The following is a 72,089-nucleotide window of genomic DNA, read 5'->3' as shown; positions in this document are numbered from 1 at the left end:
CCTGCAAGGTAAGAAAATATTCGGTGTTGTAACTACACATGGTGTAAGTGTAGTTAAGGCATTGTCTCCATAAAGAAATATGGAGAGACCACCATTTTCGACCAATGGTCACCTAGAAAGGGAGCAGGTGAACAAGGAACCACCTAATTTATATCATTAATGAAATTATCTCATTAGATTGTCTCTAATTATGTTCATGAATTAATATTGGAGGACGGTCCGAAGTATAATGATTTCAGAGGACATCGAAATCCAATGGATTATGAGAACATGCACGAGTCAATGGAAAGATCATGCGAGCATATTGATGATTATTGCATATACAGTTTCTCAAATAAATGAGAATGATGAGATCGAACCGCGCTCCTTATTTCTTAATATCAACAAAGAGCATACTTCTCATATAAAATCCAGGTAGAACTTGATTCCTTGAAAAATATACAGGTATTTGGTGCAGTGATGTCAACCGACCAAGTGTAAAACTTGTATGACATACATGATTGTTTGTCACAAAGTGTAGTTAGAAGAAAGAAATCTTGAAGTATAAAAACTCGCCTTGTGACGTGAGGTTTCTCAGAAAAACCTAAATTTTTATACTTTCTTATAATGAACGTTATATCGTTCTGCTACTTACTTAGCTTTGTAGACTCAGAAGGACTTGAAACGCAAGATTTTTATGTGGTTATTATATATCTCTGTAAGTACTAAGGGACAAAGATGTTTACAAAAGTGTTGTAAATCATAATTCTGATGGTTTGAACGCTATCCACGCCATAATCCCAAATCTTCAGCATCATATGTCTTTGTGGATTAGGTCTAAATATGCTTGGGATATCTAAGAAACCGTATTCGAAGGAGATACCTCAGAGAAAGAAGATAGGCTTCAAAACCTAAATTTTGTATGGGAAAATCTTCGTATGTATGATGAAGAATCATTTTATGAGTTTAACTAAAAAGTGTCTGGAATTGTTAATGCATGTTTTGTATTAGGGAAGACCACTCCCCAAAAGGACATTGTGATGAAAATTCTTCAATCCTTACTAGCAAGATACGAGTCTAAGAAATATGCCATCATGGAAGGAAACAACCTTCAAACTATTTCCTGAAATACTCTAGTTGGAAAGTTAAATATATTTGATCATGAACTGCAATCCAAAGACGGAAAGGATATTGCGTTCAAGGCATTGAAAAACACTGAAACTCTTAAAAGTGAAAGTATTGATAACTCTGTGAACAATCTTGTTGATCCTGATTTTTCAGATGAAAATCTTGATAAATCAGTTTCATTCATCACAAGACAGTTTAGAGAACTTCTTAGGAAGAAAAACAAACGGTTCATTAGAGAAAATCCTCATAAGTCAGCTAGGCCACATAATCGTATTTCTGTCAGAAACAGAGATTCTAACGATACTGACAATGAGGATATGCCATAGTGCTTCAAGTGTAAAGGGTTCAGTCACTTTTCTAATGAGTGTCAAAATCGTAAGAAATACACTGGCAACAAGAATCTTGATGCAACACTTGATGAAGCATCTGATCATTATGATTCCGAAGAGGATGATGGATCAAGTGTAGCACTCTTGGGAGAAATGATCTATTTTGATGAATGTAGCAATACTCATATCAATCTTGATAATTTGATTGATGACTCTTCATCAAAATCATTGGAGGATGATATGGATTTTTCATATACTAATAAAAATTTTGTTAATGTTTCAGGTACCCTGTGTTTAGCTGCTAACGATGTTCCTGAATCAATCTACAAACCAATATGTCCTTATTGTACCATTGAGGGTCACGAACTCACACAATGTTTCAAGTACAAACAAAAAAGTAAGGTATGTCAACAAACTGCAACGGAGGGCTAATCGTTTAGAAAATGTGCTTAAACTTGTTCAAAATTCCAATCCCGGGGTTACGCAAAGTTAACTCTTCTTCTTCTAAAATATTGATTGATTCTAAGGTTAAGGTAAAATCTCAAACGAAGAGAAGAGTCCAGACTAAATGTCTCGTAAAGAAGGATATTACAAATTCTGTGCAGAAATCTAGTGGTGAGCAATCTAATGATCACCTTAACACAATTTAATTGTGTCAAAACGTGCATCTTGTCTCATGTTCCCTTAAAAGAGACAAGAACTGTGCACAAGAGGGCTTTTGATCAAATTTGAATATTATTACTTGGATGTCCATCTTTTATTTGTTCATCTTAATCTATGTCTTAAGTAATGGTATTGAAAATTTCGATCTATGTGAAAATTTAAAGAAGGATAAAAGTGACATTTCATTATTCTTAGGTTTTATGTATCTTTTATAGTACTGAACTTTTAATGTTCCAAAACCCTGCATGGTAAATATGTTCTACCTCAATACTCATATCTCTTTCACAAGAACTCATGCTTGTTGAGCAATATATTTATGTTTCATAAATCCATTTTATTCCTACGAATTAGGGAGACTCCAAGCACAACACCTTCTCGTGAAATCTATGCTCCAATGGTTGTTGATACCCATACAACTAGAAAGGAACAAGAGATGTCCTATCCTTTTGACTCATATCTTAAGAGGAAAATGAAGAATAAGAAGACACCTAGAGCGGATCGCTCCAATCTGAAAAGGTTTGAAACTCTTCTTGAAGAACTTAAGAAAACCAAGAAGGAGGTGTAGGGACTGAAGACGATTCTACAAAAATCTCTTAAACTACAAGAAGCACTTGTCAATCAACAACCTACCAGGTTTGCAGGAATTAACTCTTTCATTCATGAACCGTATATTCCTATGTCTGTCATTGATAAGGAGTTTGGAGATGATAAAGAATTTTTCAAATATTTTAAATACTAGGAAACTTCTTCTGAGAATTTATTCTTGCATTTGAGAAGGATAACTAGGGTTGGGTATAGCATAAATTGTGATTATACAAGCTATTTCCAGCGATTTTCATCTTGCATATTCTTAGATTTATTTATTTAAATTCTAGAGTTTTTGGAAGATGAACTTGCAGTATGTAATCACTAGTGGTTTAATATATTGCGAAGTCTTATGAGATATATATGTGTTTTACTTTGTAAATTGAACTGGTATCTCATATATGCTCAGAAGTTAAATCTATTGTGTTTTTTATAAACTAAAAATAGAACAAACTCTTTGGGAATTTTCTCGCAGTATCGATCTACTTGTGATCACACCTTTGTGTTATTACTGCACTATACACTCCTTAAAATTTTCTTATGTTGAGTCATACTGATTAAAATTATCTCCTTGTCCGTAAGCGACGTTGAGATTAATCTAAGTCGATGTTCAAGATACAAATCCATGTGATTTGTTAATGTTCGAAAAAATCCTTCTTTTTACAAAAGTAGGGTTACTTATATTGTTCTCTTAGGAATGGCATCAAATGGGGGAGAGTTCTTAAATGAACTTGTGCTTAATTGTTATATCTTTGTAGGGTGTGTAGCTGTGGAATTTACAGGGGATGCTTGTATCTTAATTTAAATCTCCCAGATAAGCGCTAAGTATTTCATACTATGTGATATCATCTAAATAAAGTTGATATGTAATTCTCTCTAAATCCCGAAGTATCTTTTGGTTGAATACATTACGATCCCATAGTTTTCGTACCTTTGCCAATTTTTATTGACAAAAAAGGGGAAAATTATTTAGTAGTTTCACACTACATACATATGGTTTACAAATAATTATGTAAGGGTAAGTGAATCAATACATACATGTTTCATTGTGAAAAATATGTAAGTATTGATTAAGGGGGAGAAACATATCACCGTAGTATTACCTCAAAGTTGTGATACAATTGAACTTTGAAGAAGATAATAATACTTTTTTTTTCTGTATAACGACGATTAAGAATTTTTTTCTTCAAAGTTGTTATTGCTACGGATCTTCAACAACAACGATGTTGAGTTGAACACGTTCAAAATCATTGAAACTTGAAGTAACGAATAATTCAAGGAGTTGAAGAAACCAAGGAAATCAGGCATGATGGATTCAAGGAGTTTTTGAAGCTTTAATTTTTATCCATATGTATTGATAGTTTTGTCACTAAAATTTATAAGGGGGGGACTGTTAGAGCATTGCTCGGTCGAACTCACAAGTGTTGCTATCTCAAGCTTGTTGTCAAATTTAGTTTCCAAAACTATATATTGATTTCTAGTCTACAATTAGTTGACTCTCATATTAGGATAGAAGGCTAGTTGAGAAACGAACATCACTTTAGTCATCATTGCATTCTACCGTTTGAAGGCGAAGATAAACCTAATCTTTTGGAGAACTTCTTCAGCAAAAGGTAAGTGAAGACTGAACCACCTATTTCTCAAGTTATGTTCATCTTTATATCTATGAAATTTTGTCGCATAAATAATTAGACTATCGTAAGCAAGTGTTGTTATCTCAAGCTTGTTGTCAAATTTAGTTTTCAAAAACTATATCTTGATTTCTAATCTACAATTAGTTCACTCTTATATTAGGATAGAAGGATAGTTGAGAAACGAACATCACTTCAGTCATCATTGCATTCTATCGTTTGAAGGCGAAGATCAACCTAAGCTTTTGGAGAACTTCTTCAACAAAAGGTAAGTGAAGACTGAACCACCTATTTCTCAAGTTATCTTCATCTTTATATATATGAAATTTTGTCGCATAACTAATTAGACTATCGTAAGCATATCAAGAATTTCGAGTCAAGTTTATCTTGGTAATTTGTTCTCGAAATATATATGACCAAGCTTAATGAAAATTTGTTCATACTTGATGAATTTCGTAAGAAAAATTTATTGTTTGTAATCTAAATTATGATTCAAGATTATCATTCGAATATATCCTGGGACAGTGATATGTGTCATTGATGTTATTTGGGAATGTTTCGAAACGATCTAAAGAGAAATATAAAACTACTGAAAATATGGATACATGACAATATGCATACCAGTTTCACAAATTGGGGAAAAATATTATAGGTCTGGAGCCATAGTACATGTACCCAGTATACGTATCGTCTATAGTTCGATGGAAAGACGAGCGATCGTAAGAAATTTCACCTTATTAAGATACTTTCCTCTCCGAATAGACGGCTCCACCAGAAACAACAAGAATCAAGTTTTCCTGGCTCTTAGAATAGTCTGCTAGAAATGCAAACTTAGGTATTTATAGACTAAGGATGTTTGGAAACCAAGGAATTTCCAAAACCAAAAGTATTCTCAAGATATGCAATGAATAGAAAAATTCGGTTTCCCGAATTCCAATAAATGCTTGTCCAAAGTTTCCGAAATCTCTCGATAGAAAATCTCCAATTAGTAAATGCACATTACTAATTTTTATTCTCTAGAGATATGCATTTAATTGCTGGTAATTAAAGCATATAAAACCAAAAACCTTAATTAAAAGATTCCCAATTTATTTCGGCACAAGATCTCCTTGAGTACTAAGGATTATCTTTGAACAATAAGTGATAAGAGTTATTATACGTGTTCAAAGTATGTTGACATCTCTTCACTGTAAGTCCTTATTCATATTTACATGGATTTACATTCTTGGAATCAGTTATACCACAGTTCCAAACAAGTTTATAATTGGTTGACCTGTATTCCAAGATAATTATGTGATTGATAAAATCAAATCACATACATGGGTTCAATCGGTTATACCAATCACTAGAATCGGTTATACCTCAATATGGAAATATATATTTGTGATCGGTCACACAAGTTACCAGGTCCTGTTACATAAGTTACCATATTCCATGGTATCGCTTGTGATTGATCACACCAGTTACCAGGATCGGTTACACCAATTACCAGTACCAGTTACCAATTACATGGATTGATTAAACAATACTTTGTGATCATCACACCAGTTATTAGGATCGGTCACACCAATTACAAATATCGATCATACCTTCTCATGGTGATTACTTAGGATCGGTTACACTAATTAATAAAAACTAGTCATACCAAATCATAAGTCAGGCACTGTGATTAGTTATACCAAGATACATAATAAAGTTACGATCGGCTCTACCATCTCACGCATATTTGTAATCCAAATATTTCCAATGAATAGCCGTACCAATAAGCCTAACGATTTCCCTTTCAATTCATAAAAAAAATTCATGAATGTACTTGCTTTAAACAAATGTAAAACATTGTTTCCTAGGATGAAATCTTAACCATAACCCATTCACATAATCATAACAGTATATATAAGATTATGTCAATGTCATATCTACGAAGTTCAAAAGATAAGCGTTATACTTCGTAGTCTAATTCCCTAATACTATAATCATACAAATATGAACATGTCACATCACTAGAGTATCATACAATATGTAAAGTATATACAACTTCGCAGTTATGTTTTCAATATAGCACGACTTGAAAGATACGTTAGGAATGAAACAGTTCAAGTCAAAATTGATAACCTCAAGAGGAAGGATGATGTCGTCGTTGTAGTTCGCTTCTTCTTCACATTCTTCAGGTCTTCAGAGTAATACTTGTATGTTTCAACATTCCTAGACTTTCTAGTCTAACCAAAACGAAGTTGACTCTAGTATATAATCAAGTGCCTTTAGATGATTTTTGACACACTAAAATATGACAAACAAACTTAACATACCAACGCTTGGTGAGTTCAGCCGAGCTATGCTCTAATACCCATTATCCATACCACAAAAAGTCTAGATGTGAACTCGTGAACTTGGAATGGTATGCAATATGCATACCGAAAAATAACTGTTGGTTTTGTAATCGGTGTGGTATCCGTACCCAGTACGCAAATCGAAAAAGTTTTGTATGTTCCAGAAATTATATTTGTATTAAGGGTACACATATCCGGTACATGTACCATGACAAATATAGTCACGAATAAGGCTGAAGTACACGCACTTGCCCTGTCGAATATTTTCAGATGCACGTAAAATTATTTCTGTGAGAAAAATTAGTATTTGAATAGTTCTCTAAGAACACTGTATAAACATGATTGATTACATTGTAACTTATGGTTATGATTCAAACTTAAAAGTCTTAAGTGTTTATGAAAATGATTAAACTTTTGGTTCAATCAGCTAGCTTCAGCTAACCGTTCATGAACAATGTCTTTGTACACGGTTCGGTTACGGTTCATCCTAACCAGAGTGTATATATTGATATGTGAATTACATTTCAAAGATTCATCTAAAGGTGGATATTGTTTGCTTGGTTCCAAAGCTATCTTAGCTTAAACCTAAAGCAACCTATGCCTTGAAATTCTATAAAAGGGGAACCTCAAACAACTGGGATCTTTGAATCTTGACACTATCTTTATGTGTCCTAGTTGTAAACTAGAGTCGTCCTCTTCCTAAAACCCTTTTAGGGTTTAGCGACTAAAAAGACTTCATAGGGATTCGTGAAGCCAAGACCAGCTATCTTTTATCTTGATAGTTCGATTATCCTGATCTTGTTTGATTGTTGAATTTGCTCTATCAATCAAGATATATAGAAATCACAAAGTTCTCTTCATCTCAGACTTTGTTGATTCCACAAGTTTAATATTTGTGAGGTAAATAATAATCTATGCTGCTCTTCGGGAAGCATAAGTCCGGATTTTGAGGTTATCTAGACTTTGTTTATTGCTATTGATTTCCAGTCTCACCTTGATCTACGATCAAAAAGGAAATCACGTATATAGGCTTATCCGTGGGTGGCAGATTGATTTAAAGTCTTCAATTGAGTTAGAGCAACTCTTAGGATGTAAAGGACGTCAGCTAAGGAATCAATTGCACAGAGTTCTTCTAGGATTCAAGAGGCGTAAGGCACCACTGTAACTGAATTGCTGTAAGGGTTTAATTCGGTCTCAACTATATTCCAGTCTGAAGTTAATTGGTAGTAGGGTCTATAACGGCTTAATACAGTTTGGTGTTCAATCTGGACTAGGTCCCGGGGTTTTTATGTATTTGCGGTTTCCTCGTTAACAAAATTTCTGGTGTATGTGTTATTTATTTTTCCGCATTATATTGTTTATCTTTATAATTGAAATATTACAGGTTGTTGTTTATGGGTGAAAACTGTTTCTGCTGGTTTTGGTAAATTTGGGTGTGTGTTGATGAGAAACGAATCTAAACCCTAAACAAATACACTTCACGAGAGTGTTTTTGATTCGAGAGATCAATCTATACAATTATGGACTAAACCAAGAAATGGTCGTCCCAGACTTGCTTCGGTCACAAAGTAAAGGAGATGGGGTTGATCTTAGGGAGGGAAGCGAAGAAGGTGTTTTGATTGTGAAGGTGTTGGTTGTTTATGACTTGTATCAGAATGTTGAACTGGCTTGATGTAAGCTATCAATTATGTGTGTTTTCTGGATACTGATGACAACATTTGTTTTTTGTGTGTCTGTCTGTGATGTTTGGAAATAGGAGAAAGACCTATTTATACAAGTTATTGAGCGCAAACCCTCATCTCGTAGGAAGTGGAGGAAGTTGAGTGATGGATTAGTGGGGTCGTGTAGGTGATTACACGATCACGTCTTAGCCCACTTCCCTCATCATCTTAACCGCCCATGCCTTCTGACACGTTCTTATATATGGGCGCGTTGCATGCCGCACGCTGTAAACCGCCAGACCAATACCCCAGTAAGTATCCCCATTTTGTGACATGTTTGATGTCTCGAGTAAGTGGGCCGAGCTGTGGGACCCCCAGGAAATAGCACGTGATGCTATTAGGTTAAATAACTAAGTTATTTAAGAAATCGATATTCATAAAATATCGTGTATATTCTATGCATGTAATGCATCGAATACGATCAATATGTATGAAGCATCGTTGTTTTAAAGCTTAATAGAGTAAGTCGCGGATTAAGCGTCTTAAAATAGCAGCATGTTCAAACATCTTCAAGGGATCGTTTGAAGGCCGCATGCGCGGGCCATCCCATGGACGATCACTCCCTGTGGTAGAGTGACAGACGGTGATCACCAAGGTGCCTCATTGGTTGTTTAACTCTTAGCCTAGGCTATCTGACCAAGCTGGCAAAGTTGGACGGCCGAGATGATCGGCGGCACATGTTTGCGACCGTTGATGGATTTTAGGGTTTTAAAGAGGTGCGCAAGCATCACTCTTTAGCTTGACCGAAATCAAGCATGGAAAAAGTTTTTGGTGGGACCGACCGGGCATGCGTGTAGACGTCTTGCCGGTGTACAAGTCCATGCCACTCTGTCTCGTGGAGGTGCGATCTAGGCCACTCAATTTTTCTGGCAAAGGTGAGTGGTCGTGATCGATTTGCGATAGAAATCCTTTGCCGCAAAGGATTTTAGGGGGGCACGACATGCCATCTTTGGGCGCGTGTTTCGAGGTGACCGGTTACATGCGCATGTGGGCCGGCGGTGATCATGTTGATGCTCTCCGGACCTCCTTAGTTTATATCTATACCCTCCATCCGAGCTAGCGAAGATGGATGGTCATGATCAAACTGCGACATATGTGTAATGCCACAAACCCTAATTAGGGTTTTGGATCAGTCACGCGTGCACAATTTTGGCCAAACGGTTTGGCAGGCTATGCTTCTCCTTTGAAGAGACCTATCATGCGGGGCCCATGGGGCCGATGGTGAACTTATGTGTTCATGCCCGATGGTCCTAGGCGTGATCTAAGCCATCCAAACTTGCTGGCGAAGTTGGATGGTTGTGATCGATTTAAGACGCTAGTGGGATTTACGCGACCCTTTAAGCATCACGTCAGCCATACTTCGAGAAAGCGTTCATTGCTCTAGGGCTAGGTCGTGAGAAAACCGATCAGGTGGGTGGGGAGTGAGCCCGCGAATGTGTGCATTAGCGCTTCACTGATCAATCGTGGGATGATCTAATCCGTCCAACCAGGCTGGTGAAGTTGGACGATCATGATGATTTTAAGACTGCATTGAGCGGTCTTGCTCGTTTGAGCCTTCCCCAAAGCAACACGGCCATCCCTCTTTGGGGACGGCGTTTGACAGGCGTTAGGGGTATAACATGGTGTTCGACCGGCTAGGGCATAGGCGGGCCCGCCGGTGAACATCACAGTGATTTCCTGCTCTTGTTAGGGTTTTTCTAGGCTAGTTAAATTATGTGGTCAACTTGCGTGGTCGTGCTCGTTTCTGAAACTGATACGGACAGTCCAGATTTCCCTTAGGAAATGAAATATGCTCGATCGGGCTAACCAAAACCGCTGATATGAGATTCTCTTTGTTAGAGAATGATGTAGCCTGTACGGGTATTTCGTGCACATATCGATATTGACACTTGGAGATTCATGTTACTCTGCTGAGAGTAAACACTCAGTCGTCAATAATGAGAGTTCTGCTGAGAACAGCACAGGAAATACTAGGAAAATCATGCATGTAGCGCCCCTAAGCTAGCAGCTGACTAATCCAAGAGATTAGCTAAATAAAGAGGCAATACGAATCTAATTCAAATACTTAAACATTCAATTAAGAAATCTGCAATCCAATTCCTCTTAACTCAGACTAATACTACATCTTCAACCCAACAACACAGTCAACCCCTAATAGCATCCCCATTTCCCTTCAAGCGCAACTCAACTCCCTTAACCACCCAACACAACTCCCTCAATTCAACCTCAAGTCAATATCACCACCAAGAACTCAGCCACAGTATAACATCCTTCAACTCTGTCTCAATCCTATTTCATACATATAAGCTTCAACTGGGATAACATTGTCCAACTGTAATATCTACATTTACCCACTCATTCCACATCTGCTCAAATAGCACATACAGGACTGAAATCTCATAATATGTAACCATCTATCCCTGCACCAGTAACCACCAACACTTACAGTTCCATCTTTGTGCAACAACACCATCAATACAAACATTTTCTTCACCAAAGGCCAATAAACATTCTTCCCTGTGAATCATCTCAAAACAAAATCAACAGATAAACAATTTCATCTCCATCACATACCCCATTTATCTAACTCAACTATAAATCCAATCCAAATATCATCATTTCATCCTCAATTCATGAAAACAGATTGAAATAACAGAACCCTTAATTTCTTCTGAAATCAAAATTAAACTTCACAGAACATCTCAACCTCATACTTGATTAAAACCCATCTTTAATTAATCATTTAATTAATCAAATTCAAACAAATCAATCCATCTTCAAATTAAGGTAACCCTAATTTACCTTTTCTTCTGAGTATCTGAACCAGCCGCTCGAACTAAGACCACCACCAAATGAGTCTGATATTACTCTTCTTCTATCGATTTCAGTCTCATAATCATCTTCATCACCTTCTCAAGAACACAACCAAAACCCTAATTCAATTCTCTGTAATCCCATTTCATGTTGAGTCTGATTAAAAAACATAGCAATCTTCACCACCAGATACACTTCATGGATCGAACCCTTATTAATTCATCTTCTAAAACCCTCACGATTTAGTTCTCTCAAAAATCAGAAACCGAAGAGAAGAGAACGAGGAGAAGGAAAATAGAAGAATAAGAAAAAAGAAGAGAGAAGATGAAGAAGAGAAAATGACTTTCTCTATCAAATGGTTTAGAGATAAGACCAACGAAGATTACTACTACTACTCACTTGATTTACTAAGGGGAGTCCAGGACGGCTAATTGACAATAGACTATTTTTCCCTTCACACCTATATGATGATATCTTCTTCGTCCGATATCCGAATGACACGTTCGAGTAGTCCATTCTGCATAACTTTTTGATTTCTAACTAACGATACTAGTTTCATGTCTATATCGTTGTTAGATTAATTCCTGTTAATTAACGTTCGTGTTAAACTAATCGAGTTATTATCGGCTAATTCGTCACTTGACCGGTCTAATAGCATTGACGAGCTTGAGGGTCCTTACATTCTCCCCGCCTTATACATTTTCGTCCTCGAAAATCAAACCATTTTCTTGTTCTTAGAAAACTCCCCACCTTATAGAGATAATACTATTTCAGGTCTAAGCGTAAAACAACACGATAACAAAAGCACAAACCTATATGGCTTTCTACAACTAAAATTTGCGGCTCTAGGTTAAACTACACTGATTTAAATTCTATCAAATAAGAAAGTCTAAGTTTCTTACACTAATTTCTATTTTATAAGATATATGTCTCTATCTTCAAGGAAGAATCCTATGAATCTTTCTAAGCGAAATTATATCTACCGGTTTCTTAAAGAATTATACTAAATTTCTATGATCGGTCATCTCTGAATGTAGTTGCCGTGTCAAGGTTGGCCAAGCCCAACAATGCCTTCCTACGAACAGAGAAAACACAACCTTCGCTATTCCCCAGTGCTGGATTAATTAAATGCTAACTTATTATGACTAACTAATTTCTAAATTTTATTATAACTGATTTAACTTATATTTTACTTCATAAATTATATACATAATTCACAGCATTTTAATAAATTTAATCATCGAAATTTATCTTATCATATTTTTTTTGATTATGATTCAGATTATTGTTATTATTATTATCGTTTATTTATTTTATCAATATACGTAATCCAAATTTGATTTCATGTCAATTTATAATATGTGATAGTTTAACTTTACTAAAATACCGTATATAAATCTTATAAATATAATCTACTATTAATTTCTTACTAGCCTAATTATTCGAATACTATTATCAACTGTATTATTGTTCTCATTATTCTTAAGTTAATAGTCAAGTTGGTATACTAAGCTTTAATCTGCTAAATATAACTCTGGATTCACGTAAAGATTGATACCAAAGATTTTATTTATTCATATTGAATATGTATACTATATCTTGTTAAATATTGACGTTGGTAATTTAATATGATTTAGATTTGAGTCTGCACAAAATTATAATATATCCTAATAGTCTCTAGATTTTGCTATTACTGTAAAGTATCATATTAATATATGAATTTATTTTCTTTTAATTCTACTATTACACTAAACATCCGAGTACTATTATTACTACTTCATGTGTATTTGTTTCGTTATAAAGATTTACTGGATCATTTTGTTAGACTAACAAGTGTCTAATTCAAACAAGTGTCTTTTTATTTTATACATGTTAAGTATTATCTTAACCGTCTAGTTCAAATACAAAACAGCTATTCCTAATTTGTCATTAGTTTAATTTATAAAACTTGACCATATGTAAGTGTTAACAATTTTCCGTAGCGATTTAATCATAATCATTATTTTTCTTTATCATTAAATACCCCCATTGACATTCTAGTTAAGTTAAACTCAATATGATATTAATTGATAAATGCTAGATACTTAATAAAATTATTATTACTTTAGTTATCATCTGTAAATACCATTATAATATTTTCTTATTAACATGGATAGTCGAACTATTATTCTAACTACTCTTACAAATATTATTGAGTCCCAAAAGTATTATTAACATTTGTGTGATTATAAATTATTGACCCTGCGTACAAGTCAAGGTACTTAACAAGTTTATATGTGACTTCCAAGATTTATAAATAATATTAATCTCACTATTTTTTTAGTATTGTATTGTATACCTGTTCATACTATTTAGATCAATTATTCTCAAATCCATATAAGCTAAATATATTGGTGTAATCTACATTTTTTACTTCATTAAAAACAAACAAATCAATCAATTAAATAATTCTTTTAATTATAGATAGTTTTTAGTGATTAAGATTTATCTCACAACCCAACCCAGTTCTAAACTAAACTAACTGGCACTGGCTATTTCAATCTATTCCCATGTAAGATCTAATAGTGGGCTCTGATACCAACACTGTAGCGCCCCCTAAACTAGCAGCTGACTAATCCAAGAGATTAGCTAAATAAAGAGGCACTACGAATCTAATTCAAATACTTAAACATTCAATTAAGAAATCTGCAATCCAATTCCTCTTAACTCAGACTAATACTACATCTTCAACCCAACAACACAGTCATCCCCTAATAGCATCCCCATTTCCCTTCAAGTGCAACTCAACTCCCTTAACTACCCAACAAAACTCCCTCAATTCAACCTCAAGTCAATATCACCACCAAGAACTCAGCCACAGTATAACATCCTTCAACTCTGTTTCAATCCTATTTCATACATATAAGCTTCAGCTGGGATAACATTGTCCAACTGTAATATCTACATTAACCCACTCATTCCACATCTGCTCAAATAGCACATACATGACTCAAATCTCATAATATGTAACCAGCTATCCCTGCTCCAGTAAACACCAACACTGACAGTTCCATCTTTGTGCAACAACACCATCAATACAAACATGTTCTTCACCAAAGGCCAATAAACATTCTTCCATGTGAATCATCTCAAAACAAAATCAACAGATAAACAATTTCATCTCCATCACATACCCCATTTATCTAACTCAACTATAAATCCAATCCAAATATCATCATTCCATCCTCAATTCTATGAAAACAGATTGAAATAAGACAACCCTTAATTTCTTCTGAAATCAAAATTAAACTTCACAGAACATCTCAACCTCATACTTGATTAAAACCCATCTCTAATTAATCATTTAATTAATCAAATTCAAACAAATCAATCCATCTTCAAATTAAGGTAACCCTAACTTACCTTTTCTTCTGAGTATCTGAACCAGCCGCTCGAACTAAGACCACCACCAAATGAGTCTGAAATTACTCTTCCTCTATCGATTTCAGTCTCATAATCATCTTCATCACCTTCTCAAGAACACAACGAAAACCCTAATTCAATTCTCTGTAATCCCCTTTCATGTTGAGTCTGATTAAGAAACATAGCAATCTTCACCACCAGATACACTTCATGGATCGAACCCTTATTAATTCATCTTCCAAAACCCCCACGATTTAATTCTCTCAAAAATCAGAAACCGAAGAGAAGAGAACGAGGAGAAGGAAAATAGAAGAATAAGAAAAAAGAAGAGAGAAGATGAAGAAGAGAAAATGACTTTCTCTATCGAATGGCTTAGAGATAAGACCAACGAAGATTACTACTACTACTCACTTGATTTACTAAGGGGAGTCCAGGTCGGCTAATTGAAAATAGACTATTTTGCCCTTCACACCTATCTGATGATATCTTCTTCGTCCGATATCCGAATGACACGTTCGAGTAGTCCATTCTGCATAACTTTTCGATTTCTAACTAACGGTACTAGTTTCCTATCTATATCGTTGTTATATTAATTCATGTTAATTAATGTTCGTGTTAAACTAATCGAGTTATTATCGGCTAATTCGTCACTTGACCGGTCTAATAGCATTGACGAGCTTGAGGGTCCTTACAATGCATTAATTAATAATGCTAAAAATTCACAGAATATTTGGGATTGTTGTTACATGCACCATTCTGGGTGAATTTTGTGTATTTATTGAATTGCTTCGAATAAATAAAGCGGAGAGGTTTTCTGCACTCATCACTTATTAAACGGCTTTACCCTTTGCAGGACGTCAGCACATTAAATTTGGTTTTACAATTTTATCCTTGAACGAAAAACCACCATCAACAGTTTACGTAAATCAATCAAAGTAGATATATCCATCTTTGTTTGTTGGATACGGCTTGATTGATTCTAAGATATTTATTTTTGACAGCGTCCAAAAACTCTCACACGTAAATCAGGTTCACGGATTTGGTTTTGTCAACTTTCTGATTGTGAGAGAAAGAGATATAACTCTGAATATTGTTATTCGATTGAGATTCGTTAAGTTGAACTCTCGGAATTGTATTTAGGTTTTTTTCATACAGGTTGCCTATGAAAAAGTTGGTGGTGTATTTTGGTACCTCCGCGTTTTCAGGTAACATATGCCCCAACTCTGTTATAAGGTTTCTTCATATGATATACTCTTTTTCCTTAGTTCGGGTTTTGTCCCTTTGGATATTCCTGGTAAGGCTTTAATGAGGCAATTGATTTATATACAGTGGTAATCAGTGAGAGAATCTAGTTATGGAGAACTATAGCAGAAGCACTACTATCAGACTGCACGAGGGGAAGTGTTGTAGGGCCTCGGGCCAATATACGACCCAATTAGCTAGCTAGGTATTTCCTTTTTCATGTATACAAAGGAATGAAACTATGTAATATTAAGGTTCCATGTGATACAATAGAACCTCTTTATATTAATACGTATGTACATTCACAAAATTATCAATATATGGAGGTATTTAATTATATAGAGAGGTGCACATAGAGAATGTAAAATTTAAATTTTAGTGCATACATGAATGGTATGTTTAATGTATTTCTAGCTATATTAGATGGTGCTTACTAATGTATAGGTATGTTTAATGTATAGGTTCCGTGGAGGTTCCTAATACATAGGCATGTTTAATGTATTTCTAGTTGTATTAGATGGTGTAGGTACATTTTATTGTTCCATACTCAAATACATATATGTATCTAGGAACTTGTTGCGCTACTAGGAAGTTTTTGATGTTTTCTACAACCATAAATGGTATTAAGTGTAGTAGAAGATAAATCGTCGATTAGTTTCTTTCCAACAAATCAAAATATCATCCAATATTAGGAAAAAAGACTTATATAAATGGTAAAGTTCGTGTAACAAGATCTATATTTCTTCCATATATTGTTGATTTTTGATATATGGAGATTCCTTAAGGCATGACTGAGTTTTTCTTTTTATTAATATTAAAATGTAGAGGTTATTACTATTTATAACTGGTCCAAAGTAGGACAATGCCTTTTATTAATGTGCGGAAAATACTAATATATAGAATATCAATACATGGAGGTTCTATCGTACCAAGGTCTTGCACTAAATAAAATTTGTTACTCTTTTCTCTTACCTCTTACCTCTTTGTCTACTGTTTATATGCCTTTTATATTTCCACCACAACACCGTACCCTTTTTCCTCTCCAAATTTTCTTGGATAATTTGTGTTGGATTTTCATTACCATTTTGTTGTTAAACCCCTATAAAATCCGGGGACAGGTAAAATAATTGAATTGTTTTCACTAATACTTAATTCCTAAAAAAGTCACTAAATTAAAATTCACATGTTCAGGCTGTTACAAATGAACATCGTCTACAATTACGATGTACTTTTGGATCTAAAGAACTCAAGTTCGAATTATTATTTACTACATACTCAAGTACCTTGAGGTGTTTAGACACACACAAAAATACCTCACAGCCTTGATTTTGGATACTCGCACACTTAGCGGCCCTCTCAATCTAAGCTTATTCTATCTAACCATTATTTGCTATTTTCTTTCCCCGGCCAAATAGCCCAGCAGATTGCAAAATAGGCAAGTTGCCAAAATTTTCCACTTATTATAAGACTATTCTTCCACCATGTTCCATGCTTGAAGTTGTTGAAGCAGAGAACGGAGTGCCACTCTGGATCTGTTTAACATTACAACCAACAATAAAATAGCTCCACATTCTTGTTGGAAATTGGCAATGTACTAGTAGTAGTAGATCATTGATATTGTCTTCTTCTTGACACATGCAACACTCTGTGTTTGTCAAATTACATCCCCGTCTGTTAAAAATTGTCTACGGTAGGAATGGAGGGTTTGCCCAACTTTTTTATTAGGTTACATATTATTGACTAATAGTTATTGGTTTCCTTGCCAGTCTGTAACAAATTTTGTCTTTTGGGATGTTGCGTCAGGGACATATTCTGATCCACATTTGAAGCTGAGTAGGAGTTGACAAACCCTTATTACAAAAGAGTTTAGAGATAATGAAGGGTTGCTAACGCACATTAATGTGTTGAAAACCCCCAAGTAGTTCTGTTTTACAAATCTAAGGAACCAATATATGGTTTATGGTTAACTACACTAATATGTTAATCAATATTTGTACCCACATGTCAGATATTACATGAGAGTTTAGAGATGATGAAAGGTTGTTAATGAATATTACAGGGTAAGCTCAGAGGCAAATGTAGCTTAAATCATGACAAAATGGGCTGTACCGCCATGTGAGCCGGGATGTTTAACTGACTAACAGTGGTACCACCATGTGAAGGGAAGGAAAACCGAGAAAAATCTCGACGAAATCATATCACAAATGGCATATTCTTCTTTTGTTTATTAAACTTCACGAGGTCAATGCCGTTGAGGGAGGGAGGGAGGGAGAGGAGTTTCAAAAAATGGGACGGTTTAAAATCTAAAAATGGAAAATGCAAAAATTCATTTCTTTTTTGATGGAAAATTCATCGATGATAGCACGACACAAGGGTTCTTCTTCATTCAACAAGAGTCTTACCCATCAAATAAAAGACTTTGGGGTATATCAAGCTGGATGACAAGGCCGGTGGTTTGTTGGGTCGACAATTTAAGATAGCGAATTATTTTTTGTCCCACCACCAATAAAACCTTGTTTCATTTCCTGATTTTTAAAAATGATTAATAATGGTAATCGATAACAACCCAATGAGTATTAATGGTTAACATGCTAATAACTGATTTATATTGGGTGGTTGTCAAGAAAGATATTACAACATAACATAATGAGTTAATGACAATGAGATATCCACGCTGTTATCACATGCTCATGGCCATAATACACCATTAGCAGACAAGCTTACCTGTTTTTGTCTCCTCTTCAAATCTTATGTATATATAACCACTAGAGAGATTCAAGTCTAAGAACTTACAGAACAACATTTGAATCCTTTCTTAAACCAAACCAAGAAAGAAAAAACAAACAAACAAGTTTCCTTAGCTATCAATCAAACATGTATGACTCTAGTTTAGATGAAAGTCCTCACCATGTTCGCTCGGTTAGTTTACCATCCAAAACCAATCCCAACATTTCAAGAATCGATGAAGCATTGAGAAAGCTAAAAGCTTGGGAATCATCTGCAATCAGTTCTAAAGTGGAAAATGCTTGTATTGGTTTGTCAAGTCTTGGTGATTTGTACAAGTGTGTTGAGGATCTTATTCGGTTGCCCCTGACTCAACAAGGTCTCGTCCGCCATCAAAATGAGAAATGGGTGGAAGATGTTTTGGATGGTTTCGTCAGATTAATAGACGTCTGCGGTACTGCAAGAGATATCATGACTCAGATGAAAGAAAATGCAGGAGAGCTTAGATCAGTTCTTCGAAGAAGAGCCGAGGAGTCATGCAAAGAAGAGAAGGTTGAGGCTTATGTATCTTGCAAGAAGAAATTGAACAAGTGTCTCAACAAGTGCGTCGAAGATTTGAAAAAACTGGACAAGAAATTAGTGTCTGCTCCTCTCTTGGTCCAAGACAACCAAAATACTCATCTTGAGATGGTCGTTAAGAATCTAAGAGAAGTAAGGGCATCCACTGTTTCGGTCTTTCAATACTCCGTCATGGCTTTTGTTTCTGAACAAAAGAACACCAAGTGGGGATTGGTATCAAAACTCGTTCAAAAGGGACCAGCAAAGTCTGACGACGAACCTGATGTGGTAGAGTGCGTAGATATTGCTCTTCGGTCCCTCTTCCGACGTGTTTCAAGCAAAGCCGATGAGGCAAAGAACGTGCAACTAGTCCAGAAAAGGTTGGAGGAACTTGAAGACGGCATTGAAGGTGTGGAGGTTGGATTAGAGTGCATTTCAAGGCGACTAATTCAAACTAGAGTCTCCTTACTTAACATCTTTACTCAATAAAATCTTTGTATTTTTGTGCTTTTGAAACAATATGTATTTTAATCTCTGTTCCTTTATTTGCATCCACATTTTAGCATTCAAAAAAAAAAAAAAAGGGTTTGGCATCTGCATTTGTGGGCATACTGATGAGATGTGTAGAACAGGAGGTTAATACAGTATAAACCAGAGTGTATAGGATATCATTTGAATATAAATTTATTTTTTCACAATCAAACCAGGAGGTTTCCTCAGATCTATTCATTTGATACTTGCCTTTAATTTGTTAATAAAAATCTACCTGAGATTCTGAGAAGCCGATCAAACAAAATAAAAAGGAAACGATCTACCTGAGAAGTCCGTGACAAATAAAGAAGTTCCATGCAAGTATCACGTATTAACAACGTGGGGCAGTAAGATAAATTCGATTTTACAGCATATAGCAAATTTACATCTGTTAAACTCAGTTATGTAACTAGAATCGATCATGCCTCTTTCCTTTTTACATGACAAAGATAACAAGGCTTGCTAGGATGGAAAGTAAGAGGGCGCAGAAATACAAATCCATTGTGTGAAGGTAAATCATGAATAAAAGGATATGTTTAGGGGGTTTTGTGAATATTTACATAGATAACCTTTGGGAGCTGGTTGGCAACCACTTGCCAGACCAGGTTCTACCCTCAGTTATCCATGTGGTATCGCAGTCGACATATTTGACTATCTCCGGACACATTTGATCCAAATTATTGATATGATAACCAAGTGGTTTTATTCTAAAGATGAGACTGTATACGACTTTAAGCTCCATAGTTACCAAAAAATTTAGATATTTATTTATAATTCAACTTACGCGTAGGTTCTATGTATGGTTTTGTCATATATACCTAATGGTCATATGCCCATAACCATGACGATCTTCATTTCTTTTAGTCCAATGATGCAGGAGTAAATGTTCCAACATCCAATAGAAACTCCTTCACAATGAGATGAGTTCTAAAGAAAGGTGAACTTTGAAACAGGCTAGAAAACTAGAGCTAATAGAGCTGCTCAGTGATTAACGGATTATTGATACGAATTTGGGCTGGTAAAGTTACTCTGGTGCCTAACTTTCTCATTTCCTAAGGCTAGAAATTCACATTTAAGAAGATTACTTACATGAAAGCAATTTATACGCGTTACAGGTAATATTTTTGTCACTTGACAGCTACATTTCACCTGATCATATATGTTTCACAAAATTGGTTAAAAAGACCAAAATAAATAATTCCTGGATAAAAAAAGACATCTAAGTTTTGATACTGTTTAAATGGACAAAAATGTTAAAATAGCCAGGATGTAAACAGTTTCATCCTACCCATTTTCAAATACTTTTTCTTATTTTTAATTTACATCAGGATGCATCCACTTTCATCTCGCTATTTTTTAAGTTTAAGTCAGGATGAATCCAGTTTCATCCTTGCTATTTTTTTTTGTCCATTTCACCCATAATAATTTTTACCCGTCCATTAGAACCATTAAAATTTAGTATAATTATTGTTACTATAAGATCAAAAACTGCCTTTGGTTGGTAGCCTAACAACAAGCTGAGCTCCAACACCTCTTTGAATTGCAACGACTAATCTATGAAAAATAAAATGACCAAAACCACTACTAGCATCATTATGAACAAGACAATTCTTAAGACGCTTGAAAAAACACAAAGTATCGTCACCAAGCTCACCTAAAATGAAAAAGGCTAGAACACCCATATCATAACCCAACGAAGTACACTTGTCCAAATACTTAGTAATCCAACGGCCGACGTTTTAAAAATATTTGGACAAATGATCCGTTTTACGTATATGTTTTACCCAAACGGCCGATGTGCCCACAAGTTCTCATCCAATTGAGATACGGATATGCATATGGGTCCATTGCCGCTGATGGCAACAATAATCATTTATGCTCGAATTCATGATTAAGAAAGATACAGCTTACTAGATAATCATGATAACATAATATTCAATGACGAATTTCAACATTTTAATCCAACTTGCATCATCATATTTAATTTGAATATTATTAGATGGTCCCCAAATAAAAAAATAATTAGATCCGCGTTATCTTTTGCAGCTAGCAACTACTGATTTTAAAAAATAAGATATGTGGTGTCTTCCAGTTAGTAGGGTTTCTAGCAAGTGCACATTTGAAGAGAAGAAGAAGATAAGTCAATAACAATGAAGTTTCGAGATCAAACACACCATTAAAAGTTGGGATCAGAAAAGTTCAACAAAAGTGTTTTTTGCAGAGCAATGATATGTGGTTGCAGTTTTCGGATAAACTCGGACCATTAGAATTTAGAGGGAAGCGCTGTCCAGGACCCCATGGTATATATTTTTGTGCGAGGATTCGTGCAACAAGCATGCAACAATTTGATCATCTTTACTGAGTTTGTATATTTAGGGGTGTGAACACACAAATCACGAAGGCATCCGAATGTTCACAACCAATCATCGTAATCTAGAGAGATTTGTGATGATGATATCCTAGTGTTGATTCCTTGGCTCAAAACCTTCGAGTTTATCATAGCCTCATCTAACAACTCCATGCGAGGCGTTTGCGCACGGGATATAGGTAAAAACAAAGAAAGCAAAACGTATAAGTAAAGATCCATGGGGTTAAACAAATATAAAGTGCTGAAATGTAAACAAGACCGAGGTTTACGTGGTTCAGCACTAAGGCCTACGTCCACGGGGTTTGTTGTTTCACTATATTCTTCACGGTTACAAGAGTAGTCGAATGACTTTTGGGTTTACATGTTTTTCTCTTCTAAAGGATTAACTTACACTTGCAATCTCTCTCTCCTTCCCTTCCTGATTTTTCCGATCCCCCTTCCTCTTGGTGGAGAGGGGGTATTTATAGGGTTAGAGTGTGGGACCCATCTCTGAAGGCCGTTGGAACCTTATCTTCTAGTGTCTTGTGTCCATCACGCAGAGGTCTGCGTTTGCCACTTGATCACGCAGAGACATCCTCGCTCGTTCCACGGGTTGATCGACACGTATACTCTTCAGAGTTTTTAATGAAGGTGGTTGAGATGCCTGCTCGTGTCAGACAAGTGTCTTCTGCCCCTGTCACGTTCGTGTCAGCTAACTTTCTCTCCACCGTTGATCTTAGCTTCTTTTGGGATGAGATAAAGTAACTCCTTGGGGTTTATTTGGTGTTCCGTAGTGCATCGTATTTTGATGTCCTGGCCTGCATGCTTTCCACGTATTTTTCTATATACACGTGTCTGATGGTGAGATATATGTATACACAATTTGCCCCTTTTCTTCGGGCTTGAATGTTTAATGGGTGCATTGAAAAAAACAGTTGTTGCATATTCTTCTATCTCTCCTAATAACTTTTCCTAGATACTTGGGCACGTCTTTTATTTGTGCATTAACTGCTCATGTAACGGGCACGTTTCCCATTCCTCCATTAATTTCCTTCTCTTTCTTTCGGGTATATTAAGGATAGAAAGAAAATTAATTTCATTCTTCTTAAACATTCTCTCGATTTTAATTCTTCGTTCTTCAGCCCTTAAATTCTCTGTCAGTCTTCATTCTTCAGCCCTTAAATTCTCTGGCAGTCTTCATTCTTCCGCCCTTAAATTCTCTGTCAGTCTTCATTCTTCAGCCCTTAAATTCTTTCCACTGAGCATTAATCACGCTTGCCTCCTCTTTATTTCTGATTTGTTCTTTCTGCTGCTGTTTTTACTGGTAAGTTTTTCTTTTCTTTGTTTCCATGGTTTTACGCTTTGTTGATTTGTAAATTTTCTGTTACTGTTGTTCCTTGTTTGTGATGAAGAACTTCTTTCAATGCTTGCATGCTATTTTGCCCCTGTTCTTCGTCTTAAATCAAGGAAGCCATTGTTAGGGTAGGGATTTTATGGAATTTCGATCACGTATGCTAATTTTAGGATTTCTGCGTTGTCGTGTGTGGATTTCTATTTATGTGGTTTTTTGATCGTTGGTAATGTCCTCGAGTTTGTTTTTGACTTGTTTATGATTAATCTTTTCGCAGCCATGTCTGACCGTCCGCGGCTTCCTTATCATACTCCTGGTTCTGGTCTATCGAGATCTCCTCCGCGTAGAGAGTCTCAAAATGATGTTCGTAGAAGTCGAGTTTCTTCTGGGGCGAAGGCCTCGTCTTCTAGGGAAGAAGTTCCTTTGACAAATCTTTCTGGGGCTCGAAAAGTCTTTGATCGCGCGGTGTCTCGTCCTCGTGATGATGTTAGGATTACGCAGACACCGACTCGTGTTGTCGCTTTTGATGTTCCTCCTCTACATTCTCTAGTGCCCGAGCATCCTCTGCCGCCCCCTCCTACAACTTCTTTTAAAGGGAAGAGTACAAAAGGTTGTGTTCCGAGGGCTGAATCTTCAAAAAATCCTTCTTTGAAGAGAAAGGCTTCTGAGGCGTTCATTGGTTTATCCGGTCCAGCCGAGGAGGATGAGGCTTCCCCATTGATATGCAGCGTTTCGGTCAGCAAGAAAAAAGTAACGTTCAAGCATATTGATCTCGAGATTTTCAAGGAAAAGCATGAGCTTCAAGCCTTCGAGGTTCGTTTCTATGCCCCTGAGGATGATATTACTTATGAGCTTATCTCAAAGTATGAGTTCGATGAATTTCATTTGTTGACCACGGTTGTTGCGTTCGAAGCTGGTCTTATGCTGCCGTTGTACAAGTCAGGTGATTCCTTCTACTATGATGTTCTTGCTAGTCGTGAGGGCTCTTCCACCAATACTCACAGCCGTTCTTTATCGCAACTATCGGGGAATTATCTCCGCGCCCTGAAGGAATGCTATCTGCGGAGTAAGGGGGAGACGACAATGACTTGTTACGTTCCCAATCCCGCGGAGAAGGAATGGTATACTCCTGAGAATTTCAATAACTCCTTCGGTGATTATGTCAACAGTAGGAACCGTAAGCCGTGGAGTGTCAGCCTCCGGAATCTCGCTGCTCCTCGGGGCGAAATTCGTTTGTTAAATGAGGTCAGCGATGCCAAGCTGAAGTATGTTCCCGGCACGGAGGGGTCTAGTTAGCGGAAACTTTTCCCGGCCCGCGAGAGGATCAAGCGCGACCATGACTACGAGTGGCACGCTACCGTTATCGAAGTGGTTGGTCCATGGGCGTACGTTTGGATCCCTGGTCCCCGCGGTTGGCGTCCTACTGAGAGTAGCAAGCCGCGTGAATCTCCTCCTGGTCGTTATGGAGATTTCTGTCCCTGGCGTTTAAACTTCGCAGGTATGAATTTTCCTTATGCCATTGACGTTGTGGAGGGAGACGAGGAGGAAGGTTCCGGTGTTATACTTCCACCGAGGAGTACCTCGACTGCTCAGGTACGCGGATCCTAGTTGCGCTTCTTCTTCTTTAGAAATTCAACTGTTCGGGAAAAATAATTCTTTTTGTGGTGTGGGTTTTCAGGTGTCGAAGAAGAAAAAGATTAATTCAAAGCAGTCTTCTACCATTGTGATGGGTGAGGCTGAGGCCCATGAAGAAGTTACAAGTCCAGTGAACGAAGAGTTTGCTGAGGACGAGGAGATTACAGATGGGGAGGAACGTACTGGTACTTCCCCTATCAATGTCGAAGAAGAGGTCTGTGTGGGTCAAGATGGTGATGAAGGGAGAAAAAACGCCGTGGTAGCTGATGACGGTGTTATTGGTGATATTTCTGTCCTTGTTGGGGATGCCACGGATACTCTCCCCACCCTTTCTCAAGAGTTTTCTTTTGATCGGCTGTATTCTACAGGGGAGTTTATGGATGATGCCCTCGATTTTCCTGAGGACTTCTCTCTACTGTCCCCCAATGATGATTGGGATGTCCTCGGGGGTGCTAGTAACGGAGACGCTGCTGTTCAAGATGGTGGCGCGGAGGAGCATGGTGCGCATGTGGGTGTCGACATTTGTGCTGATGGGGCCGTGTCAGAAAAGGGGAAGTCGGTGATTGATTCGCCTGCTGCGGATCTCCCTCATTCGCCGACATCTGAGGGTGAGGACGCCATAATGGACTGGCTCAAGGAAAAGAATCTGCTATTTGTCCCTCATCCCGCCCCTGTTGTTTTTGGTGAAAAGGATTCTGACGCGTATACCCGTCGTATGATGGAAATGTCTTCCAAGGCGCGGGTGTCTGAGGCCTGGGGAAGAAATTTGAGTGTTCCCGAAGCTACCCTTGTGTCGGAGCCTCCTACTTCCGTTGCAGATATGATGGCCATAGCCGACGGGTATCAATATGGCTTTCCTCAGCAGCGTGTCTTAGAGGTAAATTTTCGTACGTACTTCTACGTGACGATCCAATTCTTCGGTGAAATAATGTTTTTCGTCTTGATGTGTAGATGATGAGGAGTGAGCATTGTAACCACGTGTTGTATCAGTTCTTCAAAGCGAAATCTCTGAAGCTCGAGGCTAAGCTTCGTCACAGAGAAAAGGAATTATCTGCGGCTGAGGTGGAAATAGAAGAGCTGAAGAAAAGCCTCAAGGAGAAAGAAAAGCTGGGTGAAGCGGAGGCCAGTCTTCGTTCAGAGCTTGTTGTTGTTCGCGCTGAGTTAGAGCAAACTCGCGGCCAAGTTTCAGCTTTCACAGGTTTGGTTCTTTTTTTTTTTTCTTTTTCCCTCGCCGTGTGTCGTCATTCCTATATTTCTTAGTTGTTTTGTCTGAGTCTCCCCACCCTATCTCCAGTGGGTGGTGTCCCCGAGCTGATATGGCTTCGAAACGAAAGGGCACGGCAGAAATCTCGTATTAAAGAACTTGTTCAGAAAATTAAAAGTGAAGCCAAGAAATGGGATGCTCGGGCTGAGGTATGGCGCGCAAGGCATGTTCAGATGGTCGACATGCAAAATATGTATAACCATGACCGTGCTTTATTTAATGGCACGCTGCTGTGGACACGTGATAGTCTGCGGGAATCCCGTGAGCGTACTTCTTTGTTGGAGTCTAGGATACAACTGTTGGAAGAGGAATTACAAAAGGCTCGATCCCTCCCTTTTCCAGGAGTTGAGGATAGTGCGCGGTGTCTTATCAAAGAAAGGGACAATGCCCATGCCGAAGCCCATGCTCTAAGCAAGGCCCTTGCCGTGTCCCGCGTTGAAGTAGCTCGGCAGGCTGAGTCTGAGAGGAATCTTGAAGTGTGTATGTACAAATTGAGCAAGGGGGTATCAGAGATAAACAAAGAAGTTGACCACCTTCGTCACATGGATTCAATGAAGCAGGTAGAATTAGATGCCAGTCAATTTACTCTCACAAACCTTCAGCTAGATTATAAGAAATTATCCGCGGAATATGATCATCTTGATGAAGCGCGAGATGCAGTTGTTAATGAGTATGAAGAGGCTTCGGCTTGTGTCGAAGGTATAACCCTATTCCATCGAGTGTGATTGTGTCTTTTCTGTGCTAACTCCCTGGTGTTGTCTTTTTCAGAACTCGAGGGACAACTTCGCGTTGCAAATGAAAAACTTGAAAAGGCTCAATCTTCCTTAGCGCAGCAGGAAGAACAAACTAAGCATTTTAAGAGTTTTGCGACATCCCGCGAAGAGGCCGTCGGTGCTGCTTCTAAAGAAGTGAGTCTTCTGTCTTCATTGTTATCCCAAGCCCAACAACGGACGATAGTTATTAAGCACAAGGCTCGGTGTCAATTGGCTGAGGAGACGAACAAGATGCTAGAGAAGATAGAACTTGGCCTAAAGAACGAGCATGGTCTTGTTAAGAATTATCTGCGTCGTCCAGTTCCTGCTGCCTTGCCTGGCTCCTCGGGACCCTCATCTGGTGGGAGCGTCCCCTCAAGTCTTCGGAACGATCCTGCTGATGGGGCGGCATCATCTAGGTAGAGACCGCTGCATTTTGTAGAGACCGCAGCGTCATTATCCCTCCACTTTTTGTAATTATGTAAAAAGAATATTCTTGCTAGTATCATATAAAAGGAATATTTTTTGACGTGTACTCTTCCTTGAATTGGCCCTTCACTTTTTGTAATCGTCCTTTATGAAATGGATCCTTTTCTTGATATACCTGCAATGTTGGTTTGTTTTTATTTTATGCATTGTGATGAAAGACTCTAAAAATAAAAAAGGATTTTAAGTGTTTGGGTGCGATACCGAAGGGAGGTACCTTCGTGATAGGCTTGAGACCTGTCTCCCCGCTGGCGAACCCTTGGCCAGAGGATTCCCAGACGGTGGGGGCCGAGGCAACGTTCTAGGATATGGGGTGAAAAAATTTACATACACCCATTCCGTCGACCCGTTGCCTTAAGATTGGTTGGGTATCTCTTTCTGCTGGGTGCCTTCCCCCTGGTCTTACACTTATGGACACTGACGGGGGAGCCCTGAGAGATTGTAGATTAACTACTTTCCCCAATATTGTCGATAGGTTTAGTGGATACATAGAAAACTTGTTTGATTTATAGGTTGAGGCCTGCAATTCCTCTTCCAGAGATAGAAACATGTAGAGTGTTCACACTCCCTTCTTCTTCTGGTACCCTTCACGCAGTTGCAAGGCTGCGTTGCACCTATGGGAAGTATGGTTTGAGCCACTTAGCATTCCAAGGATGTCGGAGGACTTCGCCTTTCAGATTACGAAGGTAGTAGGAACCACCTCCCGCAATATCATGTATTATAAAAGGTCCTCCCCACGTAGGTGCTAACTTTCCCCATCTCTTCTCTCGTTGATACTATGGGATTGTTCTTAACACATACTTCCCTTCTACAAAATTCCGAAGCTTTACCTTTTTGTTGTACTCCCTTGCAAGTCTTCGCTGGTAATTTTACATCTTCTGTAATGCTACTTCCCTTCTTTCTTCTAGGTCGTCCAATCTCTCTAACATCATGTCTGTTGTGAGATTTTTCTCCCACGCTTCGGTCTTTGTGGTTGGCATGAGAATCTCTGTACGGATGACTGCTTCAGCTCCATAAGTGAGAAGAAACGGGGATTCCCCAGTGGCGGATCTTCGCGTTGTCCTGTATGCCCATAACACATTGTGCAGCTGTTCACACCATCTCCTTTTATGCTCGTCTAATTGTTTTTTGATATAAGGGCGAGGGTCTTATTGGTAGCTTCCGCTTGCCCGTTGCTTTGAGGGTATATGGGGGTGGACTTGTTCTTTCTTATCTTGAAAGTATCGAAGAGCATGTCTATATTTTTCCCCTGTAATTGTTTACCATTATCAGATACAATTTCGGCGGGTATATCGAATCTGCAAATGATGTTCTGGAATATGAAAGTAAATACATCCACGTCTCTGATCCTGGCCAAGGCCTTAGCCTCCACCCATTTACTGAAGTAGTCCGTGGCTACTATAAAAAATCGTCTTTTCCCTGATCCTTCGATGAAAGGTCCGACGATGTCTACGCCCCATTTTGAAAATGGCCACGGGCTATCGACGGAGTTTAACATTGTTGCCGGCGCGTGGATCTTTTTGGCGAAGCGCTGACATTCTTCACACCGTCGGGACATCCTTGCGGCGTCCTGTATCATTGTCGGCCAGTAATATCCTTGCGTCTTTGCTTTGTCAGCTAGTGATCTCATGCCGCTATGATTCCCCGCGTCACCATGATGGATATATTTTAGAATTCGATGCCCCTCTTTCCGGGACAAGCAACGTAGTAATGGTCCAAGGAAGGATTTCTAGTACAGGACCCCATCCCGAAGATCATATCTTCCTACTTTGGAGAGTATCTTCCTAGCTTGTTTCTGATCCGCAGGTAAGCTTCCCTTTTCGAGAAAGGCATGGATCATCACTCTCCAGTCATCTTCGTTGCTGAAGTCTTCGTCTTGATTTGCTCTTGACAGGATATCTTCTTCGTCAAAGTCGTTATGGATGTCTTCTCCTACCTGGTCTTCGATATTTTCTTCCACTGTATCTTGATTGGTAGCGAAGGAGAATTGGGATGCAATCGAAGGCTCGTATACCCTTGCTATTTTAATAGCTTCGACGTTTTTATCCCTCAGCATGGATGATATATATGCTAGGGCATCCGCGTGCCTGAGGTCCCTTCTGCATAAGTGGCGGAACTTAATGTTCGGGATTTGCGATGCCAATGTTTGGACCAAGGCCATGTAAGCTGAGAGGGTGTCATCGTACACATTATACTCGAGCCCTATTTGCCGTATGACAAGCTGCGAATCACTTGTCAGCCTTACATCGGTTACCCCCATCTCTATTATTATACGGAGGGCATGTACGACAGCTTCGTATTAAACTATGTTGTTGGTATGCTCTTTGAATTCTAACCTAAGTGCCTGTATAATCCTTTCTCCGGTTGGGGTGATAATGACAATGCCTATTCCTGCTCCTTCCTTATTTTTGGATCCGTCGACGAAGACTTCCCATTGTCTTTGACTCGCAAGTTCGAGGATATCCATTGGATCCTTGTTTTCTTCCTCGGCTTCTGGTATTCCCTTAATCTCTTCATCGTTGTCAAGGGGGAGGTCTGCTAAGAAATCCACCAGAACTTGGGACTTCCGAGAATGTTGAATTTCATGAATGATGTTGAATTGGTCCAGATGGGTGTTCCATTTGGCTATTCGGCCCACTTTTCCCGTGCTTTTGAGGACTGCTTCCAATGGTGCTTTGCATGGGACCCTGACGAGGTGAGTTAGGAAGTAGGTTCTCAGTTTTTGAGTATCCCACGCCAATGCGAGGATGAGCTGTTCAATCTTAGTATAGTTCCTTTCCGCAGAATTGAGGGTCTTGCTGACGTAATAGATAGGTTATTCTATCTTTGTATTGGTTTTGACCAATACTGCGCTGACTGCGTCTTCTGTTGCTGCTATGTACAGTGCCAAAACCTCGTCAGGAACTGGCTTCTGCAGGATCGGGATTGAGGCTAGGTGTTCTTTGATTTTTTGGAATGCTTCCTCGCATTCAACGGTCCATTCGAACCTGCTCCCTTTTTTGAGAATATTGAAGAAATGTTTGCATTTGTCCGAGGACCGGGCAATAAATCTGCCCAAAGCTGCTATGGATCCATTGAGTTTCTGTACTTCCTTTAAATTCTTTGGGGACGGCATCTCTACTATGGCTTGAATCTTTGCTGGGTCTACCTCGATGCCCCTTTTTGTTACCAGATACCCGAGGAATTTCCCCGAGGTGACACCGAAAGTACATTTCTCCGGATTCACTTTCATGTGATGTTTTCTCATTGCTTCGAAGATATTCCTCAGATCCTGGTGGTGATCTTTAAGCAGCTTGCTTTTGACGAGCATGTCGTCAACGTAGACTTCTAAGGTTCCTCCAATCCATGGCTTGAAGATAGCATCGACCATCCTTTGGTATGTTTCCCCTGCGTTTCGAAGTCCGAAGGGCATTCTAGTGTAGCAATAAAGGCCATGTGGGGTGTAGAACGCTGTGTGTGGATGATCTTCTTCTGCCAGGGCCACTTGGTTGTAGCCAGAATGTCCATCCATGAATGACAGTTCTACATATCCTTCTACTGCTTCTACCAGCTGGTCTATGCTCGGCAGGGGATAGCTGTCCTTTGGACATCTCTTGTTGAGATTAGTAAATTCGATGCATATTCTAACCCCCTCCATTTTTCTTAGGAACAATGACCATGTTGGAGATCCAGGTAGGGTACTTGACTTCCTTGATAAATCCTGCGTCTAGTAGTTTCCGAAGTTCTGTTTCTACTGCCTCATGATACTCTGGAGCTACTTTTCGTATTTTCTGCCTGAACGGGGGCGTGCCCGGTTTGATGCGTAGCTCGTGTTGGATTACTTTTGGGTCAATCCCCGGCATATCTCCTAGCTTCCAGGCGAACACATCCGCGTATTCCTTAAGTAATTTGGTTAAAGAATCTTCCCTTCCTTCGTCCATTATGGTCCCTATTTTGATCATCTTCGGGTTTTCTTCCGTTCCTATGTTGATTTCTTTTACGGGATCCACTGGTGTGAACACAGGCTTCGTATTTCCGAGGACTGGGACGTTCTTTAATTGCTATTTAGCGTGTTTCTGTTCTTCGCTGGTTGTTGAAGTACTTGTCTCTGTGCTTAGGACATTATCATCTTTCGTCAAGCCCTTCCCTGTAGTTTCCTTGAGGAACAGGTCTATGGCCTTCTCTTTCGCGGTTTCTTTATTTTTTACTCTTCGGATTTTTCGCTGCTCTTCTTGCTCGTTGTTGATATGATCCTGAGTGGCCTGGAACTCTCTCGTAGTGACCCGATCTCCCTTGATTTCCATTACTCCCTCAGGTGTTGGAAATCTGAGATATTGGTGGTATGTTGCCGCAACTCCTTTGAGTTTATGTATCCATTTTCGTCCAATAATAGCGTTGTAGGGGGAAGGGGTGTCCACCACACTGAATCGGGTTTCTAGTTTCATGGGCCCTGCGTTAACCTGCAACACGATGTCTCCCAAGGGCTTCGTGGCTGCTCCATTGAATCCGTAGATGGTTTAATAAGAGGTCATTAACTGTTCATCATGGAGCTTCATCCGTTTGAATGCATCGTAAAATAGGACGTTTACGGAGCTTCCCCCGTCTATGAGGATCTTTTTGAGGTTACATCCAGCTACTGGTAGCGTTAGGACCAAGGGATCGTTATGGTCTTCCATGTCTTCTTCTATATCCTCAGCATCGAAGATGATAGGAGATTCCATCCATTCTTCGTGCTCGTACACCACTATCCCATCGACCTTATACAATTCGCAGCGGTCTTCGAATTGCTTCTGTAACCTCTTTCCTATCTGCGCTGTAAGTGAGGGCCCTGTGGCTTCGGAACACGAGATGGTGTTGATTGTTCGGTTTCCTTCCGGAAGTTGGACTGGTTTGGTTCGCTTGGATCTATCCTCGGTAACATCCTTTCGTACGTAATGTTTGAGCTCTCCCGCATCAATTAATTTTTGGATCGTTATTTTAAGGTTCTTGCACTTTTCGGTCTGGTGTCCGTTGAAACAATGATATTCACAGTAATCTTTAGACTTCTCGGATCTCGGGGGATGCTTTCCCTTAGACCATGGCCACTCCAGGTTTTCCCTCCCTTTGATCTCTCGTAGGATACGAGCATAGCTAGCATTGAGTTTCGTGTAAACTTGATCTTCGAATTTTCGGTCACCTGTTCTTCGTTCATCCCTTCGTTCCTTCCTATCTTCGTGAGGTCTCTCCACTGAGCAACTCCTTTTGGCCCCATTGGTTTGTTCCGCTGAATTGGTGCGGTGAGATCTCTACGGATATGCCCTCGGGTTTTCCAGTTGAATTCCTTCAAGTCGAGCGTGCTTTTCGATAATTATTCGAAGATCTCCCTCTGTCTTAGGCACGCTTCCATGAATTTCAACAAATAGGGGACTCATTCGGTCTAATCCACATTTGTAGCAATTGATGCTTACCACTGGGTCCACGCTCCCTATGGCTTGGCAGATCTTGTGCCATCTGTTAGTGTACTCCCTCGTGGTTTCCTTGTAGCCAATCGCTAGTGAAAAGAGCTTATCCATTCCGGTGTTTACAGTCTTGTTGTACATGTATGTTCTTAAGAATTTCTCTGCGAGTTGGTCGTATGAGTGGATGGAGTTTGGTGGCAGATTATCAAACCATGATAATGCCGATCCCTTCAGGCTTGACGGGAAGTATCTGCAGAGTACGGCGTCGTTCTGACCCCATCTAGCTAAGACACGGTTGTAGTACCGAATATGTGCAGAAGGGTCACTGGATCCATCATAGCATTCGAACGTTGGGACAGAGAATTTCAGTGGAATAGGGGTGTTGGCCAAGCGATGAGTTAAGGGCGTAGAGTTAGCTTCTCTCATGACCTCTTCTAACCTCCCCCCGCCTTGTCTATTTTTTAATTGCCTGATCTCGGCCATAATCTCATCTCGTAGCTCTTCCATCGCGCGGTGGTGCCCTAAGTTCTTCTGCCCGTTACCGTCTGACTCTCCGTCGTCATAATCCGGGTCGGATACGCTACTTCCCCTAGTCGCGTCTCCATTAGCCGCTATGAAGACTCTACAGTCTCGGTTTGGCTCTGGTGCTTTGGAATTTGCTTCATCAAGTTGTTGGCTGGTCTTCGTGCTTAGAGAAATCCGCTCCTTTAAATCTTGATTTTCTCTGGCCAACAGGGCTACAGCATTTGCGTAAACCTGCTGGCTCTTCTTCAGTTCCTCAAGCTCAGCCATCAGTCGATGTGATTGGTTGGACCCCTGATTGGGAGTCCCAGCGCGTGCCACTACGGCCATGGTGCCTCCTTCCTCTACGGTCTGCACTAAAGGTGGCAGAGGTTCAGCTTCGGTTGCTGGCATTTCCAAATAGGGGTGAGTGCCCCTCTGCGGTGCTAGAGCCGCCGGTATGGTTTGATTTTGATCATTTGTTGGTGGCATTCCAAAAGTTGGAAGGTGCACGGGTTGGAATGTTCTGGATTCATCCACCCTTTCTCTTGGTTGATGAAGTTGATTCATAGCGCAAGTTTTGCTAGCCTCTGCAGCCTTCGGGACTACCGCAGCCGCACCGTACTTTGTTGCCGCTGCTCTGAGAGCCGCTGCTGCAACTGAATTAGCGTTCATAGGTGAAGTGATTTCCGCAGTATCTTGCCTTTGACTGGTCATTTTAGCTTTGTCTCCTTTCTGCTTGCTTCGGGTGATGACCGGGGTTGTCCTGGGTGTTTCCTTTGAAGAAGCTTTGGATTTTCCTACTTCCTGCGTCTTTTCCATCACGGGTCCTTTTGTCGGCAATGAAATCTCGCAGAAACTCGCCTTCTTTACTCACAATACGTTCTTTCTGCACAAGGAATTTCAAACAACGAAAAACGGGAATATCCGCGTGAATCGGGTTAGTTGGCGAAATATCTTTTTCCAGGAGAGGATTAATACATACGCGTTACAATACACGGGTTAAAGTTTTATTAAAAGAGATCCTTTTAAAAATGCAAGTAGATCCTTTTTTAAAAAAAACTACGAAAACCCCCCTGAGAGACGGGTTCGCACGAGATCTAAAGAAAAACGTAAATCCACGGATCAAAACAATAAATCTTATCGAAGATAATAGGTGGGTTTTTGAATATAATAAAGTTAAAAAATGATCTATACGGTCCGAGCTGATAAATCAGAGCAACCATATGCCAATTTAAAATGAAATCACAGGAAAAGATAAATCTTTTACCGGGACGAAGTCCCTGTTTCTAGCACCAAATTGTTAACACACAAATCACGAAGGCATCCGAATGCTCACAACCAATCATCGTAATCTAGAGAGATTTGTGATGATGATATCCTAGTGTTGATTCCTTGGCTCAAAACCTTCGGGTTTATCATAGCCTCATCTAACAACTCCATGCGAGGCGTTTGCGCACGGGATATAGGTAAAAACAAAGAAAGCAAAACGTATAAGTAAAGATCCATGGGGTTAGACAAATATAAAGTGCTGAAATGTAAACAAGACCGAGGTTTACGTGGTTCAGCACTAAGGCCTACGTCCACGGGGTTTGTTGTTTCACTATATTCTTCACGGTTACAAGAGTAGTCGAATGACTTTTGGGTTTACATGTTTTTCTCTTCTAAAGGATTAACTTACACTTGCAATCTCTCTCTCCTTCCCTTCCTGATTTTTCCGATCCCCCTTCCTCTTGGTGGAGAGGGGGTATTTATAGGGTTAGAGTGTGGGACCCATCTCTGAAGGCCGTTGGAACCTTATCTTCTAGTGTCTTGTGTCCATCACGCAGAGGTCTGCGTTTGCCACTTGATCACGCAGAGACATCCTCGCTCGTTCCACGGGTTGATCGACACGTATACTGCTCAGAGTGTTTAATGAAGGTGGTTGAGATGCCTGCTCGTGTTAGACAAGTGTCTTCTGCCCCTGTCACGTTCGTGTCAGCTAACTTTCTCTCCACCGTTGATCTTAGCTTCTTTTGGGATGAGATAAAGTAACTCCTTGGGGTTTATTTGGTGTTCCGTAGTGCATCGTATTTTGATGTCCTGGCCTGCATGCTTTCCACGTATTTTTCTATATACACGTGTCTGATTGTGAGATATATGTATACACAAGGGGTATTTTGAATTTGACCCTAGCTGGAAAAGACGAGTAGCTTGTTTGGTTACCAGGAGTGCTTAGAATTACTTTTGCTTCTTTAGGAATACAAGTCAATCTCGTAAATTAAAAGTAAAAATAATTTGCTTCATAAAAAATTAATTCTTTTAATTTTAGGTCATTTTGAAATTTTATTAATAAATTAATTTCTAACATTTCTTTTGCTTCCAAAATCTTAAATTTATTTATGAATTGTTATCCAAACAGGTTATTAGGGTTATCCCAATGATTTGTTCGATTCAATAAAACGCTTATTCCTTTTTTTATTTATTTAATTTTTTCTTGCATTTTTGTGTTGAACTATTCTAATATGAGAATGCTTGCCCCTAAGCCTCAAGTAGCTAGTTTGTCATGTAACTTGATGATTTAGTCTTTTGCTTATTTCATTTTCGCTTTTATAGTTAATTTAAATTTTTATTTGTTGTATCACTTTCTTATTTAAAATAATCTGTTTTTTTATATAAATTTGAATATCTTTATTTACGTTAAAAAAGTTTTAGATTAGAAGTGATCAAAACACTTTTAGAAAAAAATATGAAACCAACTAAAGTCAAATTCTTAATTTATATACGATGATATTATTTTGCTTAACCTGATTATGTATGAAATCATATGTTAAATAGATGAATTTAAAAAATAGTATTGTGAAATTGATTAAATCACCATAATTAAATGGGATTAAACTTTAAGTAAAAATCTTAATTCACGTAAAAATGGAAACCGAAAAATAGAGTTCAAGTTAAGGAACGTACTATGTAAGTTTACATCCTAAAATCTTATGAACTTGTGAGAGAGTATGACTCATACATTCATGTTTCCGGTAGAATTTTTTTTTGAAAGTGCTCGACGGAACAAGAGCAGGTGTGAGTTGTCTTTTCCAGTAAAAAAGAACTTTAGAAAGCCTCCAATTTTTTTTCAATTGAATCTAGTTCTTTGGGTCACCAACAACAGAATATATAATCCTAATCCTACTAAAATCCTCACAATCCTAATATTCATGAGAAAAATGAAAATTTTGGACTCTAAAATTTCAATTATTAAATTATGGTTATATGATCACACAATAAAAATGAAACCCTAAATCAACCTACTGCATAAAGAAATCACACAAAAAACCTACTTACATGGTAGTCTTAGATACCTTGAGTCCGTAGACAGGTAAAAAAAAATAGTTAAGGTCACAACGAAGATTTAGTCACATTGTAAAGATTCGAACTTCTGGACACGAGGTCTTTTTAAATAGTGGCATGTTTTGAATTACTTATCAAATGCTAAATCGCAACAATGAATTCTGAAATCGGTGAAATTTTAAATCATTATACGAGTTTGAATCATGAGGAACTATTTGATTACGGTAAGTGTCATTCAACAAAAAAATCATAAAAAAGATGAACCTCAACTAATACAATGAAAACATCATACATTCTACCAGGTTATTGTATCTTATTGACTAACAATTCAATTCCTACAATCATAAAATCTATTTGAAAATACATTTTTTCACCCTCTTTCGAAAGAAAGAGACAGCACCAAACATCCTCTACAGGCCAAACAGATTTTGAAGCAAAATCAATATGTATCACTATATAAAGAACTGAATGGATCAGATCCAACCAAATGTTTGCAAGGACATGTAAATAACATGTGTTGATACCCCAATTTTGCACCCTTGGTACCCGCGGTTTCTACAACATGAACTGAGATTTTTAAAGTAAAAATTGTCTAATGCGATTAGGTAAGAGTGTCTTAAGTAACAATGTGGGTAACAATGTCCAAAGTAGCGTTGGCTATCTGAATTGGTCTTTAGTGGTTTGAAACGGAACGAATCGATCTGAATAGGCTTCAGATATTTGTTAACAGTTGTAGTAGTAAAAGAACTTGATGATAATCTTGATCTAGTAGTTGATGTCTTTGTTTCTATACGAAGAATTGTTGCAGTCTTTACGTTTTTCGTTTTAGAACCTATCAGAATGTACTCTGCAGAGAACTCGTCGGAGTTTTTTTAGCTGGCTGAAAAATTCTGCATCAAACATAGGGTTTTCAAATAAATTTAAGATCAAATGTTAGATTCAGCCAAAAAAAAATTGGCATTGCGCATCCAGTCAAGGTTATTTGAATCATGAATTCAAATAGGATGTCCTAACTATTCGAAACCAGCCAGAATAGTCCATGTGTCTGATCTTATGCTTCAAAATCTTATGAGATGGAATGCTCCTATTATCCAAGTTTTGTTTTCAGAACACATTATATCGATAAGGAGAGGATAAAATGATCTGGGAACCTAACATACGTAAATTTTCAGTTAAATCTGCTTAAAAATATTTGATCTCTAATTCTTATTTATAGAATCAACATAATCTGATGATCCCTAAAAACATTTTAGAACAACTTTGGAAGGTAAAATCCCGTCATAAAGTTAAACTCTTTATTTGGAATTGTCTGAAAAATTTGTTCATACTAGAGAAGAGCTTAGTCACTACAAACAAGACATATCCTGAATACCACAAAGAGAATGAAACTCTTCAGCATCTCATTATTGATTTTGATTATTCTAGATCCATCTAGCTATAAATGAATGAATGTCTCCAGCATTCAATCTCAACATCCTGATGTAGTATCTTGGATTCTCAGCTGGTTCTCCAATATGGAGAATACTTATGCAGAATCCAGGAACTTATGAATTCTTACAATGATAATTAACACATGGTTCCTCTGGACGAACTCAGATGCATAAAAAAATTTCAGAATAAAGACTCGAATAAATGGATTACTCTTAAAAAAACAAAACTTGGTGAAACAACATTCCTCTGCAGCATCAGATTACTACTAGTATAATTAGTAACATCGAAATCTGGTCTCCACCAGATAATAATCAACTGAAAATCAACATTGATGCTTCACAAAAAATATTGGTGTTGGTCTAATTATCCGAGATTCCACATGTTACCGCTGGTGCATCTGGGACAGACACTTCTATGGAGGACATGCAAAAAAGGCAGAATGCTTGACCATGAAAGAAGATATATTGTCGGCCAAGGATTTGAAGATTTACAACTTAATCTTTGAAGTTGGTGGTCAAAACGTATTTAACTCTATCAATGATGCCACTCCTTTTGTATATTGGATGAACCAAGGGATTATAGGAGAAACGAGGCATATTCTTTCAAAAAAATTGTATTTTGTTATGAAACATGTTAAAAGAACTGTTAATAATGTAGCTCATGTAATAATAAACAAAGCCATAGCTAACAAATTCCTTTTTAATTTTTGGTCTAACATCCTCAAGGACTTTGCTAAGCTTGTAAGGAATGATTGGTTTGTTAGCCAGGAATTGTACAATGAGGAAGGATTCCTTCACACTTTTATTCTCACAATTTGGGACCTTATTTTGTGAATAAAAATTTAATGGCAATGAATTTCAAGCTAAACTTTTTGGGATATGTTCCCTCTTACAAAGATCTACACACCTACCGAAAATGAGCGCATTCCGAAATGTATACCATCATCTACCGATCTTAATTTCGATGGTTAAAAATCCATTGATTTTCGGAATACGCTCATTTTTTGGGAGAACATATAGCTTTATAAGAGGAACATGTTCCCAAAACATTAACTTCAAATTCATAATGGTTTGGATATTATTCACAAAAATATTGTTCAATGTGAGATAGTGTGAAAATAAAAGTGTGACGGAATTCTCCCTCTCATGTAATATCAATTAAAGAATGAAGTTTTTCTTTTGCAAAAATAAAAAGAAGAAGAAGTCGACATCAGACCCAAGCCAATCTTTTCTTGCCGAATCGATAAATCAGAATGAGCTCTGTTCGAAGGATGTAACTTTCTATTTTCCATTATTTATTTATTTATTTATTTGATAAACAAGGAACCTTTTCATTAATGGATTTCAAGGTTACAATGAGTTTAAGATCGAAAATAAGAGAATATAAAGTAACAAGAACATACCGTAAGAATACAATACCGAGAAATCCGACAAAAGAAAGAGAAGGATTACCGGAGTAAGACAAATACAAGTATGAATAAGATCCGATTCAATCGGAAGAAGGATGGTTTTTCTCGGAATTAAATTCCAACCATTTAGTTTGTTTTTCTTCTTTAGAAAGAAATGCTCCCAAAGTAGGTGTGATTTGCTCAAATCTCTTATAACTAGTGATGAAGGTTCCGTCGTAAAAAAGACCACCTAAGGAGATTCCGTCGCCGGAGACAACCAAGATGAAGATTTCGTCGTTGGAGAGCATGGAGAGTATCACTATTGATCTTAAAACCCAACCCAATAACCAAGAATCGCCATTAAAGCGAAGATAAACCTCAAAAGAGTAGATAAAACCACCAAAATGGTGTAGATAAGTAGAAAACATATTAAAAACCAAACTAATCTACTAAGTAACCTAGAAAGCAAGAAAAAAAATGAAGAAATCTGCTCAGATCTAGTCCATTACTAGATCTGAGCAGAGAAGGGTTGTTTTTGATGGTTTTGTTGAAGAAGAAGAAGTGAGTGAGTGAGAGAGAGTGAGATAAGGAGTATCATTATAAGAGCAAGGGCTAAGGAGTAAGGAGTGAGTGTTTTTAACACTCATTCACTGCCAAATTGAGTGAGAGACTAAGTGAAAGAGTGTTTTGTGACTATGGGAAACTAATTCAAGCGGCTGATGTTTATCCGTTTGGAGAGATTTTTTCTCTCCAAACGCCTAAAGATACGCCTCCCTGTATTTATTTATTTTTTTAAATAAGAAAACTTAATCGTGGGTCCCGCTTTCAAGAATTTTAAATTAATAAAAGCTTAAAATTAGGATTGAGAGGCAAATCTTTAGCCGCTCAAGGTGTTTTTTCCCCAAACGGCGGATATTCAGCCGCTTAGTATCCCCTTTCGCCCATGTATTTGCACATGTATGAGTGATTATTGATGAGCGAGTGGGTATTGTCACTCCATAATAGTACCAAATTAAATCAAATCAAGTGAGACTCGTTCAGACCCTCACTCCATTGCCCCTGTTCTAAAAAAGTGCGCTCAAAAATTTGATATAGAGGGAATATCCGGTAATTACGAATTGTGTGCAGGGTAAAGTAGTAAACTTCACTTGTGCATAAATGAATTAAAATCCCAGTCAACTACTAACGCAGCACTAGGCCCCTAGAGTATAGACTAATATCGCAGCCCTAGCTAGTCTACCGGCCTATATATTGACAGCGGCGAAGAAGACTGTGATTCGTTTTTTCAGTGTAGAAAAATGATTTTGCCAGACCCGCAGCCCCGCAGGGTGGGAGGTTGAGCTCCTACTCCTAGCAGACCCACAAACCACATTTAACTTTGCGTATAAAATGGCACATGATTGCATGACATCCGAAGATGATTACCGACTATGTATCAATGTATTATGTATGGCATGGATGAAGAACTAGAAGTGTAGTATAGTAATAATGATCACAATTGCAATAGATCTTTGTAGGGTCTATAAAGATCGGAAGACCACCATCCCACACCCAAACCAAACTGCATCGTAATTAAACATCAAACGTGATTTGAGTTCCTAATCACAAGGTGATGAGAAGCTTATGATTGATTACCTTCACAGACATGTGAATATGACGCACACGATATGAGATACACAAAATTGGTTAAAAAAATCAAAATCAACAATTTTTGAGTGAAATGGACAGTAGATTTTGATACTGTTTAAATGGACAAAAATGTAAAAATAGACAGGATGTAACCAGTTTCATCGTGCCCATTTTCAAATATATTTTTTTATTTTTAATTTACACAGGATATATCCAGTTTCATCTTTGCTATTTTTTAAATTTAAACTAGGATAAATCCAGTTTCATCCTTGCTAATTTTTTTTGGCCATTTCACCCAAACTATTCTTTACTCGTTCATTTGAACTGTGATTTAAAAATATTTAGACAAATGACCCATTTTCCGTATGAGATATGTAAATAAAAGACGGCCAAAATATATTTTCAGTATGTACTTTCCCGAATGATATCTCACAAATTGCAATAAACTAATTAAGCTCCCATTTCATTTGAAATTTATCAGGAAACACAAAACCTAAGTCGTACTTTTTAGTTGAAGTAAACGAAATTGAGAAAACATGTTTGTTGCAACTCCAATTAGGCACCAGCGGTGTTACTTGGATATTTAAAAGATGATGGTGGTAATCATAGAGAATGTCTTAGTTACGATCAAATTGTGATGTTCATGAAGAAGGGAAAAAAAACAAAAACCTTAGGTGCATGGTGGTGCGACTAAACTGTGTCTACCCAATGTCCAACACATAGTACACGCTATGCATGTGGGCTGAGTGTGTATATGCTGAACACGTGTCGATACCGACATACCCACATATTCCAGAGTGCTCATGCTTTCTGGGATGCTTGTGGTTCAACGCTACATTTGCCAGGGAGTTCAAATTTCTGGCATGCTTGTGGTTCAGCTCAGTGTACGAATTGTCTGGGACGGGGGTGGATAAACGGATATTATTTTAACTATGTAGTCTATATATATCAACGAACACCTATTTTTCAGTTGGTCAGAAACGATAATTTTTCTTTTTGAAATTAAAATGATACATAATATTACGATAATTAAATTTCATTTTTCTTTTGAATTAAAATGATACATATATTGAGAGAAAAATATCCTCATTAAATTGGGGCCTACACCATTTAATTGCGTCTATGGATTTTTTCATTCACCCCATAAAGAATGATAAGGGGTGTCTAAGTTTGATGAAACTACCATTTTTCCCTGTATCAAATATTAATACTACTAATTTGTCCATATCAAATCCTAAACATAAGATTAAAAACTAAAATCATAAAATTTAAAAACTAAAATCAAAATCAAAATCAAAATCATAAAATTAAAAACTAAAATCAAAATCAAATTCAAATTCTCCGTATCCACTTCAACTCATTATTCTTCTTTTCTTCTCGGCCCAATCCTATAAACTAGGTTTTAGTAACATAAAATTGCTCAAAAATTGAAAATTTTGAAATCAAATTTTCCTGGTTTATCAGAATCGGTTAACGTTAATGTATATGTGATCCGGTTACAAATAGAAACGGTTTATGTTCATGCCCACAAAGACCGATTGTCCTTGATATGTTTTCTGGTTCGAGAAATTTGAACCAAAATCGGATTACATTATCACTTATCAAAACCGATTGTTGATGTATACTGTTAGAATCAGATTTTATATGTGTGTCGAGGAAACCGATTGTTGTTCTCAATTTTTCTGTATCTTTTTTTTGTTAGAATCGGATTACATGAGCATTCTTATAAACTGATTCCTGTTGTGCAATGTCAGGAATCGGTTTTTACATATATATCGTGTAAACCGATTCTGGTTAACCCATTTTTTTTTCAGTTAATACTCGATCATAAAATGAGTATGAAATCATACTCGATTTCATTTCATTAACTCGGGTATAGAATGAATTTTAATTTTATTTGATGTTTAACAACACATAATTCACAGATAAATTAGAGAAGTTTACCCACAATCGGTTTACGTTCATGCCTATATAAACCGATTATGCTTGATTTTCATGTCCATATAAACCGATTCTGGGTAGAAGCTAGTCTCAAAAAATTCTCTGTATGTTTTTGAGGTTACAATCGGTATATGTTTTTGACAACATATACCGATTCTGAGTTGGTGTTCTTCAAAAAATTTCAAATTTTCAAATCTTTTTCATGTTCAGATGATTAATTAACACAGATTAATTTCACATCTAACACTATACTTTACCACTAATCACTCGAATTAACACTAATTAATCAGGGGTAAATTAGCCATTAAGAAAATAATTGGTTAAGGGGTTTCTATAAATTACTTTTTAATGATCCTATTTTGTCAAGTAGCTATATTAGGCCCCAATTAAGTGGCACAGGCCCCAATTTAGCCAGGAAAAATATTTACTGAGAAATGGTTATCAGGACCCAAACAAGAAAAAAGATTACACATAAGTAGCAATGTTAAGGGATTTGTGTAGTTTCATAAGCCATTAAAGGCTTCTCTTAAATATAGCCTATGCTTTTATTAACTAACATAAAATAAGTCATTAACTGAACCAAACGGGTTCTTATGATTATTAACATAACCTGTAAAATTATCCATAACTTTTATATATATCCCAAAATAAATTATCAAATCCCTAAATCAAAAAAATAAAATAAAGTTAATCATGTAATTTTTGTGGTATAGATAATTGATGATCTTCGAATATCCAGTTTTATATAATCATGATTGAGAAAATAAAAATCATCTTAGAATTTTTTTTATAGAATAACAATGATTATGGGGTTTTAGAAAATTGATTTTAGAAAAAGAATCACAACCCTAGTTGATTTCATTTCGTTTTTCGATGGATATTGTTGTGGAGAAGTTTTGAAAGAATAGTTAGAATATATAATAACCTCAGTTGATAATCATGATTTGGAAAAATAACATCGTTTTATAGAAAAGGTGAAAAGTTGGGTTTAGTTTTTTTGTTTTGAGAAAAAGTAAAAAATTAAGGTTTATAATAGGGTGATTTGTAAGAATAATGAGAGAACTATTGGGGTAATACCCAGATTAGTTGGGGTATACCTAATAAGACAAAACCCGGGTCATTTTGAAGTAAAACAGGACACCCCTTAACCATGTATTTTCTAAATGGCTAAATTGCCCATACATAATTAACATTAATAATATATTTAGGTTAATTAATTTATTTAGTTAATTACTTGAATTAAAATTCTAAAATTAGGTATTATTTGGATTGAACTCATGGATTATGTGTTATGGTTTTTGAGGATTTTTTTTTTATAGATTTTTTTTGTAATGGAAATGAAACTATACTAGCCAAAAACTTCTATAAAGAGGATTGCAAAGCTGCAAAGTGATTTTATACTCAATATTAAGATAATAAGTGTAGTTGAGCATTAGACTTCACGGCGTTCATCGATTGAAGACGAAAAACTACTAAGGGGAGCTTGTGAAACTTCATCAACAAAAGGTATGTGGAGACTTGAACTCATATATCACTCAAAAGTCTATCTACTTTATATCCTATTTGAGACAAAAGTCGTATAGCTATATAGACTTCAATTATGCACATTTGATATTTCGAGCTGAGTTTAACTCGCTTATGTGTTGGTAAGCTTTCGCTTTAACCAAGTTCATCTTATATTCTTGACGAAAGTCAAAAGATGATCATGTAAAAATCGCCTGGTAACATCTTACATGATTTGTGTGAGACAGTCATTTGATGTAGACTCGGAATGTTTCGTACTGATCATTCGATAACTTGAAAATTGCTTTGAATCTAATAGTTTGTGTGAGACAGCTATTGTCGTCTTCCGAGAATGTTTCAATGGTTTAAATGAGAGTTTAGAACAATTGAATATAAACACAGTATGCGTACTTGCATATGTGTAATCCAAGTCCGAGAACCATGGTATGCATACTTGTGTGCGTACTCATTGGTTTAGTAGAGGTCCGGGAACTAAGTTCGCATACCGGTACGCGTACTGGATCGAGGTTCAATTTCCGGGACTTTATTGAGTTTGGTGGTATGTGTACCCGTTCGCATACTAACGAACCCAAACTTAGTCAGACCACTAAGATATGCGTACTCGTTTGCATACTTGAGTGGGTTATGTTCTAAAATCGGTTTGTTCATGAACTAATACATTTATATAATAAGGAATGCAATCTTTTGCAAACCATCGCTATAATGTTCATGACTTGATTCGAGTGAACCAAAATCGATTTTTCTTCAATTGTGTCTTATATACTTCTATGAAAATATAAACAATTGAACAACTCTAGAATTAGTTTTATTTGAGTCATTTGAACTAGTTATGGTTAAGATGAATAAGGTTGATATGAAAGTGTTCATATGGATAACTTCGGTTAACTATTGTTGAGCCAACAAAGGTGTACACGTTTAGGTACGGTTACTCATATCTAAATGAAGTCACTTTCATTTGTGTGTAACAAGCTAAGTTCGATCTAACAGTTGAAAGGTATTATCTTGAGTCTAATAAGGTTTTCATTTAACGGTTAATATTAAATGATTTGTTACCAAGGTAACATTGATTGCAAACCCTGATTTGAAGTCTATATAAAGGAGAACTCTAGCAACTGGGAAACCTAATCCCTACACCTCCTGTGTGATACTAGTTGCGACTAGAGTCGATTCTCCTTTAATCTTAGGTTTTTCCCAAACCCTGTAGGTTAATGACATGAAGACTTCATTGGGATTGTGAAGCCAGACCCACCTATTTTCTCTGTAGTTGTGTGTTATGATCTTGCTGTTTTCTATCGTATTGAGTACTATATTCTCTAAGATTTTCTCGAGGCAAGATAAAAAGTAGTCACAAACATATATCATCGTTTGTGATTCCATAATATATTGTTTCGCTACCATAAAATTAAGATTATTGTGAGGTGATTGATATCTGTAGGTTGTTCTTCGGGAATATAATTCTGATATATCAATTGGTTCCTGTTCACCTTGATTTATCAAAAGACGGAAAAAAAACTCATAGGTTTATCTGTGGGAGACATATTTATCTATTCAATAGACTTTTCTGTGTAAGACAGATTGGTTTATCAAGTCTTCGACTTTGGGTCGTAGCAACTCTTAGTTGCGGGTGAGATCAGCTAAGGGAATCAAGTGCGTATAGTCCTGCTGGGATTCAGAGATGTAAGGAGCGCGACTGTACCTTGATCAGTGTGAGATTGGTTAGGGATCAACTACATTCCCGTCTGAAGTTAACTTGGAGTAGGCTAGTGTCTGTAGCGGCTTAATATAGTATGGTGTTCAAATATGGACTAGGTCCCGGTGTTTTTCTGCACTTGCGGTTTCCTCTTTAACAAAACTTCTGGTGTTTGTGTTATTTCTTTTCCACATTATATTTGTTTATATAATTGAAATATCACAGGTTGTGCGTAAGTTCAATCAATTATGAATCCAACCTTTAATTGTTAATTAAATTGATTGACACTTGGATATTGGTTTTTTGTACCATCCAAGTTATTTCTTATATTCAATCAGGCTCGCAAATTCCTATTTGTTTGATTGAAGATTGAATTGAGAAAATGAGATATAACTCTTTGATATACTTTTCTTAAGATTGAGTCTGATTGTCTAGTTGATTGTCTTGAAAGTATATTAGAGTTTGTACATACAGATTGCTAGACAAAATAGTGGGTGTGGTTGTTATACCCCCGCTTTTTCAATTGGTAACAGAGCATGCAAAAACGTTTAAGACATTATAAGTATGTGTTTGTAGCAATATGATTATTATGGACGAGTCTATCTCTAATAACGTATCATGTCAGAAATTACCAGATGATTTTCAAAGCCTGAATTCACCTGAGAGAACTGTCACATCTAAGTCAATATCTAAACATTCTCTGAATATAGAAATTGTTGATTGGGAAATACGCCTAGAAGAACAGTTGGATAAATTTTCTGATGAAGGTGATTCAGATATTGATAGAGATGTTGGTGAGGAAGTCTCAGAGTATGTTAAATTTTTGGACGTTGAAAATAAAGAAGATTACAACTTCTCATGTCACACCTCTTCTGACTCATATATGTCTAGAAAAAAAGAAATTGAAAAGGATTTACGAAGGTCTTTATGGTTGGAATCGCTCTTGCGAATCGATCCTCAAAAATTCCGAGAGAAACCTCAGTAGAAAGTCACTTGAATGTGATAATGTTTATCAAAAATACTTCTTTTTGGGAGAGAAACTTGCAGAAACTGAAGAAAGGATTCACTCCCAGCAAGCAAGTTTTGATGACAGAGTAAACGCTTATCTCGCTCGAGAAAAACGCCTTGAGGCTGATTTAGCTGTTGCTCTTGATAAAATCAAGATGTTGGAAGATGACTTGGAAAAGTTAAATACTAGTTCAAGCAAATCAACCACTATGCTAGGAGCAAGTAAAAATCATCGTGATACACGAGGATTGGGCTATAAGGGAATAGATGCTCCAAGTATTAGCAAAGAGGTAAAGTTTGTCAAGGCTAGTGATTTTGCTCAACAAAAGGTTTCCGCTGATGGAAAAAGTGAAATACCTTCACCGGAAGTTAAAGTTCGAAAGAAGAATGTATATGAACCTCCAAAGTCAGCACATACAGATCGAGGTAAAAACATTCCTTATGTTTTCCACTATTGCGGAAATAAAGGTCACCTGGAAATGAGATCTCGTTTTCGTATAAGGAGTGAGAAAATTCATGATGTTCTTGTTTGGGCATCACAAGAAGTTCTGAAACCAATATCAAATGCTAAGGATAATCCCCTTAAAATTACATGTTGCAACTTTCCAACCTTTAGGAAAAGGAATCATTGTTGTGATAAACCTAGATTTTCATGTAAACGTCATACGAAGCCTTTTCACAATCGTAATGGTTATCAAAATGATAACTTCGTAAAGACAAAGACAAGATATGATGCTCCCAATTGGATAAAGACTAACTTGCAAAAGAATAGTCAATCCAATTCTGTATCGAGAAATCTTGAAGAGAGTAATGGGAAGAAGTTTCTGGTTGTTTCTAAATGCACTCATAAGTGGGTTCCAAAAAAAGTCAATGATGCTTTGAGTGTGAAAATGAATGATTTCCCAGAAAATTCCATGACTATGAAGAAGGAAGTATCCATGATTTTGGAACTTAAAGAGTTCTTTGGAAAGATGGATTTGTATGTGAAAGGTTCTAAAAGTGATCTATTTCATGATAATCCAAAAGTGAAACGGAATAATCCAAAAACTATAGATGGTGAAAAGTCCATAGTTGCGGAAAAGTCTATTTCAGTCACTTTTGGTAAGAAAGACATTGTTCACCTCAACACAACTTGATTATGTTTTAAGTGCATCCTCACATGGGAATGCCCTGCTATGTATACGGTGAGGGAAGCACGAGAATTGGGGCACACATATTGTGTCAGGTATGATTTTGAATCTTTGGTAACGTCGTAGAATTCGATTAGATTCTTCTAAAAAGTATGTCTACAAACTTGAGCAAGATTTGTGTTTTTATTTATTTTCTTAGAGTACTTATAATGATCCATGTACCTTGCTTATCATTCACTTCTACCTAACTTGATCTTTGTTTAAGGTTCTTAAATGTTTAGGTTTGAAAATAATAGTTCGGGATGTTTGGAATTCATGGTACACATACCAGGTATGCATATCATCATTTAAAATCAAAATACAGGGATTTTAGTACGCATAACCGTTTGCATAATGCTCCAGGTAACGAAAATTCGTTTGCAAACCGGTATGCATACTGGCCTGTAGATGTCGATTTTCGGTAAACTTTTTTTGTCCGCAACTTCTTCGTCCGAACTCGTAATGACCTCATTATTTTTGCATTATATTACTCTTTAAATTCTATTCAAAATGGTGATAATAAGTCCTGCATTTGGATGAGTTGAGATTGGTCTTTGTTCCGACTCATGTTTTTGAGTGTTCTGCTCCGTTTCATCGCACTTGTTCCACTTCTCTTGCACTTGGACACTTGTATTCTTAGAGCACTTTTCTTCTAAACTCATTTGTAGTTTTTGGAAGATGATTTTGAATTATTTAATCTTTATTGATTTTATATATTGCAAATAATGTTATGGGATATGTGTGTTTACGTCCGTGAACTATGGTTGTCCCATATATGACAAAAGTTAAGCTTATTATGTCATTATGCAAATACTGATGGAAGATAGGTTGAACTTTTGTCTACAAAGATTAAGTCTATTACATGTATCTATGCAAATATTGATGAAAAATAGAATGAATCTTTGAATATCCCGTAGTATTGGTCTTTCCCTGATCCACATCTTTGTGTAAGTATTGTGTGACTCCGTAAGTTTTCTTATGTGAGCTTTTCCGATTAAATTAATCATGGGTTCTCTTGTGGTTAATTTAATTGAGTATTTTGGATACAAATGCATATTTCATGTTATTTTTTAATATCCAAAGAAATCCTTCTTTTCTTGTGAAAGTAAGATCGCTCTTGTTGTTCTTTCGGGAATGACATTTTATGGGGGAGAGTTCTTAATTGAACTTGTGCTTAAATGCCAAATTTTTGTGGGGAGTGCGGCTGTGGAATATTATAGGAGTTATCTTGTATCTTTATAAACTCCTTGATGAATACACTAGTTTCGGCTATGTGAAATCATCGAAACAAAGTTGATATGTTCTCTTTTGGTCATGAAGTATCTCTATGGAAATTTCATTAGGATCCCACTAGTGTTCGTACATTTGTCAATTTATATTGACAAAAAGGGGGAGAATTAATGTGTAGTTCACACTACAAATACATATGGTTTACGGATCATTATGTAAGGGGGAGTGATTTTCATGTGAGATGAAGTATTGACTAAGGGGGAATGATACATATCACCATAGTGTTGTTGTCAAAGTTGTGATACAATTGGACTTTGATGCTGTGTAATAATACTATGACACTGTATAACAATGATTAATAGCTATTGTTTTCTCATTGTGAAAAGGCGAGGGTACCCAAATATACCTCAAGCTAAAACATTTCCTACATATAAGTCCTTTGTCTGAAAGTGATTGTTTATGGACTGAGTCGAGACAATACAACTAATCGGTTCAAACTTCGTGTGATCGTCTATGGATACGAGATCGATACAATACAACAACGAAGTATGTTTACTTGATAAGTGGTTCGTATAACCAAACACAATAGGATTGTTATCAAGTAAATAGGAATTAACGTTTGTGTAAGTTACTTTAAATTATAATAATAACAATTATAATTGCGTAAAATAAAAATAAATGACACAACAAGATTTTGTTAACGAGGAAACCGCAAATGCAGAAAAACCCCGGGACCTTGTCCAGAATTGAATACTTTCAGGATTAAGAAGCTACACAAAATTAAACCAACTTCGTATAGTTGAGACCAAGAAACTAAACCTATATAGTTCACCTAGTTCCGTCTGTATTACAACGCCTCCAACTTATGAATAAGTCACGTACTTGGAAAATTCCTTTGGTTCGTATTTCAAACAGTAAAGGAACAACAAATCTGTTTGGTAGCAACTCTCTTCAACCAAGTAATGTGAGTTCGACAAAGGCTCTTCTGTTTATCTCATATAAACTCATTCGTCAGGTTCTTAGATCTATCCTATTCTCAACTACCGAAGTAATTGTTAAGATTTTGCAATCAATACTTTTAATCACAAATAATTGTATTGATGCCGATCTACCAACTAATCAATCCAATTTACCACAAGGATAAACCGATTATTTTTGGATCCTCTTGTACCGAAACAAGTATTGTGCACACCAAAGATTATGATCCCAAATCAGAAATCTTCAATATCTTCTTTGTCTTCAAATCTTCTTAGATCTTCAATAAACATATGCACACAACAACTTGAATCTCTTGTGATCAATCACGCACAGAACTGAGTCTGTTAACAATGGATTATCACAAGATCTTCTTTAAAACTACAAACAGTCTAAAGATCCCTGTCGAAACTTCGATCTAGTTTGATTGAATCTTATATCAGAAGAGAAGATTCCCAAGCATAAACAAACTAGGTCCAATCAAAGTTCAACCACCGTTAGTCAATCAAATCAATTGAAAACAAAATATAAAACGCAATTATCTAATTTCCCACCAACGATACTAATAGAGCTTCTCAATCCCAAAGAAGACTTTAAACTGAGTGGTCGTAAGAGATTTCGCCTAATTAGGTTACTCTCCTCTCTGAATAGGCGGCTTCACCAGTAACAACAAAACCGAGGAAGTTTGTTATCACGAAGGATTAGTTTGCTAGAAATGCAAACTTCAAGTATTTATAGACAAGGAAGTTTGGACACCAAGGAATTTCCAAAACCGGAAATATTCTCAAGATATGCAATAAAGTCCAGATTCGGTTTTCATAATTCCTGGAAATGCTCTGTCCAAAATAATGACCGAAAATCTCTTTGGAAAATGTCTAACTAGTAAATGAACATTATTAATTATCATTTTCCTAAAATAAAATTAACAACCTTAATTAAAAGATTCTTAACTTATATATGTTTCGATCCTAGGATTTTCTTCCTTTAGATATTAAGGAATAACTTTGAATAATTAAAGATAAACATTACAGCACGTGTTCAAAGTATGTCGGTATCCTTACGTTGTAAGTCCTCTTTCATACTTACAACCTTGAAACCGACTTTCCACACTTCCAAACAAGTTTATAATTGGTGCATCTGACTTTCAATAACTATGTGATTAATCAAGAACACTCAATCACAAATCATGGGTTTAACGGTTCTACCAAAACAAGTTTCGGTTCTACCTCCATGTGAGTACTATGCATAGTCACACTAGCTTTCCAAAATTCGGTTGACTAGGTACTAGGATCAGTTCCCCACATATATATGGTATCTAAGTTGTATGTGTTGCACATGTCCACAGGATCGGTTCCCCTTTTCCTAAAAACGTGTTGCACATGTCCATAGGATCGGTTCCCCTTTCTGCTATAAACTTGATGCACCTCATACAAGGATCGATTCCCCTTTGTGATGTGTTGGACCTCTTACTAGGGTCGGTTCCCCTTTACCCAGAGTTGTTCTTACATAAATCACAAACTCGATCATACCATCTCAGGTGATTACTTAAGATCGGTTTCACTAATAAAAGTCATACCAATACATAAGTCAGGCCTTTGTGAATAGTTTACCAAGAACATAAACAAGTTATGAGTGGTTATACTAAATCACACATATTGGTTTTTCACAAGATATGCAATGAATAACAATACCAATAACGCATGGAGATTTCCTTTTCGATTCACAAAACAAGTTCATGAATTTACTTCCTTAAAACACATGTAAAAACATTGTTTCCTAGGATGAAATCCTCACCTCATACCCTTACATAATCACAATAGCATTTAAACGATTATGTCGATGTCTTATCTATAAAGTTTAATAGTTAAGCAATAAACCTCGTATTGTATTCCTTAATACTATGTCTATCTAGAATTCAATCATGCTTCGCAGTTTTGTTTTCAATAAGCACGACTTCAAAGATACGTTAGGGAATGAAACAGTTCAAGTCAAATATCACTAACCTCAAGTGGAAGGATGATGTTGTCGTTGTATCTCCTTGCTTCTTCACTTCTTCAAGTCTTCGCAATACTTGTAATGTCTCATATCCTAATACTTTCAAGCTAACCTATACGAAGTTGACTCTAGTACATAATCAAGCGACTCGTTAAATGAGTTTTGATTCACTAAAATATGACAATCAAACTTGACATACCAACGCTTGGTAGGTTCAACCGATCTATGCTCTAACAATCTCCCCCTTTATCAATTTTAGTGACAAAACTCTTACATCATATGGATAAACTGGTGGGCCCGGAGATGTGTGAAAATTAAGCGCAATAAAAACGGGCCTACAGTAATACCGCAAGTGCACGGTCGTCGGTTGTAGCTCGTGCAAGTACGGGTCGATCCACAGAGACTGGGTATGTTTGGAGTTTCTAACTATTTTGGGTTTCTAACCTAAACTTCCACCACTAACAGTGAACAACAAGTGATAAGAAAGGCACAAAACAGCAAACAACAATGGAGATAAACAGTGAAGCAAAGACAATAAAATGACAGTGTAATAAACCAAGGCCTAAGCCAAGGGCAGTGATGTGAAGAAAACAGTGAAGTAGAAATAAGAAAACAATGAAGACAAGAGGATGATCACTAGGACGTTGAATCCACCATTAACCTAAGGGATATTCTAATCACAGCTAAAATACTTACCAAAGTACTAATTGTCTGATTAAAGTACAACTAGTCTAAGGGCTTAGCAACATTGGGCATGAGCTGCACATGATGAAGACTATCTCAGCATTCCAAACACAACATGAATGTCATAATTTGATCTGACTCGTTACTGGTTCATAGCTTCATCTAATCCTAGCATTTGAGATTCAGAACATGATAGACATGAAGATAAACATACATTAACAGTTGACAGTGAAACAAAACATGAATTTAAACACAATAACATAACATGGGAAGCACATAACAGTGGATAAACTTAGAACAATTGAGGAACTAAACATTAACATCACATAGTATTAAACATAAAACATCACAGTGAACATAAATGGAACAGCACAAAAATTGGAGAGACTGGCTAATCCAGTTCTCCCAAAATCAAACCAAATGACACTGGCTATTCCAGCATGCGTTATACAACAACCCAAGGTCTCAATTTATAGTTGCACACGTCCAACCCTCGAATCCCCAAAATATCAGAATTAGGGTTTCAAAGAAATCAAAATTAAATCATACCTACTTTCTGAAAACACTCAATAACGTCGACCCATTCTTCTATTGCGTCTTCTGTGTCTTCCCATGCCTTCAATTGCCTTTCTAGCTCACTAATTTCATCAACCCCTAAAACTAGGGTTTCAGTGGGAAGAATAGGTTGAGGGGTTGATGTAATGAGTGGCTAGGGGATAGGAGAATGATGGGGTGTAGTTGTTGGCTGATATGAGAACTCGGTGGTGGTTGTGGTGGTGGTTGAGCGGGGCAGTGGAGGTGATGGTGGTGGCAGAGTTTTTCTCTGCAGACGGAATGGAGAAGATGGAGTCGATGGAAAGAAGGAGGGGAGTGTTTGGCGATGGGTATAGGGTTAGGTTGTTCGAGTGTGAGGCGGGCTCATCAGATTTCGATGTTAGGCGAGTGATAGGCGTTTGATCGATACATCTGAAATGCATCCAACGATAGATGGAACATAGCCTTCAGCGACCGTCGGATGAAGAGATACAACGAAACTAACGGCGTGAGATGGAGTTAGGTGCTGTAGTGTTGGTCAGGAATTTCAGACTTTGATGCACGAAGAGGAGGCGACCGTTGGATGATGATATGGATCCAATCTGACGGCTACATGAGAAGTGGGTTATGGATTTGGGTTTTGGTTTGGGAGATAAGTTGGGCTTGGGATAATTCTGAGCCCATTTCTTCTTTAAGAACAATTTCTTCCTCTTCAAGCCCACTTCTAGCCTTTTGGTCTTGTGCACAACATTCTTCGCGGCTTCCTTGTGTAATTCCTCCCGGCTTTTCAGCACTTTTCTGCTCCGCAACTCATCTAGTCTTTATTTACAACCTAGAAATACAAAATTAATTAATAAAATATTTATTCTTGAAAACAATGAAATACAGAATATGGGATAAAATGTAGAATTAATGCACAAAAGATGAGTTAAATGCCAAGAAAATATATAGAAATATGCACTTTTTAGGACTCATCAAATACCCCAAACCTGAATTTTACTTGTCCTCAAGTAAAACAAAACTAAGGAAATCCTACCTATACCACTGTCGATGGTCTCGCGAATGCATTTAGCGTATGCACTAAGCCTTTTAAACCACTAAGTGTCCCTAGTGGACGAGTGAAGTCTCGTGAAGGTTTGCTTAGAACGTACCTACAAAGTTCTAGGTCAAAATATAAGCTCAGATTCCATCAAATGTGACATGTGCAAGACAGTTTAAGCTCACAGCAAAATGGAGATGTCAATCTAGCTATCAAGGCACAATCCTAGCACTGATAACAAATAAAGACATGTGATAAGAGTGTAAAGTGTATCTACACATGTGTAAAGAAAGATCGGATGTTATGACTACTAATCACCAAGAGATAGTTTTCAGGCTAAGAACCAAGGTCGAAATCTAGCTAGTGTCCGGACTTTACGAGAATTGTGAATGAGTTGGAGGTATTTCACAATTACTCGCGTTGTACATCAATGGCATACACCCTCCTTGCTTATTACAATGAAACAACAAAATGACTATTTACATGACTCTTATTTACATTGACTACTCTCTTTTATTTTTGGAACAAGAGATGGAATTGATAAATCTTGATTGATTTATTATTTTTTTTTTTATTTTTATTTTTTTTTATTTTTTTTTTTTTTTTTTTTCTGAATATTTTTTTTTTTTTTTTTTTTTTTTTTTTTTGTACAAGGAGACACTTTTGATACATATACAAAAGGAAACAAAAAATTACATGAACTTTGCAAGAGGTAGCCCTTTTGATGCACCCAGTTAAATTCGATGGTTGTTTTTCTTAATGTAACCTCCACCTTCTATCCCAACCAACCAAAGAACAAGCTAGTCAAGTTTCGTTCAGTATTCTAAAGTGATTGGCAATCTAACTTCCTATCAAACACCTTGAAGATCGAGGCTATACATGTATTGGTAGATCGTGCGCGTGCAAATTTCTTATCACTATGTGAATTGTGCTAGAATCAGGGTGCCTAAATATCTAGACTAAGACTCCTAAAATTACATATTTGCACAAGAGTCAACATTTCAAGGTAAATGAGCTCCATTTTTATGTTTTTATGTTTTTTTTTTTTTTTTTCAATTTTTTTTTTTTTCATTTTTTTCATTTTTTCAAAAAGAAGGAGTTCTTGTTTTCAATTATGGCATATTATCAAAGTATCTACTTTTCACCCCCAAACCTAAACTAAACATTGTCCTCAATGTTTCAAAATATGAACAAAATTATAATACAACATATGAAGAGGATCATGTTGAGTAGAGAAAAAGGAAAGAGAATACCCGATTTCGGCGAAAGCAAGATTAGACTCCGTTATTCAAGGAAAAAATCCAACATATTTCAGCCGAGATCATATTGGATTAGCAAAATATATACAAAAGGAACAAAAGGGTTTTAAGAAATTTTATCTACTGGATTATATACAAAAATTCACCATACACTAACAATCTAAAGAGTTGAGGATCAACCCAAAAGACAAAGTGTAGAGGTTTCAACAGCTTCACACAAATAATAGGATAAACGCAAGTGAAACTGTGAAACAAAATGAGCTACCCCCAAACCTGGATTTTTCAACGATAAAATTTTGGATACAAAATCTCGCAGTTTTGGGGGTTCATCATGCACAAGGTCTAACTCGAAATGAACTTTGCTAGGGACGGGTAACATGCTAATTCCAACTGTGGTCCTCAAAGATATTATACTTAGATGCAAAATAGTCCAAAGGACTTGGGAAGCATACAGTTCCAATCCTAGATTAGGAATTTTCAGAAATCGGTTTGACAATATGGGTACAAACCAAATCTAGGTTGGGTGGAAGGCCATCAGATTGTGACTTATGTAGGAAGATAGGCACATCATTACTAATCACATCAACATCTCCTAAGTCTTCTACACGTGTCACAACATGCTCACAATCATCAAACAAATTGGCAAGATCACAATCAGAGTCATCAACATCATCAACAAATTTATTCTCATGCATCGGCAAATCAGGAGAAATATCACAATGTGACCTAGGTAGAGAATCAGACACATCAAATATATTTTCATGCATAATATTAGTGTCTACAGAAGATTCAACTATTCCTATGTCATGCTCATCTTCACAGAATAATTGTATGAATCCCATGTCAATATCAAAATCATATGAATTACAATGAGTATTAGAAAAAACAACATTCATGAAGGTCGAGGGCGAGAAGCCATATGTTATTGAACCAACAGGTTCCACAATATTTTCATGTTCTTCTAACATATCATCATAATCATCATAATCATCATCATGGTAGCATGCATATTGGTCCTCATTAACAGTGGTGGTGTCATTAGTCGATTCATGTTCCTCTAAATTAGGTTCATATTCAACATCATTTACATGAATGGGACTAGACACTTCATTAGGGACAACATACATTTCCTCATGAATTTCCTCCTTTTGTAGGTGAAGCAAAATTTGATCTAAATATGCATGAATTCGTGATGTAGATCTATCAAAGTTTTGCTTACTGAGTCTTAAAGCTTCTGTGGTGGAGTCTAAATTCATGGGAGTACAAAATTCTTCATGTTCAAATTGTGGTGAATGGTACATGCGTGCATGGTCATTAGGGTTAGGATTGATTATGGTCCCAATGACTACCATTCTCACAATTTATGGGCATTTCATACCTTGGATTTTCTCTAGATTGCCTAAAATTATGCAAAATATGACAATTCTCAACAGGGTGGTCTAAACTACCACATGCGGGACATGCATAGATTTTAGGTTGCCTAAGAAAATTAGATGTGACAGATTCCTCATGTGATTGCATTTCTAAAGCTGCGATTCGAGCTTCTAATTGATCGATCAGTGATGATTGTGTGAGTGAGGCACTAGCAAAATGTTCATTTTCACGTTGTGGCGAATGATGCATGTGTGAATAGTCATTAGGGTTCATGTATTGAGGCTCGGGACTTTGAAAATGTCCATAATAATTCCTATGACTATTGACATCATGGTCTATGGGAGGTTCATAACGTGAAGTATGTCCACACGCAAGTTCTCTAAGGGATTTGTTGTATTCCCCAACTGTAGACCAAGATCTAGACATGATTGGGCTCAAAAGCTAAGTAACTATATTACAAAGCTCAGAATTTGGTTTTTAAAGGGTTTGGATTTTTGGGAAAAATTTGGTTTTGGTGGGATAAAAGAAAAGAAAAAAAAATTTGGTTGTTAATGTGGGAGAAAAATAAAATTTGGTTTTAAAATTTGGGAGCAAGTAAAAATTTTGGTTTTTGAATGGGAGAGAAAATATTTATTTATTTTAAAAGATAATAAAATTTGGTTTTTGAATGGGAGCAAGCCCACTGTTGGTTTTGTGTTTGCTTTGGCTCAGCTGGTTTGAAAACGTTTGGTGAAACTGAGTCCAAAATCTCGGCCTAGAATTTGGGTACTCGGCCCACTAACGAGTTAACCTAGCGTGATCGGTTACAAGCTCAGCTGGGTTTAAAAACCCAGAATACAAAATACCAGTCCAAATTAAACAAGCTCACAAAAATTAAATACAAGCCCACAAATTAAACAAACAAGCCCACAAAAATTAATTACAAACCCAACAGAAAATAAAAAGCCCAAAAATTGGCTTTAATATTCCAAGCCCACAATTAATAATTGGAAGCCCACAATTCGGGTTCTCTTAAATGGGTTACCTTTTAAGCACAGCCCAGCTGCTCTGATATTGTTGCAAAAACCCAGTTGGGCTTTGGTTCTTTTCTTTGGTGGCATCCCATCAGAGGAAAAACTGGTTCAGAACAGCAGGTCCAACAGCAAATGAAGTGAAGCAGATGCATATGCAAATGCTATGCAGTGAAATGCAAAAATAGCTAATAAAACTACTAGAGAAACAAACCCGAGTCCCCGGCAACGGCGCCAAAAACTTGGTGGGCCCGGAGATGTGTGAAAATTAAGCGCAATAAAAACGGGCCTACAGTAATACCGCAAGTGCACGGTCGTCGGTTGTAGCTCGTGCAAGTACGGGTCGATCCACAGAGACTGGGTATGTTTGGAGTTTCTAACTATTTTGGGTTTCTAAATTGCTAATGGGATTTGAGTACCAAAGGGTTTTGAATATCAATGGGCTTTGAATAACTTTGAAGCTTTTTCTTTCACAATAAGAGCAAGATGGGCTTTGATTAACTGTGAAGCAGTTTGGGCCTTTGATGGACTGAACTGGGCTAGGTAACCTAGTAATGAGCTGGGCTTTGAGATTAACTGTGAAGACTTTGGGCTTGTATTGAACTGGGCCTTGGATATGAACTAAACTTTGGTCTTAGCTGAGCCAAGCTCAGTTGCAGCAGCAGCAGTGCAAAGGGCAGGTGCTCAGCAGGGAAAGGGAGAGCAGGAGCTGTGCAGGCAGACAAGGTAAAGCAGGCTCTAGGCAGACAGGGCACTAAGTCACACAGGGCCAAGGATGGCATTTACAATGACATGTACAAAGAAAAAGTGACAATGGTATATACATGGAAGCAACACAGGGCAAAAGGATGCAAATTTACAATGGCATGGCAGTGATAAATCAAAGGCAATGGCCAAGGGCCAAAGGAAAAGGAAGAACAAGGCACAAAACAGTTATAAAAACAGCTATAAAAACAGTGATAAGAAGCCACAAAAACAGATAGATAACAAAGAAGAACAGGAAAGATGCTAGGCAGTGGCTGTTTTTGGTTAAATCCTTGTCCCTAATGGAGCTAGGTGGAGGTTCTAGCCTGCCTATGTTCCAGGGCATACATAAATGGAATGGAAGGAGAAGAAGCTTGTCCAACTGTTTTACTCCTAGCATTGACTGTCTTTTAACAGCACAATCAATCACAAGCAACAGTGGACACTAAATTCCTCCATTTCTCAATCAGCTCAATTTACATGAATTCTAACCTAAACTTCCACCACTAACAGTGAACAACAAGTGATAAGAAAGGCACAAAACAGCAAACAACAATGGAGATAAACAGTGAAGCAAAGACAATAAAATGACAGTGTAATAAACCAAGGCCTAAGCCAAGGGCAGTGATGTGAAGAAAACAGTGAAGTAGAAATAAGAAAACAATGAAGACAAGAGGATGATCACTAGGACGTTGAATCCACCATTAACCTAAGGGATATTCTAATCACATCTAAAATACTTACCAAAGTACTAATTGTCTGATTAAAGTACAACTAGTCTAAGGGCTTAGCAACATTGGGCATGAGCTGCACATGATGAAGACTATCTCAGCATTCCAAAAACAACATGAATGTCATAATTTGATCTGACTCCTTACTGGTTCATAGCTTCATCTAATCCTAGCATTTGAGGTTCAGAACATGATAGACATGAAGATAAACATACATTAACAGTTGACAGTGAAACAAAACATGAATTTAAACACAATAACATAACATGGGAAGCACATAACAGTGGATAAATTTAGAACAATTGAGGAACTACACATTAACATCACATAGTATTAAACATAAAACATCACAGTGAACATAAATGGAACAGCACAAAAATTGGAGAGACTGGCTAATCCAGTTCTCCCAAAATCAAACCAAATGACACTGGCTATTCCAGCATGCGTTATACAACAACCCAAGGTCTCAATTTATAGTTGCACACGTCCAACCCTCGAATCCCCAAAATATCAGAATTAGGGTTTCAAAGAAATCAAAATTAAATCATACCTACTTTCTGAAAACACTCAATAACGTCGACCATTCTTCTATTGCGTCTTCTGTGTCTTCCCATGCCTTCAATTGCCTTTCTAGCTCACTAATTTCATCAACCCCTAAAACTAGGGTTTCAGTGGGAAGAATAGGTTGAGGGGTTGATGTAATGAGTGGCTAGGGGATAGGAGAATGATGGGGTGTAGTTGTTGGCTGATATGAGAACTCGGTGGTGGTTGTGGTGGTGGTTGAGCGGGGCAGTGGAGGTGATGGTGGTGGCAGAGTTTTTCTCTGCAGACGGAATGGAAAAGATGGAGTCGATGGAAAGAAGGAGGGGAGTGTTTGGCGATGGGTATAGGGTTAGGTTGTTCGAGTGTGAGGCGGGCTCATCAGATTTCGATGTTAGGCGAGTGATAGGCGTTTGATCGATACATCTGAAATGCATCCAACGATAAGATGGAACATAGCCTTCAGAGACCGTCGGATGAAGAGATACAACGAAACTAACGGCGTGAGATGGAGTTAGGTGTTGTAGTGTTGGTCAGGAATTTCAGACTTTGATGCACGAAGAGGAGGCGACCGTTGGATGATGATATGGATCCAATCTGACGGCTACATGAGAAGTGGGTTATGGATTTGGGTTTTGGTTTGGGAGATAAGTTGGACTTGGAATAATTCTGAGCCCATTTCTTCTTTAAGAACAATTTCTTCCTCTTCAAGCCCACTTCTAGCCTTTTGGTCTTGTGCACAACATTCTTCGCGGCTTCCTTGTGTAATTCCTCCCGGCTTTTCACCGCTTTTCTGCTCCGCAACTCATCTAGTCTTTATTTACAACCTAGAAATACAAAATTAATTAATAAAAATATTTATTCTTGAAAACAATGAAAATACAGAATATGGGATAAAATGTAGAATTAATGCACAAAAGATGAGTTAAATGCCAAGAAAAATATATAGAAATATGCACTTTTTAGGACTCATCATAAACAAATTACAAGAATTCATTACACATACGCTTGATTCCCGAATTCTACAGCACAATAACTTGTATACATTCAATCCTTTAAATGCCGTTGTTGACATTATAATAACAAAGCTAATACTCCCCCTAAAGGTAAGATAGGTAGATTTTCAATCTGCACATCTTTGTTATTTACTTGGTAATGATATGTTACTCCCCCTTAGTCTATGATTTTACTCTTTCGTTAGATAAACGTTTAAGTACCATTGTCCTTTTCCTTAGTGATACCAATCAATATAAAATCAATGCCAGTATCACTTTTTTACTCCATATATTTCTCCCCCTTTTTGTCACAAAATGATAAAGAAACGAAAAAAATAAAGGACAAACCGAAAAGAATCTTACAAAGATCAAAAGACTTGCAACCTATAGAGTTAAACACGAGGGTTCCAAACACCATTTCTGATAACCAATATCAAAACCGAAACTACAGAGTAATTTGTTTTGATATGTTATGAAGGAAACAATTGCCCGAAGCAATTTTCCCTAATAGTTTAGCAAACCAAAAATCAACTAAGCACCTTAGTTCCTTTGCTGAACCGATTGTACAAATATAATCGCTTAATTCAATAAGACCAAAATAAAGATAACTCTGTTTTTCTCATCAGGTTCTAATTATCCATATAACTTAGACCTTTCACTTTTTAAACAAGACAAGTACTAGGTTAGTTAACTAGTATTTCTTGTTAAGGAATTCGATTAGACTTGAATAACCGAAACCTCCACTTTGATAAGTCTAACTAAGATCAGAATTAACTTAGATTTTCTTATCCAGAATCGAATCGGACTAAACAATTCATCCCGTAAACATTTTCTTTCGTTAAGCCATAAAAAATTCATACAAACCAAAATAAATCAACTTGCATAATTATTCACCTCAACCGGAAGCAATTGAAACAATATAAACATTAAATCATCGCAATTGCACCGAACTTTTGTAAGCCTAAACAATTGATACCACACAACAAAGCAAGATAACAATAGTTTTTCTTAACCGGAAACAATTAAATCACACACAAATCCATACACAAATAATGGAATAAAACATCGATTGTACCGAAATTTTGTTAAGCAAAAGCAATAAATATATGAAATAAAATCAGGCTTTTCTTAAACAGGAAAACAATTAACTAACAAGATTGTTACCTCAAATTTCACATCCACTTCTCCAATATGTTTGTATCTTCGTCCAGGAAGAATTGATATCGAAATATCATTATGTTTTCATCCTTATGCAAAACAAAAGAATAACAACAACCAACCTTTACCAGAAAGGTTGAAAATTGGTTTTAACAATTGCAAGAAAAAGTTGGAAACCGCTGAAACACATATGCTTTTATGCTAAACCAAAACCGATTCAACATATTGTGACTTTTTCAAATATTGTTTCTACCAGAACCCCTCATGATTCTTTGATAAAGCCTACCAACATGGGCTAGAACTTAATCCTGCTAAATCAGAAAATCACCCAAACCATAAGGGTTCACAACATATGAGATTGAATATCAAAGTAATAAAACCGAAATCAAACATCCCATAAACATCCATAGAAATAATATAAAGAATTCAAGCACAGGCTATGTAAATCAAAAACTATCACAAGAAAAATTATAAATCAAATAATTTTATTCATAATAGACTTAATACAATGATTGAAAGAAATCAAAATTTGATGTCTATCTTGCTGGATTAAGTATTACAGCATATAACTTAATCTATAGTGGTGCTTCCATTATTTACCGACGATTCCTCGGTATTTTGATTATTGAGTCTTCTTTTCTATTTCAGATGATTGAGTCTTTGTTTCAGAAGATTCAATTCCACAATCGATTTCAAGAGGTTTGAATCGAGAAATTTTTCATTCACCACTGCAGTTTCCAAGAGATCACGAGCGACTTCAAAATATCCCATCAACATAAGCATAAGCTCAAAAGAAATATGATTCTTTTTATGTTCGTTTGAGAAATAGCATTTGAACTCAACTAGAAAGGTTTCAAGTTTTCGAAGTTGAGATTCAATGTCAATAGTATTTTCACCCATCTTTTACCGTGGACAGAAGAAGGATCGGTCCTATAGATGGTTTATATAATAACCCAAACTTGGTTACCAATATTGAAATACCTAATCACAGTATTTTTATTTGTGAAAAATAAACTTTCAAAAACATCATAGAGTTTTTCCGAACCAGTATAACCTGGGAGTTCTGAAAATATTTTTCCCAACTTTTCTCATGGACTTTCCAAAGATCGAAGGTATTTTTCAAAAAATAGAAAAGATATTCCAAGTATAGAAAAATACTTTAGATATTCAAGAGTATAATATCATATGATCTTCATATTCTTGTGCTCTTTTAAAGAATTTCCCTTTTTATTTAAATTGAGCACATCAAGGGAAATTCTAAAAACCAATATCAGTTGTTGGAGTGAGCTAGTGATACCTCAGAATTTATGGAACATGATCCATCATGATATTTTTGAATATCTATCTTTTGGGGATTCTTCCAAGAGTAAACTTCTTTCACTGTATCATAGCTGGGGTATTCTGATTTAACAGAGTGATCAGATTGATTGATCAAAATAATAAGCGTGACTTGAAGTTTTTTGAGTTGCGGAAAAACCAGAACTCTTATATCGACCCAGGAATTCCTTAGAATATGACATCAAAATTTGATGAGATTGTTTCCTAGATTCTATTTTACACAGTTGATCAACAACAAAGCAGCATGATCTGAAATCATTTGTTTTTGTATACATGAGTTGATCTTTTTCTTTGTTTGAGAGATAATCATCGTCAGACGATCTTGACCAGATACTAGTCAAATGATTATCCCTTAAAACACATCTATCTTGATTCTTGTAAGCGGTTAGACTAATAGAATCACGATGTTGTATATTAGTTAAGAGATTTTGGGGATTGTAATCACATATCCTTGTTTTAACTAATATACCTCTTTTGGCTTGAACAAAATCAAGTACATTAGATTCATCATCTTCATGAATCAATGATTCTCTGACGGTCTTTTCGGCAGATGGATAATATTTATTATCTTTAAGATTATATTTTTCAGCAAGCTTTATGAAAAATTTAATCTCATTACTATCTTCTGAATCTGACTTGTTCGTCACAAGCATTTGTTTTCGTATTAACTCATCATGGTTAATATTTCTTGAGATGTGTTCCACCAGAGAACTAACAGTGCTGAGATGTTTATCAGGTTTTGAAAACAAACATCCTTTCTGAATTTCTCATCTTCTTGCTCTACGTTAACTAAACCAGACATATATTCAATTTCTTATAGGTTGGATCGCACCAAACACAGATTGTTAGATCTTTTCGTGTTTGCCTGCTCTGATACCAATTGAAAAGGCGAGGGTACCCAAATATACCTCAATATAAAACTTTTCCTACCTATAAGTCTTTTCTCCGAAAGTGATTGTCTATGGACTGAGTCGATACAATACAACTAATCGGTTGACACTTCGTGTGATCGTCTATGGATACGAGATAGTGACAATACAACAACAAAGTATGTTTACTTGATATAAAGGTTCGGACTTAACCAAACACAATAGGATTGTTATCAAGTAAATAGGAATTAACGTTTGTGTAATTTAATTTAAAGTATAATAACAATAATTATAATTGCGGAAAATAAAAGTAAATGACACAGCAAGATTTTGTTAAAGAGGAAACCGCAAATGCAGAAAAACCCCGGGACCTTGTCCAGAATTGAATACTCTCAGGATTAAGCCGCTACACAAAATTAAACTGTTAGAGCATTGCTCGGTCGAACTCGCATGCGTTGCTATCTCAAGCATGTTTGTCAATGTTAGCGATCAAAACTATAAGTCTTGATTTCTAGTCTATTATAGCTAAGTCTCGGACGAAGATACAAAGTGTAATTGATATCAAGGACTTCATGGCGATTCATCATACAAGTAGAAGAACTACTCAAGTAACCGGTGGAACTTCTCGACAAAAAGGTATGTGAAGACTTGAACTTATCTATCACTCAAAAGTCTATATACTCTATCTCCTACTCTTTGAGACAAGAAGTCGTATGCTATATATATATAGACTTTGATTATACGCATTTGGTATTTCGAGCCGAGTATACCTCGCCTATCTATATCTAGAAATATGTGTTGGTAAGCTTTTCGCTTCGATCAAGTTTATCTTTACCATGTGACGAAAGACATGATATGTTTCAATCATCTTGAAAATTGCTTTGACGAGAAATGGTGTAACAACTGTACAACGTCCTCTAAGAATGTTTCAATGATTGAAATGAAATTTCAGATTACATAACCAATGGTGGACATAAGCATTATTGTGGAAACATATTTATGTATAATTCCTATTCCTTGAACCAAAGTTTGCGAACTTTGTTGATCAAGAGAACCGGAAAATGGCGTGAGCCAAGTCCGCAAACTGCCGAAGTTCTCAAACCCGAGAATTTCTGCTGGAGTTGACAAACTACTTGTGTGAATCTAAGTCCGCGAACCGGCGAAGTTCTCATACCCGAGAATTTCTGCTGGAGTTTGTAAACTCTTTCCGGTAACTTAAGTTCGTGAACCTAGTCTGCGAACGTGAGAAGGTTATATATCTGAAGATGATTTCTGAACTTAAACTTAAAAAGACTAAAGAATGCAGTTTACAAACCATGGCTATAAAAGTTCATGAACCGATTCAAGTGAATCAAATAATCTTTGCTTAAATTGTGTCTTGTGTAGTACATAAGATTTTCATGCAATTGAACAACTCTCTAACTAGTTCATTTGAAGTCATTTGAACTAGTTATGGTGAAGAAGAACATGGTTGATATGAAATTCTCATATAGCTAACCTTTTGGTTTACTATTGTTGAACCAACAAGTGCATACGTTTGGGTACGGTTAACAAACCTAGAAGCGTGCATTGTCAAGTGTGTGTAACAAGCTAAGTTTTCGATCTAACGGTTGAGAAATATTAGCTTGAATCTAAATCAGGTTTTCATCTAACGGTGAATACTGAATGCTTTGTTACTAAGATAACATTGATTGCAAACCCTGATTTGAAATAATATATAAAGGAGACATCTAGTATTGTGAAAAACTAATCCCCACACCTAACGTGTGATACTAGTTTGCGTGCTAGAGTCGATTCTCCTTTAACCTTTGGTTTTCTTCTTCTAAAACAAGGTTAACGACTTAAAGACTTCATTGGGATTGTGAAGCCATACCGATACTACTTTTAACGTAGTTGTGTGATCTGATATTGCATCTTCTGTCGTACGAGTACAATCAGATTGATTGGCTTGAGATTGATATCTCCGATAGGCAAGATATAAAAAGTAATCACAAACATCTTCGTCTTATTTTTTGTGATTCCGCAACATCTTGTTTCGCTACCATACGATTAAGATTGTTGTGAGGTGATTGATAACTCTAGGCTGTCCTTCGGGAATATAAGACCGGATTATCAATTGGTTCCTGTTCACCTTGATTATTATCAAAAGACGGAACAAAACCTTTAGGTTTTATCTATGGCAGATAGATTGATCCTTTGATAGACTTGTCTGTGTGAGACAGATTTGTTTATTGTCAAAGCCTGCGATTTTGGGTCGTAGAAACTCTTAGTTGTGGGTGAGATCATCTAAGGGAATCAAGTGCGTAGTATCCTGATGGGATCAGAGGCATAGGAGCATAACTGTACCTTGGATCAGTGGGAGATTGATTGGGGTTCAACTACAGTCCAGTCCGAAGTTAGCTTGGAGTAGGCTAGTGTCTGTAGCGGATTAATACAGTGTGTGTTCAATATGGACTAGGTCCCGGGGTTTTTCTGCATTTGCGGTTTCCATGTTAACAGAATTTCTGGTGTCTGTGTTATTTCATTTTCCGCATTATATTATTTTATCTTTATAATTGAAATAGTACAGGTTGTGCGTTAGATCATCAATTAGAGTAATCCAACCTTTGGTTGTTGATTGTCATTGATTGATCCTTGGATATTGGTCTTTGGTACCATCCAATTTATTCCTTGCATTTGGTTAGAACTCGTTCCTGCTTGAGTAAAATCAAATCAAGAGAGATATATAAACTCGTTGATATACTTTAGTTAATTGAGTCTTGTTGATTCTCTTAAAAGTATATTCGAGTTTGTTCATACAGATTGCTAAGAGAAATATTGGGTGGTGGTTTTAGACCCCCGCTTTTTCAATTGGTATCAGAGCGGGCAAACACCTCAAACCTTATAAGTTTGTGTTTGTTCAATCCTCAAAAGTCTATTCTCATGGGAAATCTTTTTGGGAGACTTTCTCGTGGCATCTGTAACGCACACCAGAGTTCCTTAAAGGTTGTTCAGAGATTATCACACTTCATTCCTATGGATGCACATGATAATCCTATACCATCTAGCATATCAAAAAATCTAGAGGTGAAGAAACGATCTAAGGAAAAGAATAAAAAGAATTGTCGAAGAAAACATGGTCAATGCTCATGGGTATGGATTCTCACGAGAATTACTCTTAATCTCTTTGAGGAATACTACCGTAAAGGTTCCATTGACAAGGAGTTGTTCAGAGCGTTTGTAAGTGTTTTGCAATTCTTAGAAAAGCTTAATTCCATAGAGAATTTGAAGTTTTCTGACAAGAGTGTTGTGCCTGTCAAATCATTTTCTAATGATGCACAAACTGTTCTCAACACCGATAAAAAGGATTCATATGAATTGAGCAGAAGAACCATTTGTCAGAAAAGGTCTTCTCTTTGTCATAAGAAAAAGGACCCACATGACTCTAAGTATTATCATTACGATTATACTCCTGACTCTGGGTACCAATATCAATCAAAAAAATTGCATGGGAAATCCTATGCAGTTTCCAACACCTGATTTCAGGATTGGCTCTACCCCATTTGTATATAACTTGAAATGGGGCAAGTAACAGGTTGATTTTTTTTTCCATATGTTTTTGTGATAAGAGCTTTTCAGTGGGCACTTTTTCACTTGTTGTTTGTGTTTTTAAAATCCTAATCCTCAAATGGGTCACGGTTCGTGCACGGGTCAAATCCCATGTAGGGTATATAAAAGAAGTTCGCGGACGTCTTCATCACCTTAAACAGTCCGCGTACGTAAACCTCTAGGGTTTTGAGTGTTTCCACCATTAAAGCCTCCTTGAAGAAATTGAAAGAAAGGGTGTTCAAGATTCACTCCAAGTAAGTAAATTTCTCTTGATCTTTTCTTATTTCTAAACCTATGATGAATCCTAGAAGCACAAAAAGGAGTTCTAAACGCTCAAAATCCTCTAGCTTGAATTCTCCTTGTGCCCAGAACTGTCTTAGAATTAGGTTTGTGGGTGATTCTTGTGATAGAATGTTTGATAAGATTGCTTCAAAAGGTTTTATTCTAGAAAAGAAATTGGTTTTCTCTAGTGGGCATGAAGAGGATTTGGTATGCTTTAGAAAATTCAAGCTTGGAAATATCTTTGATGATCTTGGTCAAGGATTTGATTCTCTTACAAGGATTTTCTATGCCAACATTCATGATGTTGATTACAACAAGATGGAGTTCAAATCCATGATTGGTAGAGAAAGGTTTCTTGTTGATAGAGAATTAATTTCAAGGATTACCAAAATCCCGTTGGGGAACGTACGGCTTCCAAGACCAAGTGATAAACGTCCATCATGTGATGAAATCTCAGTTGGGCTTTGTGGGAATAAGGTCGTTTGGAGTCAAGGAAAGTTCCCTACTAATGATCTTAATATTGGTTTGATGGCTTTTGGAGAACTTGGTATCCCCAATCTTTGTCCCTCCACAATTGAAAATTCTTGGTAGAGTCATGAGTTTGCGGAATTGGTCTATTTCCTTGAATCGAGCGTTCCTAGTCTCGATATTTGTGGTTTTATTATCTCTCAAATGATTTCGATGACTTCACCCGTCAAGACGTTGGGATACCCATGCTTGATCAGTCAAATTTTACATGATCGTGGGTTTGATTCAATTGGAAACTCTCTTGGGTTTCCCAAACCGGTTCGCCTGTGTACCTTCAGGCGCATAAGGGAAAATGCTTGCAAGCGACAAAGAATCGCTTCTCTTGATTTCAGTGACCCTACCACCGTGAGCCTTCTTCAAAAAATTCATAAGGGTGTGTGTAAGGTTAATTCAAGAGTGAAGTGTGTCCAAGAGCAATTGTCTTTGGTTGCAACAAAGTTTCCCGAGCTCAAGGAAGATTTGAACGCAATTCAAGCATCTTGGAGTATCTCCGATGAGGAAGAAGATGAGTAATTCGTGTTCTTATTGTTGCCTAGTATGTCTTATTTTTGGTTTAGTTGGGAGAATAACTAGTGCTTTGAATAACAATGATTGTGACTACACATAGCTATTATGTTTCATCTTATTGTTCTTTTTTTTTAGGTTTATTGGTTTAAATTCTAAAAATATTTGGAGGATGATGTTTTGCAGTATTAATCTTTATGAATTGATATATTGCAATTTGTTATGGGATATTGGTGTTTACGTCCGTGAACTATGTTTGTCCCATACTTTGTCAAAAGTAAAGCCGTTTGTGATCGGTATTCACGTACTGGTAAAAGAATGAATAGACTTTTGACAATTACAAAAGTTAAGCCTATATCGTCAAACTTTTGATGGAAGATAGGTTAAAATCTTTTGTCTTCAAGGATTATGTCTATTAATTGTCGTTATGCAAATAGTGATTGAAGATAGAATGAATCCTTTTGTATTCCGCAGTATTGATCATCCCTGATCCATATTTTATGTATTACTATGAGGCTCCGTAATGTATCTTATGTTGAGCACTATACAACCAAGTTGATCTTTTAGCTTAGTTGGTGTTCCGTGAGATATGTTATGTCGAGCATAATGTATCTTATGTTGAGCACTATACAACCAAGTTGATCTTTTAGCTTAGTTGGTGTTCCGTGAGATATGTTATGTCGAGCATATTGAACTAAATTAATCATCTTGTTTGGTTATTTAGTTATTGCTCCTTAAGTTTTCTTATGTCGAGCAAAACAAATGACAATTAAATTGATTACGTTTGTGATTAAGTTGGTTGCGTATTCCAATTAGATTAATTATGGGTTCTATTGTAATTAATCTAGTTGAGTATTTTTGTGTCTCCATAAGTTATCTTATGTTGAGAATAATCAATTGAATTGATCACCTCTTGTTATTAATTTGATTGTGTATTCCGATTAAATTAATCATGGGTTTACTTGTGATTAATTTGATTGAGTTCTTTGGATATAGAAAATCGTTCTCATGGTTTTTGGTGTCCAATAAAATCCTTCTTTTCTTTTGAAATTAAGGTCGCTCTTGTTGTTCTTTCGGGAATGACATCTAATGAGGAAGAGTTCTTTTGAACTTGTGCTTAATGGTCATGTCTTGAGGGGTGTGCAGCTGTGGAATTTTAGAGGGGTTATCTTGTATTTTTAAACTCCTTGATTAATGCATTTAGCTTCGGCTTTATGATTGCATCTAAATTAGTTGATATGTATTTTTTTCTTTTGTCATGAAATGTCTCTCTCGGAAATTTCATTATGATCCCGTTCTTGTACCTTTGCCAATTTTATTGACAAAAAGGGGGAGAATTAATATGTAGTTCATACTACAAATACATATGGTTTTCGGATCATTATGTAAGGGGGAGTGGTTTCCATGTGAGATGGAGTATTGAATACGGGGGAGTGAAACATATCACCATAGTATTATTGTTGAAGTTGTGATATAATTGAACTTTGACGCTGTGTAATAATACTATGACACTATATAAAAATGATCTAGAACTATGTTTTCTCATTGTTATATCTACGGATCTTCAACAACGATGATGCTAAACTTACAACCTTTGGGATCATTGGAGTACTTTGAAGTGACGAAGATTTCGAGGAATGTTGAAGATTAGACAAGTGGAATAGGAGATACTAAAGTTTCTTTATCTTTTTTGTATTCCATATGTATTTATAGTTTTGTCACTAAAATTGACAAAGGGGGAGACTGTTAGAGCATTGCTCGGTCGAACTCGCATGCGTTTCTATCTCAAGCATGTTTGTCAATGTTAATGATCAAAACTATAAGTCTTGATTTCTAGTCTATTATAGCTAAGTCTCAGACTAGGATAGAACGTGTAGTTGAGCTCAAGGACTTCATGGCGATTCATCATACAAGTAGAAGAACTACTCAAGGAACCGGTGGAACTTCTCGACAAAAAGGTATGTGAAGACTTGAAATTATCTATCATTCAAAAGTCTATCTACTCTATCTCCTATTCTTTGAGACAAGAAGTCGTATGCTATATATATAGACTTTGATTATACTCATTTGGTATTTCGAGCCGAGTATACCTCGCCTATCTATATCTCTAAATATGTTGGTAATCTTTTTCCTTCGATCAAGTTTATCTTTACCATGTGACGAAAGTCATGATATGTTTCAATCATCTTGAAAATTGTTTTGACGAGAAATTGTGTAACAAC

At 36.9% G+C, this 72,089-nt stretch overlaps 1 protein-coding gene across 1 annotated transcript; it reads left to right on the top strand.

The window, feature by feature from the left end:
• Nucleotides 1-18,493: 18,493 nt before the first annotated feature.
• LOC113289099 lies at nt 18,494-19,806 on the top strand. Its single transcript, XM_026538271.1, has one exon. It carries the CDS (start codon nt 18,696-18,698, stop codon nt 19,590-19,592), a length of 897 nt encoding a protein of 298 aa, XP_026394056.1. The 5' UTR covers nt 18,494-18,695; the 3' UTR covers nt 19,593-19,806.
• The last annotated feature ends 52,283 nt before the right edge of the window (nt 19,807-72,089 follow it).

Source organism: Papaver somniferum, chromosome 6, assembly GCF_003573695.1.
Source record: "Papaver somniferum cultivar HN1 chromosome 6, ASM357369v1, whole genome shotgun sequence".
Lineage (NCBI taxonomy): Eukaryota > Viridiplantae > Streptophyta > Magnoliopsida > Ranunculales > Papaveraceae > Papaver > Papaver somniferum.
The sequence above is the reverse complement of the archived record's forward strand: the minus strand, read 5'-3'. Positions and strand labels throughout refer to the sequence as shown.

What these genes read in the sequence shown, in the direction of transcription:
- LOC113289099 (XM_026538271.1), top strand. Translation starts at nt 18,696, where the DNA reads ATGTATGACTCTAGTTTAGATGAAAGTCCTCACCATGTTCGCTCGGTT.